At 45.3% G+C, this 70949-nt stretch overlaps 2 protein-coding genes and 3 pseudogenes across 2 annotated transcripts; 4 read left to right on the plus strand and 1 right to left on the minus strand.

Annotated features, from left to right (window-relative positions):
- The first annotated feature begins 4102 nt into the window (after window positions 1-4102).
- LOC143641188 (palmitoyltransferase ZDHHC19-like) lies at window positions 4103-6924 on the plus strand. Its single transcript, XM_077108530.1, has 5 exons — window positions 4103-4233; window positions 4582-4703; window positions 5250-5389; window positions 6148-6320; window positions 6771-6924. Exons 1-5 carry the CDS (start codon window positions 4103-4105, stop codon window positions 6922-6924), a joined length of 720 nt encoding a protein of 239 aa, XP_076964645.1.
- A 14966-nt stretch (window positions 6925-21890) lies between these two features.
- LOC143641187 (guanine nucleotide-binding protein G(I)/G(S)/G(O) subunit gamma-5 pseudogene) lies at window positions 21891-22097 on the plus strand (annotated as a pseudogene).
- Window positions 22098-26115: 4018 nt separating this feature from the next.
- LOC143641189 (palmitoyltransferase ZDHHC19-like) lies at window positions 26116-32378 on the plus strand (annotated as a pseudogene).
- A 14892-nt stretch (window positions 32379-47270) lies between these two features.
- On the plus strand, window positions 47271-47482 carry LOC143641190 (guanine nucleotide-binding protein G(I)/G(S)/G(O) subunit gamma-5 pseudogene; annotated as a pseudogene).
- Window positions 47483-64182: 16700 nt separating this feature from the next.
- LOC143641191 (palmitoyltransferase ZDHHC19-like) lies at window positions 64183-67003 on the minus strand. Its single transcript, XM_077108531.1, has 5 exons — window positions 66873-67003; window positions 66403-66524; window positions 65717-65856; window positions 64787-64959; window positions 64183-64336 (listed from the first exon to the last, which is right to left on the minus strand). Exons 1-5 carry the CDS (start codon window positions 67001-67003, stop codon window positions 64183-64185), a joined length of 720 nt encoding a protein of 239 aa, XP_076964646.1.
- Window positions 67004-70949: the final 3946 nt, after the last annotated feature.

The raw sequence follows: 70949 nt of genomic DNA on the forward strand, positions 1-70949 counted from the left end.
ATCTAAAAAGAAGAGCAGAAAAAACACAAGATGACATTAATTTGACATTCAGTCTACATAGCTGTCAAAACTGTAATTAATTGCCCTGTTTTCCTTTTGATAAGTTTTTTTTTTTCTTTCAGGAACAGACTCTCACCAGTACCATAAACTAAGTACAGAACTTTGACTGAAAAGCGAATTTTTGTGGTGTCACTATAGGGAACTGTGCTTTATGGCACCATAAGGACAGAAGGATTCATTTCTCAGACAATTGCTGAAAGTGGTCTTTTCAAAATATTTTCATCAGTAGAAGAGAGTTTTTCTGGCTATGACCATTCAAGGCTTCCAACACTCAAGACTGTTTGAGACTCATGTAAATCACACTCTATGTCTCAAGTATGAGAGTGCAAGACAACTCCAAAATTTCACTTGGAGTAAGCAAAAGCCTCCTTTGAGATAAGACTGCAAACCCAGATTCTGTGCACCCAAACAAGCTCCCTTCCCTTTATTTCCATTGTGCTGATCTGAAGCACCCTACCTTAGAGACTTCCAAGATGCCTAGTCATGGTCTTAATCTCCCTCCTTGGGAGCCCTAATTAGAACTCAAATGCATTCTTCATCTGATTCCATACTTTCTGTTTTCCAGAAGTTCTTTGAAGTCTTTTGTCACTGGAGATCACCTCCTCTTTTCATTGTGAATGTTTATCTCATTTTATGCTTCTATTTTACTGTTACTTTAATTCATTGTGGGTAAAATAGAATTGTATATTTGAAGATCCAGGTCTCTAAGTAAAATAGTTAGCTTAGTTTATGGGTTTATAATACACAGTCAAAAATGTTCAATACATTTTAATATGAATTTAGATCCATGATTAAAATTGGAGGAAATAAAATAGGCTTTATAAGGATGTAATTCTGCACTACAAAATTATCATTTTGTTTCACAAAGGATAAGAATTTTGGAAGATAACATGACACCAAAAAAAAAAAGAATCACTATTTTTTATATATAGTTGTGCTTGAACGAGAATAAAAACGTCACCATAAATTGATAATATAATATAAAAAAAGCTTTATAACCATGTTCTGTTTTTTTTTGACAAAACATATTTGAAGCAAAAATACCAAATCCATTAATCTCCTGCAAATACAATACAGTGAATAGCATTTCTACAGGAAACATATAATTTTAATGATATTGTGTAACTTTTCTAGACATAGATGTAGAAGCTAAAAACACTAATATTCTTTCTCAAGGAACATTTAATTTGAAGCATAGTTCCATAAATCTGCAAATATAATTAAATTTTATTTATTATACACAGATCAGTACATCAAAAGTAACCAAATACCTGGAAATAATTCCTTTGATATTTCTATTTCCTAGACAATAAAGCCAGCTTTAATATAGTATATCTTCTACATTTTCAGTGACACATAATTTTTAAATTTTAAGTAAACTTCTCCTTTAGGCTCAAAAATCACCATATAACTATGGTACTAATACTATTAGTGATGGATATTAGAAGAAAAATTTTTAGTACTTTTAAGAGAGTTGTTTGAAATGAAACACAAGATCAACACATGATCCTTCAAACAAATTATGATAATGCATGCACAGCAATAAATTTGAAATAAAGAAGGTATAGAAATTTATTAGCTACAGGACTTTGAAACCTCATGCTTTGGACCCAAAAGACAATTATTTTGCTTTGTCATTACAGCACTTTTTATAACTGTGTGGGGAGTTTTAGGCCCATGTTTTTGTTTTGTGATCTCACATGCTTCATTTATTCAGATGTATTAATGTAATATATGCTTATATGAGTAGTTTGAAATTATATGCCTCTTTCTAATTATAGAATAGTCTAGAAATTCTTATTCTTCACAGTATCTAAATTAGAGAGCAATTACCATGAAAGCTAGAAAATGCACAGTGGCTTAAAGAACTCTTCATCCAAGAGTTTAGCCTTAAACTTTTCACATAGTTGATGGTCAATAAATTTATATGGTTCATAAAGTTAAAATCTGTTTAATCTTAAAGTAAAGAAATAAAAAGCCACAGAGTGCTTCTTCACAGATGCCAAGCTTTCATTACTGGAAAACCCATGGATTCCTAAAGGGCAGTCTGTCTCTCTGATTGATTTAGTTATGTAAAATTCAAATCCTGCTTTTCTTCCCCACAACTTTGGCTTTTCTGTGTAATCTTGTTCTTTGTGTTTCTCGCACCTATTAGAATGGCTACTATCAAAAAGACAAAAGAACCAGTGGCACATGCCTTAATCTCAGTAACTCAGGAGGCTGAGGCAGGAGGATTATAAATTCAAGGTAAACCTCAGCAACTCAGTGAGACCTGATCTCAAAATAAAAAGTAAAAAGGTCTCCAGATGGCTATCAGGGGTAAAGTCCCCCTGGGTTCAACCCCCATCATAAATAAAAGAAAAGAAAGACAAAAGATTTTAAGTACTGGTCAGGATGTGGAGAAACTAGAATTCTTGTACTATGTTTGGGGGAATGCAAATTAGTACAGTCATTATGGAAATTAGTATGGGAAGTTTCTTTAAAAATTAAAAATAGAGCTCAGTTGGGAGAGTGCTTGCCTTGCATGGACAAGGCCCTGGGTTCAATCCCCAGCACCAAAAAAAAAACAAAAAACAAAAAACTACCCTATGGTCCAGCCAATCGGTGGATGAATGGATACAGAAAATGTGGTTTAGAAATATAAGGGGATACTCTTTAGTCTTTAAAAAAAATAAGGAAATTCTGTCATTTATGACAAATGAATGAGGCCAAAGGACGTTTTATTGGGAGAAATAGCCACGCACAGGGCAATAATCACATGATCTCACCTACATGTGGAATCGATCAAAGTTGAACTCATAGAAACAGAGAGCAGAATGGTGACTGCCAGGGGCCCAGGAGTGGCTGGGCTGTGGAGGGGGAAGATGCTGGTCTCAGGAGAACAAATTACACTTAGATGAGAGGGATGAGTTTAAGGGATCTATTGTGCAATATAATGACTATAGTTAATAATAACATACAACAGAATGAGTACAGTTGATAATGTTATCTACACTAAAAATGACTCAAAGAGTAGATTTTAAGGGTCCTCACCACAAATAAGAATATGAAGTAATGTATATGTTAAAAAGCTTGACTCAGACATTCTTCAATGTAACATTTTTCAAATTATGTTATATGCCATAAATATGTACAAATTATCATTACTATTGTTATTATCATCATCATCAGGGATTGAACCTAGGATTGTTTAACCATTGAGTCACATCCCCAGCTCATTTTATTTTTGAGAGAGAATTACATCATAAATCCCACCATGGAAGTGAGTAAACTGGGAAGATATTTAATTGGTAGATTTCTACCTCCTTCCCCAAACTGGAGCTCTGTTACAACAAAAAGGAAGAAGTGGAACTAGGATGAGCAATGAGCACTGTTGACTCCAATTAGCACTGAGCCTGAAAGGGGGATAACCATCACCAAACTTCTCCCCATGCCATCTTCACATATTTTATGGCGTCTGTATTAGCATGCTTTCTGTTGCTCTAACAAAATACCTGAGAACACATAATTTATAAGGAGGTAAGTTTTGTTTAACTCAGTATCCAAGATTTGGCAGCTCCTGCAAGTGATCTCTGGTGAGGATGTTCACCAGATTGTGTGGTCAGAAAACGGGGAGGGACCAATCTGGCTCTTTTTAAAACAACTCCCTATTACAGCAGCAAATGGGGGCCCATGAGAAGTCCATTACTCCCTTGAGAGGGAATCTTGCAGAGTGACTGAGTTACCTCCCACTAGGCCCACCTCTTTCAGGTTCTACCACCTCATCACTGAGGACCAACCCTCCAGCCTTTGAACCTTTGGGACAAATCACATCACATCATCACAAGCTCCAACAAAGCTACCATCATAAGAGCAGGATGTCCCAGTCTACAACATGTGCGTATGTGGGGATGGGGGAAGGTTGATCTCAGAAGTCACTGGAAGCAGCCAGAGCCCCCATTCCAGAACCTCTGTGATGTCACTTCTGTTGTCATGGCAGTCTGGGTGCCAACCCAGAAGAGTTCGTTGGTGGCTTCAGTCTGTGAGACTTGGTGGTCTAGCCATGGCCTCTTCACAGAGTATCACGCCCCCAAATGAACCTCTGATCGAATCCTCATGGCTGAAACCAAGCCTGTTTCCAGCTTTTAATGCAATGCTTCTTATTACAATAAGTGGCATCTTCTTCGTCTTTCCGTGAGTCTCCCATGGAAGGTGTCAGTGTCTTAGACACAGAAGAGAAAATAGACAAGGACAGTACAGAGGCAGGGAGGGAAGTGGAGAGAGAGGGTCAGCAGGGGAAGGACGATATAGAGTTAGAGGGAACCCAATGTGAAAGCACAGAGGTCTGGAGTGCCTGACGCATTTAGGGAACTATGAGAGACTGATAATGCTGGTGACATTTTGTGGAGTCTCCATGGTCTGTCTGTAACCTGGATATTTAGATCTGTCCTTAAGACGAGTGAGTCCTACCTCAGGTGAACTAGGCCTTGTGGGGAGCTCTGGGTTTCCCCAGACTAGGACTGAGTCTGGCTCTGGTTTCAGGTGCCGGTGGTTGGCTCAGAATGGGCAGTGGGAATTTGCCGTGGTTTCGGGCCTATTCTTTATAGTGTCCTTCTGCAGCCTCATTTTCCTCAACGGGTCAGACCCAGGCATTTTACACAAAGGTAAGGCCTCAGACCCCTGGAGAAGGAGGTGGTATCCCAAGGGCTGATGGCTATAGGGGTGATTTCAAACATGCTAACCCCCCTCAATCCCACCCCCCACCCCAGTGGCCTCAGGAGCTCTTCCCTCCATGTCATCATTACTTGGGCCCTGGCACTTCATTTCCCAAGCCACTAAAGTGCGAAAAAACAGAATCCTGGAGGTTTTCCAGCTGCTTTCAAAGGAAGGACTGGGCAGGCTGGCAAGAGAGGTCAGCAGGCTCTTCCAAACGATGCAGTTCACTCCTCCTCCTTCCCATTTTACACACGACTTCAAGCACTGATCACTATTCCAAAAGGGGAGAGCTCTGTATAGAGCTCCTGTGGCTGGACAGCCCTTTCACTCTGACTGCCGCCCATCTGAGTGGTCAGCTTGCTCAACAGGGACCGGGATTCCCCTGCCCTCCTCCTCCTCACCCTTCTTGTTGCCCAATGATGCTATGGGGCGGCCCCAAGCAGTAGAGTGGTGGAAGGGCCTCCTGCCACTGCCCAAATCTCTTCCCCTGCCAGGCTCCTTAGAAGAGGACCCCAACATTCAATACATAGCACGAGTGAACAACACGGCCTTTCGCCTGCAGTGGTGCTCGAAGTGTTCTTTCCATCGTCCACCCCGGACCCACCACTGTCCCTTCTGTAATATCTGTGTGGAGGTAAGTACTCCTCCTTCCTGTCCACTCACCAACCCATCCCAGGGCACCTGGCCAGGACCAGGAACCTCACATCATATGTGGTCCAGGGGTGGGTATGAGATCATCTTCCCACACTGCTACAAGTGGCTCGCAGCCACTCTTGGTCACTTATATATGTTATTGCCTCCAGTTCTGCACTTGTCCTGAGACGCTGGCCTTGCTTGCACAGGTGCTGACATGCAAAGGGCACCATCTGTGCTGAGCCTGGTGGAGTCAAGGGGAGGAAAGGCATTGACTGTCCCACTAGCTTGCTGATACTAGATACCCATAACTTTAGGCCGGCTGCTGCCCTGTTCTGGGTATCATTGCCTGTCCACCTCTGGGTGTCCAATTGAGGGTTTCCTGGGTTCCGAGTGCTCTTCTCTCATGTGCACACCTTGCACGGGTTTCCAAGTACAGAAGGCTGGCTGGGCAAGAAATTCTTCTCATCATTACCCAGTATCTGAAAAAATACAGCTTCGCAGCTTTTCTATATCCTGCTCAAAGTGACACCAGGCAGGTCTTTTCTCTAGAGACCTCACTCATGACAAATGACCTGAGGAGTCATGGCATCCTAACTGTGCTCTATCCATGGACGTGCTGGTTTCACCCTGGAGATGGGAGCTCACGTGCAGGGCCAAGAGCAGGAGGTCTAGGGGCTGGGTTGAGGGGGGGCCTCAAGATTTGGGGGTATTGGGCTAAGCCAAATAGACCCTCAAGGTCTGCCTTCTCTGCCCTAGAACTTTGACCACCACTGCCTGTGGGTAAACAATTGTGTAGGTCAAAGAAATTTCCACGTATTCGTGCTGCTGCTGGTGTCCCTGTGCCTTTATCTGGTTGTTCTTCTGGCTACCAGTGTGCTTTTTCTCATTCGTACAAGACATATGCCCTTGTCGCTGGACTCAGCCATGGCGTATCCACCCAGTCCCAAGGGCCCACACTGGGAAGAGAATGGGTTGTGGGGATGGACGGACAGCCAAGGGGCAGGACAGCCAAGAGGTGGGGTTAACCGAGGGAGGGCTGATGTTGTGGGCAGGGCTAAAGGGAGAAGCTACTTGGGAGGACCTATGAAGGACAGATTGAAGGCGAGTGGGGTCAGGGAGATGGGCGTGGTAGGATGGACTATGGAGTTAAGAATCTAGGGAGGCCAAGAAGTGGGGTAATGAAGGTTGAAAAGGGTCAAGTGGGAGGCCAGCATGGTGGGGTGAGGTTTCTCTTGGGTGTGCTGGATTAATTGTCCAGTCCAGGGAGGCAAAAGTGGGTGGGCGGGGCCAGCCAGGGCGGGGCTAATGAGGGCTGTCGGTCGTTGGGCGGGGCCAGGAGAGAACAGTTTGTCTGTTCTTCTTAGCTTGTGTATGCACAGCATCGCAGTAGCTGTACCCATCTTGGTACTCCTGCTGCCTGTCATTCTGCTCCTGATGATACAGGCTGTGTCGGTGAGCAAGGTAAGCGAGTACTGCAATACCAAACGGTGTGGAGGCATCTTGCATCTTTGGGAATCCGGCACTTTCGGCTGATCTTCACTGCCCTTGGTCCTGATGGTGCCTCATGAGTAATTCCAGACCCACCCCTTAAGATGCAGCTCAGATCATTCCTCCCCTTGGAGCTCAGTGGTCATTCTTCCTCGTGGGTGCATTGCATGGAGAGCCTGTTATTTGAGGGATGGGTGCATCCTGCGCTTGTGTTGATAAGAACCCTACGATCAGAATAACACCAGCAGACACCTAGGGAAACGCTTGAGATGGGGGTCGGTCCTGAGTGGTGTAGCAGCCTGCAAGAAACTGAGTTTGGCGAGTCCAGCATTGTAGAGGAGGACGTGCCACTCTTCCTGTCCTAGGTGTGATTTTGCAAAGGTGGAAGACAGGAGGGTGTTGTCTGTGAGAGGCACACCTTTGCAAAAAGGCAGAGAAACCCGAATGTAGGATGTTAAGGAAATGAGGAAGGAACGATTCTAAATCAAACCCAAGGTGCCAGATAATTTATAAGGAGGAGTCAAGTTTAAAAAGCCCCTAAAAGTTGAGCGTGAAATTTAGTTTTGATGAAGTGGAAACCTGGGAGCTATGGTGGGATTTGAAAAAAAAAAAAAAAAAAAAACACAAAAGCTCATTTATTGAGGAATAAATTAAAACTGCAAAATTCTCCCTTTTAGTCTAGGATAAGGGATTTTGACAAATGGATACTGTCCTGCATTCTCCTGCATGATCAAGTTTAGGCAGTTTCTTTACCCCAGAATATCCTTTCATTCACCTGTTGTTGTCAGTCTCTCTCCCTATGTCCTTCTGGTTTTTCTTTTTTTCCAGGATCACATGTAAATGGAGTCATTGCCTTCTTTTCTCTGGCTTTATTTATTTAGGACAATGTATTTGAGATTCATCCATGTTGTCGCTCATATCAGTATTTTATTTCCTTTTATTGCTGTGTAGAAGCGTATGGATGCCCAATAGATTGTTTATACATTCATCAAAGGAAGGATTTTTTACATTATATCTAGTTTTTGCCAGTATTTTTGTTTGTTTTGTTTAGTTTTTTTCATTCTGGAAATTGAACCCGGGGTGTTTAATCACTGAGCCACATTCCTAGTACCCCTCCCATTATGTTTAAAACAATTTTTCTTTTTAATTTTGAGACAGGGTCTCACTAAGTTGCTTAGCGCATCACTAAGTTGCTGAGGCTGACTTTGAACTTGCCATCCTCTTGCTTCAGGCTCCCAAGCCTCTGGGATTATAGGTGTGGTCCACTATGCCTCGCTAGTTTATGGTAGTTATAAATAAAGCTGCCCCAAACATTGATGCACAGGCATGTGAACATAAGTTTTCATTTTTGTTGAATAAATTCTTAAGGGTGGCATTGCTGAGTCATAAGGTAAACACGTGTGGAACTTTAGGAAATTGCCAAATTTGTCTTCCAAAACAACTGTAAGGTTTCCAAATTATACCAGCAATATTTGGGAATTCCAGTTGCTTCACATCCTCACCAAGATTTCACACTTTTTTTTTCAAATATCTTTTAGGTATCAGTTGACCTTTTATTTATTTATATGCAGTGCTAAGAATCGAATTCAGTGCCTCACACACACTAGGCAAGCATTCTACCACTGAGCCACAACCCCAGCCCCTCACACTGACCTTTGTTATTTTGCTTTGTCTTTTAATCAAACCTGTCTTATTAAATGAGTCGTAGTATTTCATTAAGGTTCCAGGTTTTGTTTTCCTAATGAGTAATGATGTTGAGCCTATTTTCAAATCTGTTTGGCCTTCAGTGGGTCTTTGGTAAAATGTTTACTCCTGGCAGGGCACAGTGGCGCACACCTGTAATCCCAGCAGCTTGGGAGGCTTAGACAGGAGGATTCCGAGTTCAAAGCCAGCCTCAGCAAAGCGAGGTACTAAGCAACTCTGTGAGACCCTGTCTCTAATAAAATACAAAAGAAAAAAATGGACTGGGGATGTGGCTCAGTGGTTGAGTGTCCCTATATTCAATCCGTGGTACCAACTCCCCCCAAAAGCGTTTACTCCAATCTTTTGCCCATTTGAAAAAACGGTTGTTTTCTTTTTGAGTTTTAAGAGTTTTCTACATCAGATTCATATCTAGGTTTTGCAAATATCTTCTTGCAATCTGTGACTTGTCATTCCATTTTCTTCATAGCATCTTCCCAAGAGCAGGAGTCCTTAGTGATGTTTTTCTAGGACTAGGGGTTGAATCAGGGGTGCTCAACCACTGAGTTCTCCCTCAGCATTTTGTGGCTGTTGTACATTCTACATAGAAAATTGTCATCTGTGAAGAACAGTTTCATTACCTTCTTTCCAATCTGTGTATCTTTATTGCTTTTTCTTTTTAGTGTTGAATAGGAATGATAGGGGTGGGCATCTCTGCCCTGGGATTCCTTTAGAATGCCAATCTCTTGACTTAAGGCTCTTTCAGTAAGACTGGTGGGCAGCATGAGTGGGGGAGGGGATGCTGCAGACCCCGAGAAAGTGAACAGACAGAGGACCCTACCTGCTCATCACCTAACATCATTTTAGTCCCCAGCCCACCACTGCCATATCTGGTCTCCTCCCACCTGAGACTCTGTGCTTGGCCCTTATTAATCAGCCCTGTGGTCTGCCTTTACTTTGAGCTTGACCTTTACTGCTTTGTGTACTGAAGGCCTTCAGCCCAGATTTTCCTGGGCCATGTGATTTTTGACTAGGAAACTATGATTCGGCCTCCCCTCTGCCCCTGTCCTCCCAGATAGTGAAATTCAATTAAGGCATAATTTTAGAAATAAAAATGAGAGGTGGGGAAATGAAGTTGGAGTGGGGTGGTGACATTGTCTTTGGAGCAATTGAGCAGCACAAGGAAGAGTTTAAAAGGTATCTGAAAGGGGCTGGGGTTGTGGCTCAGTGGCAGAGAACTTGCCTAGGATGTGTGAGGCATGAGTTTGATCCTCAGCACCCCATACAAATTAAAAAAAATAATAAGGTCTATCAACAACTAAAAAATATTTTTTAAAAAAGGGGGGTGTGTGGAAGGATGAGGTAAGAGGACAGGTGTGGCCAATGGAGACAGAACAAGGATCTTGCACAGGGAAGCACAGGATGATGAGGAGCCCTGAGAAGGCAGGAGAAAGGAGTGCAGTGTTAGCACTGTCTGGGGAGAGCTGCTCACAAGTGGGTCGAGGGAGGTCACTCTTCCTAGGAGCATAGGAAGGCAGGAGGCCCGGGGTCACTCTTGGGCTCCCCTGCCCTTACAATCTTGCTCCAGGCCTGGGCTGAGCCCTAGCTTAGCTGACTGACTTAGGAGGAGTCACTGGGAGATGGCCTTGCCCAGTCCTGCTGATTCTGAGCTCCTCTTCCCATCCCCATCTCCCTTCAGGGCAAATCACTCCGGAACAACAACCCCTTCGACCAGGGCTGTGCCAACAACTGGTATTTGACCATTTGTATGCCAGTGGGACCCAAGTGAGTTGGTAGTCTGAAGGCTGAAGTGGTGGACCTCAGGGGCTGGTGGGAGTGCGGTGAGATAAAGCTGGGTTTTCTTCTTTGGTCCCTGACCCCAGCTCCCAGGCCCTGTCACCCAATGTCCTTTCCTTTGGAGTTTTCTCCAGGGCACTCTGGGAGCCTCTGGGAACGTCCCTATTCATTGCCCTTCTAGGTTCTTGCCCTAAGAAATGGGGTAGAGGGGAAATGTAGCCAGGATGAGACTCCTGGCTGGGAACCCTGGGCTCTGTGCTTTCCAAGCTGAGGGTGAGGGTGGTGAGGGGGACCAGGCCAAGGTGGGTAGTGACTCCCTGCATTTGGTCTATCACGCCCCAGGTACATGTCTGCAGCTAATTGGATGCAGCAGGAGGAAGGCACGGAGTGGGACCATGAGCAAAGGGACCCAGTGCACACACGGTTCTCGCCACAATATTCCCGTCAACACCGTCCCACAGAGCTCCCTGGGCCCACATCTCCAACACATGGGCAGGGCCCCCCAGGGAGTGGCGAGGCTGCAGCTTTACAGTAGGTGGGGAATAGTGGGTGTGCATTGGGAGAGGGATGTCTGTGGGTCACACATGTGTTGGGGGAGGCTCCTCAGGTTGGGCTGGCCCTGAAGCTGAAGCACATGGAGCTAAAGGAACGGAAATATGAACCTGAGTGTGCGGGTTCCAGGTTTCAGAGCACTCCCAGGTGTTGCTGAATAGACAAAGAGAAAAGACTGCACCACTAATTTGCTAGTTGGCCTTGGCCAGTCCCTTACATTTCTAGGCCTCAGTTTCCTCAGTTATTAATGAGGACTGGGACTAGTAATTTTTGTTTGCAAGGAGATTCTTTTTTGGGGGGAAGGGGGACAGGGAATTGAACTCAGGACACTCGACCCCTGAGCCACATCCCCAGCCCTATTTTGTATTTTATTTAGAGACAGGTTCTCACTAAGTTACTTAGTGCCTCACTTTTGCTGAGGTTGGCTTTGAACTTGTGATCCTCCTGCCTCAGCCTCCCAGGCCACTAGAATTATAGTCATGTGCCACTGTGCCTGGCTCTTTTTTTTATGGAAATTTGTACTTGAAATTCCATGTGAAATATATGAAGTGGAGCATTAGGAGTGCAGTAGGGTAGATAACCCATGGTGCCCCCCAAGGGCCCTGCATTACTTGGGGTACCAGCCCTCTCCTTTGTCCTGCCTCCTGGGGCCCAGAGCCATGACTGTGAACTGCAGGGTAGAAGCTAGAAAGAACACCCATGTATTGACTTATGGGTTTAGATTTCCATCAGCCCGATGCCAGAGCAAGAAGCCCACAGAGAAGTCTTGGCCTACCATCCACGAACCTCTCACTCACCCATTCACACTGCTGGATACCAGGACATCTGAACTTCATCTTCTGAGCCTCCACGTGGAGGCCTCTCGTAGCTGAGCCCTCAATCACTCCCCTATTGGGAGTGCTAAGACTTCCATTCCTGTTGTACATTTGTAAATAGTTTTTACTTCTTCCTATGGCTGCTCTGTTTGTTCTAGGTTTAGAGAAGCGGTGTTTCCTGGAGATGTAGGGAGGCTCTGAGGGGTTGGAACAAAAACTCTTGGAAGGGAAAGATCCTTGCTCTCTGGAGACCCAAGCTAGGGAACCAACATTGTCTAGCTCATTGACCTTGAGCAAGACACTTGTCATTTCTCTCATCCTTAAAATGTGGCAACAGTAATAATCACAGTGACTGACCTGGCTGGCTTCCTGGCAAGGGCTGGAGATGAGAGGAGAGAAAACCCCCAGCTAGCACTAGGGATGGAACAAGCCCTGCCCTGCAGCATCCCTGTCTGAATACAGGGGGTGCCAGCTGCCCAGGAATTTGAAAACCAAGTCTGGCCCAGCCCTCTAGTTTGAGGTGAGCCAGCCTCAGTCAGTCCGGAGCCCCCTCCTGGGCGCCTCCTCCCCAGATGTGGGAGGGTGGGGGCATTCATCCTGCATCTCTCCTGCAACTGTGTCCCACCCTGGTCCCTTCCTCCTGGGGTGCATCAGGTGCTGGTTCTGGTCCTGTCCCTGGGGTAGACTCAGGTCATTTGAGTCTGCAGGCCCCAGAGTGTTGGGCAGGGGGCACAACAAACCGTGTGTCTGTTAGTCTCCAGAGTGTGATCTTGGGACTGGGAATAATATCACCTTCGTAGTAGGTTGTTGGAGGAGGAGGTGAGGTGTTTCATCTAGTGCACTGCAGGCAAGCAATGAATGCAGCTGGAATGATTTATGGTTATTTTCTCCACTAGTTGAGCGACCCGACCATGTCAGAATTTCCAGAGTACTATTAGTGCTTGTGGTGCTCTCTGAATTTGTATCAAGGACCCCATATCATCTTGACACATGAAGCATCAGGACAGACAAACTATACTGCTTCTTTCCATACTTGTATCTGGGTGAAACCATCTTTTATGATAAAGGTGGAGGCAAAAGGATGTCACCCAAGGGGTCAGATGCATGTCCCTAGGTTGTGTGTGTGTGTGTGTGTGTTTGTGTGTGTGTGTGTGTGTGTGTGAGAGAGAGAGAGAGAGAGAGAGAGAGAGAGAGAGAGAGAGAGAGAGAGAGTATGCACATGTTTGGTATGAGCTCATCCTCGGGGGTTTGTTCGCCCAGCCCCTTATCCTTTCTGACCAACTTTAGGAGGTGGGTGACCTATGATGCAGGATGTGTCTCCAAGTCTCCAGACTACAAAGTCCCACGACAAGACTGGTCTTCCCTCTTTCTTTCCTCCTCAACCTCTCCTGGGAAGCCCAGGCCCAGCCCCACCCGCCTGCCCTGGCTTGAACTCCAACACTTCTCATCCCCTTTCCCTGTCCCAATATCTATCTCCCTGGGCTCAAGTCCTTTTGGGGCTTAAGGCTTTTCTCAAATCTTATTCCTGCTCACTTCCTCTGTCTGGGAAGCCCAAGTTCATGGGCACATGGCAGAGAAGGAGGGGAGGAGTCCCTGTGCCCAGGTTTTAGTGCCTGTGAACCTCTGTGTGCAGTAGGGATTTCTCAACCCTGCTGACCAACAGGGGGAAAGGCCGAGTGGGGAAGCCAGAGGCTCCCAAGCTCATTTCCAAAGGACAGCCCTCCCAATAAACTGGATCTGAGTGAGGGAGGAGAGAGGTGGTCCAGGAGCCTGGGCCAAGGCCTGGATGTGCAACATGGAACTGCCTGGGTGGGGGAGTGCTGGAGGGAGTCCAGCTCCAAGCGGGGCCCAGAAGGCCAGGCCCCAGTCTCTGAGGAGTTCATGCTGCCTCCTCCAGCCCCGCTGGCTGTCCCCCTGCCATCCTGCCTATCCCCCTGCCATCCTGCCTGGTTCAGGTCTGCACTCATTGGCTCCCTGCCTTCAGGTATACAGGGCCTCACTCAGTCTCAGGCAAGGGCCTTTTAAGTCCTAAGCTAGATGTGAGACATCTCCTTGACAATCTGGTCCTCTTTTTCCCCACTAGGGAAGGATGTAATTTCCCTCAGATTCTCAAAAGAGGACATGGCCTTTCCAAAGGCAAAGAATTCCTGCTCTGGGATGAAGATTTTAGGTGTGTCCGCCCCCTGCTCCCAGCCTAGGATTCCTAGGATTTCCTTAAGAAAGACCCTTGGATCAGGCTCATTGCTTCTTGAGCATTAAGTGGGACATAGAACATTCCTTCCTTTGAAGTCCTCCACCATACACTCTACCCTAAGCCTTGGGCCAGTCTTGTGACTCCTTGCCAAGTTGAGAGGACCCAACTGGGCTGCACCCCCTTCCCTTTTTGCCCCCTTCTCATTTCTGCTGAATGTGCCCTTGATTCTCAGACATGCCCCACCCAATCCTTGGCCCATGGATAAGGCAAGGGGTGTTATAGGGGACCAGTTATGGGGCCCACTGTCCACCCCCCCCAGGAAACTCTGCCATCGCTGGGCCAGAGCCGAGAAATGGCCCCTATACCTGCAGGGTTACCTGGTGCCCACAAGCTCCTAGAACCATAATGCCAGATTCGTGGGACCACAATAGACCTCCAGGAGCCGAATCTGATGCAATTCCACAAGAGTCTTTTTTGCAGGCTCGCGCCTGGACTCTCAACCGTTTACAATACAGCAGTCCTGAGTAGTGAGTCCCAACCCTTAGTTAGTGAGGATTTATAGGCTTTGGGGGGATACACTATGCATCACAACATTACACAGGAAATCATTTTATACCACGGGATTATCAAACAACAATTCTTAACATTGATGAGCACATTCACTGGCCGGAACAAGTTGGGTAAGGGTAGTGGGTGAATTCAAATGGTGGATATATTTGAACTGATTGGTTTAGGCCCGGAAGGGTTGCAAGAGTCTATATGCCAAACCGCAGGGTTGCCTAATCATGTTATACATCACGGAAACTACTGGGAAGTCACCTGACATTTCAGATATTTTTTCTGTCTCATGCTGATTGGTGGTTGCTAGGGGGTTGCTATGGGTCCTCACCTAGCTTAACTGAGTCAGGGTCACCTAGCACCACAGATCCCTTTTGTTACACAACTCAGCAGGGTGGGTATGTGCCTAAGAACCTTCTGTGGGTTTTTCCAAGGACAAGAGTCATGCCCCCTCCCTCTGGACAGGCCTTGAGGTAGAAGCTGATTTCTTAAAAATGGAGTCACATCAGTTTCTCAGAACCTGGGATGGAGAGCCTAGCATCTCCAGACCTTTCCTCATGGGCCTCTTGGGAAGTCAGGGCATATAGGATGAGACTCAACCTAGTCACCCAGCTCTGCCGCCAACTAATGTGCCACAGGAGAATCTGTCTTCCCTTTGCTAAAACTTGGAGTCCTCAAGGTAATCATAGATATCACACTGAGGGTCACAGACTCTTAAGTCTTTAGGGAGGGTAGGGACTCAGGGCTACCTCATTCAGCTGTCTGCCACCCCCAGTTTTGTAGATGGGGCTCTTAGGTCCTGCAGAGGGAAGAGTTTGCCCAAGATAACCTGGTGGCATCAGCCTGATGGCTTTCTCTGGTTCACAGGGGACCACTCTCATTCGTGCTTCCAAGGCCATTCCAGCAGGGGAAGGGCTTGGGCAGTGACCACAGGGCCCAACTCTCTAGGCAAACTTAGAGCTGGCAGTGAAGTCAGCACAGGGCTGTCTACTGAAAAGGTGGCCAGTTTGAACCCCTCTCCAACCCTGCACTGTGCCCATAGTGCTCCTGCTGCCTCTGGCTCAGCCCTATCCTGCTCTGCCCTGAGGGCCCCACCCAAGAAGGCCTGCAAGTGGCTGAGGGTGAGGCAAGGCTAGGACCCCTGGGGCAGAGGAGCTGGTTGTCTGAGGAAGTGGGGGTGTCCTGCCCATTTTACACACTTTAGAATTTCTTTGTTCTCTTGCCTTCAGTTCCTCACAACCTGCTTACTTGACCTAAAAGATGGAGTGATCCAAGGGCCAGAAGGAAGTCGATCAGGGGTCCTGGTAAAAAGGGAGCAGCCTAGGAGGCATTCATTAACAACCCCTACAACTCTCTGCAGGGAGGAATAATCCTTGGAGGCTGGTAACCTTGGCAACAGGTGGAAAAGGGGAAGTGCTCTAGAGGTATTAACATTTTATTACTTTTCCTTTCAAACCAGCCTCCATCTTTCTGATCTGACCCATTATTTATTACTTGCACTGTCCTTTTGTCCCCACCAACAACACTTTCTGAATATGTGTCCTATGAAGACAATGAAATTTGATTCCACGTGTACGGACCACTGATTACTTCAATTTTCCTTACTTCCAATCACCTCTCCCCCTAACTTCGACCTCCCTGCTTCGTTATCACAGATATCTCTAAACCTTATGGGGGAGAGATCTGAGACTTGATTTGTCTTCTGGCTTGGCTTCCTCCTAAATAAACCTTTTCTCGTTTGCAAAACTGGTCATTTTCAGATAGTAATTTGGGAAGACAGAGAGACATACTAAGTGTCAAAAGAAGCGCCATCAACCACTGAATGTGAAAGGCTCCCTCCAACACTTGCAACTTTGAGGGCAATGTGCAAAGGAGGGTGTAAAATTGTGTAGCTCTACCCTGCCTCCACCTCTAGACCAGCCCCTAGCTATCCTCCCTCTTTCAAATACTAAAACCCCATACCAACAGGTTGCTGTCTGTCTCTCTGGAGATAGCCTGCTTTACCCCAAAGGAGTCTCTCTCTTAAGATAAGCCCCCATTCTTCCTTGAATATGTATCTACTTCACAAATAAACCTCTGTCTCTGCCTTTGACTGGTGCATGGTAAAATTCTTTTCTGCCATGTCTGCAAGAACCCTGCTGGCCCTGAGTCAAGTTCTTCCTTTCTCTGGAAACTTCTCAGACCATTCTTCAGAGAAATATCTTCTCCTGTGACCAGTTCAGTGACTGGCATGCCATCTATGGGAGGCGGGTGGCCAGGACCATGTCTAATTCAGTAACTGACTGTCATTTAGAAGAGATCTCTCCCAAGACGGGTCCAAAGAGTTCCCGGAGGGAACTCAGAGCAGCAAAGAATTTCAGCATGAGTCTGGCAAAGGCAGAGACAAAGGTTTATTTAGAAAGTAGATACACATTTAAGGGAGAATGCCATCTGTCTCAAGAGTGAGAAGCCCCTCCTGGAGTTGGAGGTCCAACATTTGTAGAAGGACCATAGTCAGGGACAGGACTGATGTGGAGACAGGGTGGAGCTGCACAATTGTAAGCTCAGTTTTCCCTGAGTTTATGTATTTCCCTCAATTTACAAGGACATGAGCCAAAGCCTGTCAAGATTTTAACACAGTGACTCCCACTGCTTGCCTGTCCTGAAGCCTGTCTCTTTTGTCTAAAGAAAACACAGAGACCAAGCTCGAATTTCATAGGACCAAGCCCATGGGGAAAGGGCTGAGAAAGGAGTGCAGGTTTGGGGTTTGGGGATGGAATACTGAGGAGATAGCTCTGGCTGTCTCCCTATTCATTCGTACCTACTCCCTTTCTTGCAGTTTTGGAGAGAATACAGGTATGGGGGGAAGGCTGCAAAAGGGGTGGGGAGAGACTTTCTTTTCGCCCCAGTGGTATCTGAAGAGCCAAAGTGGGCAGCAGGACAGAAGCTGACTCTCTTGCCTAGCTGACTCACAGTTTTTATTATTTGATTGCTTGTTTTCTTTTGTCTGACTATACCTACCCTCAATTTTGCCTAAACACACACACTGGCTCATTAATTTTGCAGGCATATGCTGAATACCCACCAGTAACAAGAGGAAGATGTGACCCCGTGCTCATTGTTCACAGACATAGAAAGGGAGATGGACACTTAAAGAGTTAGTAAAAAAGATGAAAAGTGCCAAAACAAGTAGGACTGTCTGTGAATGTATTAATCATACCTTTATATTCTGCTTTTTGTTGTTATTGTTGTAGTTTTTAAATAAGGGACTGCTTCTTTGTGGTTAGCCATTTCCTAAAGACAGTAGAAAACTGCTTAAGGCACACCTCTTATATGCATACCAACCACTGGGGGGGGGGGCTATACTTCTAACCTCTTCTTTTACAGAGCTCTTAGTGTTCCCTTTACCTAATTGCCCCAGGGCCAGGTACCAGATTGCAAGAGACATTCCTAAATGCTGCAGCCTGTTGGAGTTAGCCAAACCAAACAATTCAAAACTTATGCTCCTTTACCCAGTCCTTCCCTTAAAAACCACAATAAAGGCTCTGACCTTGTTTTCTGACTGACCTGGTATTTCCCTGTGTGCTCCCCATTCACAGCCTGCAGTGCCTTCTCTTTGTAGGGATCAGTAGTATAAGTACCTTCTTCCTTCCTGACAGTACTTTCTTTGTCTATGTGACTTAACACACATTTCAAACAATCCTGGGATTGGGTATGATGGTGCATACCAGTAATCCCAGCAGTTCAGTAGGCTGAGACAGGAAGATAACAAGATCAAAGCCACCTCAGCAATTTAGCAAGGCCCTGTCTTAAAATGAAAAATTTAAAAAAAAGGCTGGGCATGTATGATGTACTCAATGATTCAGTGCCCTTGGGCTCAATCCTTGGTGTCCAAACAAACAAGGAAAAAAAAAACAACCACCACCATTTCTGGTTACACTTAAAACAGTGAATACCTATATCTCCCCTACTATTTTGTTTAGTATAAACAAACATAACTAGATAAGATTTTGTTCCCCACATGGGTTCTGTTTCATCATTCTCAGAGCAAAGAGTCTACTTATTTCTCTATGAACTATCTTAGTATTCTTGGGATTCTAAAATAATAAATAACAAATTTATTCCTCACAGTTCTGGGGACTGGAAAATGTAAAGTCATGGTACCAGCTTTCCTGATTCATTAATAACTTCCTGCTGTGTCCTCACTTGCTGAACGGGTCAGATAAGCCCCCTTGGCTCATTTTGAAGAACACTATCCCATTTTTAAAGATAGTAATCTCTGGCAATAGGCATGCACTGTATACAGGATTATAGGGCTCTGCCCTCATGACTTCATCATCTCCCATAGGTCCAACTTCCTGATGCCATCCCCTTGGAGGCTTAGAAATTCAACATATGAATTTGGGGGTTGGGAGTAGGAATACAAACATTCAGACCATAGCAAGAATTTTTGTTTAAGAAACTGGGTGGGGGCCTGGGGCTGAAGCTCAGTGGTAGAGCGCTTGCCTCACCCGTGTGAGGCACTGGATTTGATCCTCAGCACCACATTAAAAAATAAATTCATAAACAAAAATATTGTGTCCATCAACAACTAAAAAAAAAAAAGAAAGAAAGAGGGGCTGGGGATGTGGCTCAAGTGGTAGCGTACTCACCTGGCATGCTCGGTGCCCTGGGTTCGATCCTCAGCACCACATACATATTAAAGATGTTGTGTCCACTCAAAAAAAACTATAAAATAAATATCAAAAAATTCTCTCTCTCTCTCTCTCTCTCTCTCTCTCTCTCTCTCTCTCTCTCTCTTTAAAAAAAGAAAGAAAGAAACTGTGTGGGATTTGGAGGCGGTTGCTGGGGAATTTTGAGGAATTAGGAATATCCTATATGTAATGAATTCTTAGTAAGTTTCAAACAAAAACCAGGTAGTCTGACAACTTCTGAATATCAAAGAAAACTATCCATTTCTAGAACTTCAATTGCCAGCCTCCTCTGTGTTTGCAAAGAATCTTTATAGCTAATCTGTCCTTACTCACATTACTGATAATAGTTGAGAGATGCTATAAGACTCACTTGGCTTGAAATACCTTGGCCAATAACCTGGGTTTCCTCCTACTCTATTTGGTATAAATTGCCTAGTTATAGCCTCTATCAAAGGGTAATTTAAGTTATCTGGCAGGGGAGAAATGTCTCTCTTTGATGATTTTCAGCTGTTGAAGATTTCTAGTAACTAGCTTGACATAGAAATGTGGGGATGTTTCTCAAGAAATATCAGCTTAGAGGGCTGGGGTTGTGTCTCAGTGGTAAAGTGCTCGCCTAGCATGCAGAAGGCACTGGGTTCCATCTTCAGCACCACATAAGTGTAAAATGAAGATATTTAGTCCACCTAAAACTAAGAAATAAACATTTTTTTTAAAAAAAGAAATATCAGCTTAGGGTTTAATTCTGCTAATTCTGGGTATTCTTAGATGACCCCTAAAGCTCAAGTGTTGAAGAGTTGGTCCCCAATGCAGCAGTGTTCAAAGATGGGGGTCTTTGAGAACAGATTAAATCACAAGGACTCTGACTTCAACAATGCATTCATTCATTTATGGTTCAGAGTTTACTGGGTTTTGAGTGAGAGGCTTTGTTATAAAAGCAAATTCTCCTTTGCTTCCTAGGCACCACGAGGTCAATAGCTTTGGTCTACCACATGCTCCCTCAGTGATGTTCTGCCTCACTATAGGCCTAAAAGCAACAGAATCAGCTAATCATAGAATGAAACCTCTGAAATTATAACCCAAATATAAATATTTTCTCTTATCTAGTTGTATATCTTCAGTATTTTGTCAGTGACACAAAGCTGATCAACAAACTGAATTCCAATCTTTTCCTTGGACATATTACCACAAATCAGTTTGGATAATCAATTTGGTAGACACTGAGACTGACTGGGGCAGGATAGGTGTTCAATAAAATTTATTGCATATTCAGTTGAATGAATGGAAGCTTTACTGCATCAGTTCCAGCTGTGATTTGCATAGAACTGGGTCCAACTCTAGTTATACAAAGCAAATAGAGAAATTCCTGGAAGGGTATCAGGAGTTCATAGAATTAAGGCAGTTATCTGGCTTGTGGCAAATTACAGAATCAAGGCAGTTCCAGGGAGCTGGCACAAATCCACAGGTTCATGAATAATCTGTCCCTAGAATTGCCATTAGCCCCACCTCCAGGATCCCTTCTCATCCAAGATTCAAATTCCTGGGACTTTAATGATCTAAATTACCTGTTTGAAATAATTAACCAAAAGGAGATAAAAGAAGGGTCTTCAACTCCCAAGATGGGAGGCTGCAATGGAAGACACATACTAAGAATTTTTCCAATAAAGGTTCACACAATAAGAAAAAATTCAAAAAGGAAAATGGTGGTAATAGAAGAGGGGAATTAGATATTGCACTGTGAAGAAAGACAAATGTCATTCACATTGATACTAAAAGAGAGATGGGCTGGGTGGGGGGGGGTGGCGGTTACTGCTAAAGGAGGAAATATAAGGGTGTAGTTTCAGAAGAAGGAGAAAGTGACCATCACAGTCCTCATGTAGCTGGCCAGACAGCTACAAGAACCTGGACAATGGGGTACAGAAAATAACTATTTCATGGAGATCCCAGGCTAACATAGGTGCTGAACAAATATCTGTTCATTGAATTCACAAGAAAATGGAAACCTAAAACATGCTATTTAGATACAAGGAACTGAGTTTCCTTCTGTTTGCTCAGTGGGGAATGTGTCCCCATAGACAGTGACACATCCTTAGAACCAGTTGAGACTTCCCATTTACTCTTAGGCCCTTATGAAAGATACTGGGTTATCTTTTGCCTTCTGTGTCAGAAGTACGGGGTCTCCATGAAGTTAGTCTTGGGCTTTCCCAGACTTCAGCTACATTGGAATGACTGCTTTCATGCTCCCAAGAGACATGCTTCTCTTTCTGGGTTTTCAGATAAAGAATCAGCCCTTAACCAGGTGAATGAGAAGTAATACTCCATTTATACATGTTGTGTCAAAATGCATTCTACTGTCATGTAGAATAGAACAATTAAAAAAAAAAGAATCATCCCTTAATTCCTGGCAATTATTTATCTCTTTTTCTATAAGAATCTCTTTTCTAGCCAATCGCAGTGGTGCACAGCCAGTAATCCCAGTGGCTAGGGAGTCTGAGACAGGAAGATCGTGAGTTGAAAGCCAGCCTCAGCAATGGCGAGGTGCTAAGCAACTCGTGAGACCCTGTGTCTAATGAAAATACAAAAAAGGGCTGGGAATGTGACTCTGCGGTCAAGTGCCCTGAGTTCAATCCACAGACGCCCTCAAAAAAAGAATCTTCTCTGCTGCACGCTGCCCAGTCATCTGGCCCAGCTGACGGTGACCTGTGGACCCTCTGACAGAAGAGTCACCTGTCCCTCGAATGCACCATGTCTGGTTCCTCCAGCGTTGACACTATGAAGAAGGTGGTTCAGCAGCTCTGGCTGGAGGCCGGACTCAACCACATGAAGGTTTCCCAGGCAGTTGCAGACTTGAAAAAATTTTGTCTGCAGAATGCTCACCATGATCCCCTACTGACTGGAGTATCTTCATGTACAAGTTCCTTCAGACCGCAGAAAGTCTATTCCTTTTTGTAGTCATCTTTCTGAGGTTTCCCAAACCCACTGCTCAAGAACCAGTGAATATTCAAGAGAGCTTAATTTGAAGCCTGTACAAAAAATTTCCCTGTAACACATGTACCAAAATACAATCTTCTACTTTTGTCAATCCTTAACATCTACCTCTCTGAATTTTCATGAATTTCTATTTCACAAGGGTAATTATTTTATATAAACTGGCAGCAACATTCAATAAAATATTTATTTATTTTTTTAGTACTGGGGATTGAACCCAAGGGCATTCAACCACTGAGCCACATCCCCAGCCTTATTTTGTGTTTTTATTTAGAGACAGGATCTCACTGAGTTGTTTAGTGCCTTGCTTTTGCTGAGGCTGGCTTTGAACTCTCGATTTTCCTGTCTCAGTCTCCCCGGCTCCTAGGATTACAGGCACGTGCCACTGCAACTGGCTCAAAATACTTGGTATTAAAAAAGAAAAAAAAAGTTCTTCTTCCTCTTGCAGAGAAGCCACATAACCCAGATATTGAATCCTGGTGTACTATAAATCTGAATTTCAATCTTAGGTCTTTCCCATATTTGCTGGTTGTCTCATCTTGTTGAATATGACCAGAGCCAGTTCATTACTCTTCAAAACTCCTGTCCTACAGGAATTTTGAGTGAAAATATACTTAAAGTTCCAGACACATAAAATACTGGATTTCTCATGATACCCAGCCATTAGGTCGTGTCCAAAAGATAGACCTATTAAAAATAATGCTCAAGGGCTGGGCATGTACCTCAGTGATAAATTGGTTGCTTGCATGAGGCCCTGGGTTCAATTCCCAGCATTTAAAACAAAAGAAAATTTGAAGATACCACCTCCTCTCACCAAAAAAGAATATGTTAGACAGGTGTGGTTGCACCTGTGATCCCAGTGGCTTTGGAGGATGAGGCAGGAGAACTGTGGGTTCAAAGTCAGCCTTAGCAACTTAGTGAGGCCTTAAGAAACTCAGTGAGACTCTATCTCTAAATAAAATACAAAAATATGCTGGGGATGTTGCTCAGTGGCTAAGCACCCCTGAGTTTAATTCCCAGTACCAAAAAAAAAAAAAAAAAAAGAATATGTTAGCTGGAACATGAGACTGATCAAATTATGTGCATGCAAGGATATGGTATAATGAATCCCAGTATTACGTAAAATTTTACTAATAAAAATAAATAAATAGATTGCAATTTTTTACTTGGGGGAAAAAAAGCAATGTATTTTCTTATCAACAATCCCAGAGTAAATCTGTAAATCAGATGGCTGGCATCATAAGTGTATCTGGTGGGTACAAATAATCATTTTCTAGAAACCCATTATTTTGTCAAAAAGCAACATTTCATTAGGTACTATCAGAGCTTGAATAAAATTTCCCAGTAAAATCTCTCCATTCTGGTCCAACGGTGTCATTCAGTGATGGAGCAATTGCCTAGCTCATGTGAAGCTCTGGGTTTGATCCACAGCACAGGGATCTCCCAAATCCTTTAAAGAAACAAGTGGTTCGGTACACAAAGATGTTTGTTAGATAGAAGGAAGGTAACCACAGTGTAAAGGTAAAGTGTAAAGCTTGAAATTACTACAGAGAATTAAATAAATTATAATATAAATTATAATAATTTGTTATAGATTTTTATGTAGCCGTCATTAAGAGATTCTGCAGAAATATATTTACTCACAAGTGGCTTTCTGAGGTAGTAGCATGCAGTGAGAGTGGTCTGTCAGAGATTCCACCATGGGTATGGTCGGGCCAAAAGCACAGAAGGCAATGGTGCAGCCCATCACCCTCTTCTTCAGATGCTTGCAAAATAGGTGCCAATTTCAGGGGTGGTTCTATGAGCAAATGAATATAATGATAAGAGCTGTATCATTGGTTTTGATGAGTACATGAGCATTGTATCAGATGATGAGAACAGATTTATTTTAAAACAGTCAAGAAAACAACTGGGTTGGATCATACTAATAGAAAATAATATTGGGCTGGGTACAGTGGCGCCTGCCTGTAATCCCTGCAGCTTGGGAGGCTAAGACAGGAGGATCTCAGATTCAAGGCCAGCCTCAGTAAAATCAAGGTGCTAAGCAACTCAATGAGACCGTGTCTCTAAAATAAAATACCAAATAGGTCTGGGGATATGGGCTCGTAGTCAAGTGTCATGAGTTCAATCCCCAGTACTCCCGCACCCAGAAAAAGAGATAATATTATTCTGTCACAAAGTGCCTCCAACTAGAAATGATAACTGAAAGGCTGAAACTGTAGCTCAGTGGTAGAGCACCCGAATCACACATGTGAGGCACTGGGTTTGATCCTCAGTACCACATAAAAATAAATAAAGACAGTGTGTCCAACAACAACTAAATATATATATATTTGGGGGAAACATTTTTTCATATTGTTTTTGTTACCTTTTTGATATTATCAGATGACAATGCTGTGGGGTTGATTTTATTTTAAAAATTTCTGGGCCAGGGTAGTGGCACATGCCTAAATTCAGGAGGCTGAGACAAGACTATCACAAGTTGAAGGCTAGCCTTAGCAACCTAATAAAAAGTAAAAAGAAATGATCATTGCATCCTTTTTGCCTTGATATTAGCCTCTTCATGGACCCCATTTTTTGGTACAGGGGATTGAAATAGGGGCTTTCAAATGCTAGGCAAGTGCTCTACTAACGAGCACCATACCCAGCCAATCCCCCTTGTCTTTAGACAGGGTCCACCTGAGTTGCCCAAGCTGGCATCAAATTTGCCATCTTCCTGCCTCAGCCTTTTGAGTAGTGGGGATGAGGAGACATGTCCTGCAATGACTGGCTGAGACTAGATTTTTCAAAAAACTTTTTCTCAAGGATATCTCTTAAGAAGATACAGGAACAAAACTGTGTCCAGAAAAACAATTTAAAATGTATATTGAAGGCATGTCTCCCACATGAGCTTTTGGAGGACACACAATATCAAACCATGATACACTGGGTAGAGGATTATAGGCTGGTGGGTTTTCCTTTCAACACTTCAAAATTTCACTCAACTCTCTTTCTCTAGCACATTTTAGGAGAAGTCCACTAAGATTCTTATCTTGGCTCCTGTATGAGTAAGATGATTTCTTTAAATACCATCTCTTTGGCTTTGATTTTCAGCAATTTGAAAGATGGTAGGTGTAGATTTTGGGTATTTGCCTTGTTTGATGTTCTCAGAACTCCCTGTATCTATTACATCATAAAAGCTTTCTGTCATTATTACTCGAAGGCTTTCCTCAACTCTGTTCTATTTTGCTTCTCCTCCTCCTATTCCAACTGCACATGTGCTTATCTTTTGCAATTGCCCCGTTGTTCTTAAATTTTCTGTTTCAATTTTTCTTTTCTCTTTGCAATTTTGCCTGAGAAATTTCTTCTGACCTATCTGCAAGTTCACTAATATTCTCCCCAGTCATGTTCAGGGTACTAGTGAGCCCATCAAAGGTTTTAAGCATTCATCTAAGTCATTTTATCTCCAGTCTTTCCTTTTTATTTTCTTGTTTACCATTTCCATCATCAGCTTACATTATCTATCTTTTCTTTAATATTCTTATTCAGCTATAACCCTCTATAACCCTTAGGATCTCAATCATATTTGTTTCAAATCCCTGTCTTATAATTCCCACTGCCTCATCATTTGAGGGTCTCATTCGAATGCTTGCTTTATGTCCTTAGACTTTCTTCCTTCTTGCTTTTTAGTATGTATACCTTATAATTATTTTTGATTGAAAGCTAGACAGTGTACTGAATAATAGGAACTGAGGTAAATAGGCCATTTATTTGGTGAGATTTTGTGCTCATCTGTCTAGAAGTTCGGTCATGTTTAGTGTTTTCTGTTGCCAAAGAGGCCAGAAACTTTCAGATTCCTATAATGTGCTTATTTTCATTTCTTGCCCAGAAAGAATTTGTGTCTTCAACTTTTCATCTCTAATTCTCTAAAGTTGTGCAGAGGCTTTTTGTTATAATGGCACAGTAGTGAGGAAGGAAGGATTCTGTCGTCTATGATTAGATCATGGTGTTGAGTGAGCCTGTATTGCTGGGGTGTGACTTTCACTGGTGTTTCCTACTTTTCCACCACCACTAGCACCTTGCAGGAGATAAGAGTCTGGAGTAGGAGAAACGCCTTCCCCCTTGAGGGACAAGGCTCTGGTGAAATCCTTGTACTTGGAGAGTAGGTTTCTGTTCTGGAGAATGGTTGCTCTTTTCACAATGGTTACCTCCATGTCCAGGATCACTATTCTCAAGGGACCTAAATGTGGTCTGCCCTCTGGGATTCACCAATCAGGGCTCCTTTCCATTATTGGCAGCACCCATCTCAGGCACTGATCCCATGCTCCAACTTCACGCCCTTTCTACTCAGCCCCCTGACTGCAACTCCTCCTGGAGTCACTTGCTTGGTGGTTGGTGGCAAGGACTCTGGAGCCAGATCTCATAAGTCCAAATCGCAGCTCTACAACTGTCCAGCAGGGAGACCTTGGGTAGCACTTAGCACCTGGACACTCAATTTCCCTATCTGTAAAACAAGGAATTGGGGGTTAATTCATTAAAAGCACATAAAACATTGGTTGTACCACAAAGTGCCCTGTGTGCTGAAGACAGACCACGATACATGCTGATGTAGAAGGGGAAAAGGTACACTCATACACTGCTGGTGGGACTGCAAATTGGTGCAACCCAATCTGGAAAGCAGTATGGAAATTCCTTAGAAAACTTGGAATAGTACCACCATTTGACCCAGCTATCCCTCTCTTAGGTCTATACCTAAATGACTTAAAATCAGCATATTACAGGGACACAGTCACATCAATGTTTATAGCAGCTCAATTCACAATTGCTAAACTGTGGAAACAGCCTGGATGCCCGTCAATAGATGAATGGATAGAGAAACTGTGGTATATATACTTAATGGATTATTACTCAGCATTAAAAGAGAATAAAATTACGACATGTAATGAATGGAGTTAGAGAATATCATGCTAAATCAAGTAAGCCAATCCCAAAAATCCAAAGGCTGAATGTTCTCTCTGATAAGGAAAAATGGAGGGACTTTGATGGGGCAAAGGGGAGGCAGAGGTGAGGAGGGGGCATGGGGGTAGGAAAGATGGTGGAATGAGATGGACATCATTACCCTAGGTACATGTATGAATGCACATATGGTGTGAATGCTACATCAGGTACAACCATAGAAATGTAAATTTGTGCTGCAGTTGTGTACAATGAATTAAAATGCATGGTGCTGTCATATATATCTAATGAAAAATACAAAACAAAAAGAGAAACTCTAAGGCTAGCATGGTCTGCTCCAAAGCTCAATAGACCTAGTAGTTATGATTCTAGTACCACTCCTAACCTTTTTCCATGACCCAATGCATGTCATCCCTTCTTCTTGTGCTACAACAGAAATTGACATAAAACTTGGTGGTAGACTGTGACCCAAACATCACTTCATTTTCAGTAGGAACACAACTGACCAAGAGAAATCTGAAAAAAAATATACAACATTACTAATCACTAGAGAAATGCAATTAAAATCATAATGGGATACCCTCTCGCACCTATTAGAATGGTTATTGTCAAAAAGACAAAAGAACCAGTGGCACATGCCTTAATCTCAGTAACTCAGGAGGCTGAGGCAGGAGGATTATAAATTCAAGGTAAACCTCAGCAACTCAGTGAGAGCTGGTCTCAAAATAAAAAGTAAAAAGGTCTCCAGATGGCTATCAGGGTTAAAGTCCCCCTGGGTTCAACCCCCATCATAAATAAAAGAAAAAGAAAGACAAAAGATTTTAAGTACTGGTCAGGATGTGGAGAAACTAGAATTCTTGTACTATGTTTGGGGGAATGTAAATTAGTACAGTCATTATGGAAATTAGTATGGGAAGTTTCTTTAAAAATTAAAAATAGAGCTCAGTTGGAAGAATGCTTGCCTTGCATGGACAAGGTCCTGGGTTCAATCCCCAGCACCAAAAAAATAAACAGAAACAAAAAACAAAAAACTAACCATTGGTCCAGCCAATCGGTGCATGAATGGATACAGAAAATGTGGTTTAGAAATATAAGGGGATACTCTTTAGTCTTTTAAAAAATAAGGAAATTCTGTCATTTATGACAAATGAATGAGGCCAAAGGACGTTTTATTGGGGGAAATAGCCACGCACAGGGCAACACTCACATGATCTCACCTACATGTGGTATCTATAAAAGTTGAACTCATAGAAACAGAGAGCAAAAGGGTGACTGTCAGGGGCCCAGGAGTGGCTGGGCTGTGGAGGGGGAAGATGCTGGTCCCAGGAGAACAAATTACACTTAGATGAGAGGGATGAGTTTAAGGGATCTATTGTGCAATATAATGACTACATTTAATAATAACATACAACAGAATGAGTACAGTTGATAATGTTATCTACACTAAAAATGACTCAAAGAGTAGATTTTAAGGGTCCTCACCACAAATAAGAATATGAAGTAATGTATATGTTAAAAAGCTTGACTCAGACGTTCTTCAATGTAACATTTTTCAAATTAAGTTATATGCCATAAATATGTACAAATTATTATTATTATTGTTATTATCATAATCATCAGGGATTGAACCTAGGATTGTTTAACCATTGAGTCACATCCCCAGCTCATTTTATTTTTAAGAGAGAATTACATCATAAATCCCACCATGGAAGTGAGTAAACTGGGAAGATATTTAATTGGTAGATTTCTACCTCCTGCCCCAAACTGGAGCTCTGTTACAACAAAAAGGAAGAAGTGGAGCTAGGATGAGGAATGAGCACTGTTGACTCCAATTACCACTGGGCCTGAAAGGGGGATAACCATCACCAAACTTCTCCCCATGCCATCTTCACATATTTTATGGCCTCTGTATTAGCCTGCTTTCTGTTGCTCTAACAAAATACCCGAGAACAGATAATTTATAAGGAGGTAAGGTTTATTTAACTCAGTATCCAAGATTTGGCAGCTCCTGCAAGTGATCTCTGGTGAGGGTGTTCACCAGATTGTGTGGTCAGAAAACAGGGAGGGACCAATCTGGCTCTTTTTATAACAACTCCCTCTTACAGCAGCAAATGGGGGCCCATGAGAAGTCCATTACTCCCTTGAGAGGGCATCTTGCAGTGTGACTGAGTTACCTCCCACTAGGCCCACCTCTTTCAGTTTCTACCACCTCATCACTGAGGACCAACCCTCTAGCCTTTGAACCTTTGGGACAAACCACATCACATCATCACAAGCTCCAACAAAGCTACCATCATAAGAGCAGGATGTCCCAGTCTACAACATGTGCATATGTGGGGGTTGGGGAAGGTTGATCTCACAAGTCACTGGAAGCAGCCAGAGCCCCCATTCCAGAACCTCTGTGATGTCACTTCTGTTGTCATGGCAGTCTGGGTGCCAACCCAGAAGAGTTCGTTGGTGGCTTCAGTCTGTGAGACTTGGTGGTCTAGCCATGGCCTCTTCACAGAGTATCACGCCCCCAAATGAACCTCCGATCGAATCCTCATGGCTGAAACCAAGCCTGTTTCCAGCTTTTAATGCAATGCTACTTATTACAATAAGTGGCATCTTCTTCGCCTTTCCATGAGTCTCCCATGGAAGGTGTCAGTGTCTTAGACACAGAAGAGAAAATAGACAAGGACAGTACAGAGGCAGGGAGGGAAGTGGAGAGAGAGGGTCAGCAGGGGAAGGACGATATAGAGTTAGAGGGAACCCAATGTGAAAGCACAGAGGTCTGGAGTGCCTGACGCATTTAGGGAACAATGAGAGACTGGTAATGCTGGTGACATTTTGTGGAGTCTCCATGGTCTGTCTGTAACCTGGATATTTAGATCTGTCCTTAAGGCGAGTGAGTCCTACCTCAGGTGAACTAGGCCTTGTGGGGAGCTCTGGGTTTCCCCAGACTAGGACTGAGTCTGGCTCTGGTTTCAGGTGCCGGTGGTTGGCTCAGAATGGGCAGTGGGAATTTGCTGTGGTTTCGGGCCTATTCTTTATACTGTCCTTCTGCAGCCTCATTTTCCTCAACGGGTCAGACCCAGGCATTTTACACAAAGGTAAGGCCTCAGACCCCTGGAGAAGGAGGTGGTATCCCAAGGGCTGATGCCTATAGGGGTGATTTCAAACATGCTAACCCCCCTCAATCCCACCCCCCACCCCAGTGGCCTCAGGAGCCCTTCCCTCCATGTCATCATTACTTGGGCCCTGGCACTTCTTTTCCCAAGCCACTAAAGTGCGAAAAAACAGAATCCTGGATGTTCCAGCTGCTTTCGAAGGAAGGACTGGGCAGGCTGGCAAGAGAGGTCAGCAGGCTCTTCCAAACCACGCAGTTCACTCCTCCTCCTTCCGATTTTACACACGACTTCAAGCACTGATCACTATTCCAAAAGGGGAGAGCTCTGTATAGAGCTCCTGTGGCTGGACAGCCCTTTCTCTCTGACTGCCGCCCATCTGAGTGGTCAGCTTGCTCAACAGGGACCGGGATTCCCCTGCCCTCCTCCTCCCCACCCTTCTTGTTGCCCAATGATGTTATGGGGCGGCCCCAAGCAGTAGAGTGGTGGATGGGCCTCCTGCCACTGCCCAAATCTCTTCCCCTGCCAGGCTCCTTAGAAGAGGACCCCAACATTCAATACATAGCACGAGTGAACAACACGGCCTTTCGCCTGCAGTGGTGCTCGAAGTGTTCTATCCATCGTTCACCCCGGACCCACCACTGTCCCTTCTGTAATATCTGTGTGGAGGTAAGTACTCCTCCTTCCTGTCCACTCACCAACCCATCCCAGGGCACCTGGCCAGGACCAGGAACCTCACATCATTTGTGTTCCAGGGGTGGGTATGAGATCATCTTCCCACACTGCTACAAGTGGCTCTCAGCCACACTTGGTCACTTATATATGTTATTACCTACAGTTCTGCACTTGTCCTGAGATGCTGGCCTTGCTTGCACAGGTGCTGACATGCAAAGGGCACCATCTGTGCTGAGCCTGGTGGAGTCAAGGGGAGGAAAGGCAGTGACTGTCCCACTAGCTTGCTGATACTAGATACCCATAACTTTAGGCCGGCTGCTGCCCTGTTCTGGGTATCGTTGCCTGTCCACCTCTGGGTGTCCAATTGAGGGTTTCCTGGGTTCCGAGTGCTCTTCTCTCATGTGCACACCTTGCACGGGTTTCCAAGTACAGAAGGCTGGCTGGGCAAAAAATTCTTCTCATCCTTACCCAGTATCTGAGAAAATACAGCTTCAGAGCTTTTCTGCATCCTGCTAAAAAGGACACCAGGCAATTCTTGTCTCTAAAGACCTCACTCATGACAAATGACCTGATGAGCCATGGCGTCCTAACTATGCTCTATCCATGGACGTGCTGGTTTCACCCTGGAGATGGGAGCTCACGTGCAGGGCCAAGAGCAGGAGGTCTAGGGGCTGGGTTGAGGGGGGGCCTCAAATTTGGGGGTATTGGGCTAAGCCAAATAGACCCTCAAGGTCTGCCTTCTCTCCCCTAGGACTTTGACCACCATTGCCTGTGGGTAAACAATTGTGTAGGTCAAAGAAATTTCCACGTATTCGTGCTGCTGCTGGTGTCCCTGTGCCTTTATCTGGTTGTTCTTCTGGCTACCAGTGTGATTTTCTCATTCGTACAAGACACATGCCCTTGTCGCTGGACTCAGCCATGGCGTATCCACCCAGTCCCAAGGGCCCACACTGGGAAGAGAATGGGTTGTGGGGAGGGACGGACAGCCAAGGGGCAGGACAGCCAAGAGGTGGGGTTAACCGAGGGAGGGCTGATGTTGTGGGCAGGCCTAAAGGGAGAAGCTACTTGGGAGGACCTATGAAGGACAGGTTGGAGGCGAGTCGGGTCAGGGAGATGGGCGTGGTAGGATGGACTATGGAGTTAAGAATCTAGGGAGGCCAAGATGTGGGGTAATGAAGGTTGAAAAGGGTCAAGTGGGAGGACAGCATGCTGCGGTGAGGTTTCTCTTGGGTGTGCTGGATTAATTGTCCAGTCCAGGGAGGAAAAAGTGGGTGGGCGGGGCCAGCCAGGGCGGGGCTAATGAGGGCGTGTTGGTCGTTGGGCGGGGCCAGGAGAGAACAGTTTGTCTGTTCTTCTTAGCTTGTGTATGCACAGCATCACAGTAGCTGTACCCGTCTTGGTACTCCTGCTGCCTGTCATTCTGATCTTGATAATACAGGCTGTGTCGATGAGCAAGGTAAGCAAGTACTGCAATATCAGACGGTGCGGAGGCATCATGCATCTTAGGGAATCCGGCACTTTCGCCTGATCTTCACTGCCCTTGATCCTGATGGTGCCTCATGAGTCCTTCCAGACCCACCCCTTAAGATGCAGCTCAGATCTTTCCTCCCCCTGGAGCTCAGTGGTCATTCTTCCTCGTGGGTGCATTGCATGGAGAGCCTGTTATTTGAGGGATGGGTGCATCCTGCGCTTGTGTTGATAAGAACCCTGCGATCAGAATAACACCAGCAGACACCTAGGAAAACGCTTGAGACGGGGGTCGGTCCTGAGTGGTGTAGCAGCCTGCAAGAAACTGAGTTTGGCGAGGCCAGCATTGTAGAGGAGGACGTGCCACTCTTCCTGTCCTAGCTGTGATTTTGCAAAGGTGGAAGACAGGAGGGTGTTGCTTGTGAGAGGCACACCTTTTCAAAAAGGCACAGAAACCCGAAAGTAGGATGTTAAGGAAATGAGGAAGGAACGATTCTAAATTAAACCCAAAGTGGCATGGGCAATGAAGTTGACCCCGTGGGAGTCAAGATTAAAAAGCCCCTAAAAGTTGAGCGTGTAATTTAGTTTTTATGAAGTGGAAAACTGGGAGCCATTGTGGGATTTAAAAAAACAACAACAACAACAAAAATTCATTTATTGAGGAATAAATTAAAACTGCAAAATTCACCTTTTTAGTCTAGGATAAGGGATTTTGACAAATGGATACTGTCCTGCATTCTCCAGCATGATCAAGTTTAGGCAGTTTCTTTACTCCAGAATATCCTTTCATTCACCTGTTGTTGTCAGTCTCTCTCCCTATGTCCTTCTGGTTTTTCTTTTTTTCCAGGTTCACATGTAAATGGAGTCATTGCCTTCTTTTCTCTGGCTTTATTTATTTAGGACAATGTATTTGAGATTCATCCATGTTGTCGCTCATATCAGTATTTTATTTCCTTTTATTGCTGTGTAGAATCATATGGATGCCCTATAGATTGTTTATACATTCATCAAACAAAGGATTTTTTACATTATATCTAGTTTTTGCCAGTATTTTTGTTTGTTTTGTTTTGTTTTTTTTCATCGTAGTAATTGAACCCGGGGGTGTTTAATCACTGAGGCACATTCCTAGCACCACTCCCATTATGTTTAAAAAATTTTTTTTTTTTTAATTTTGAGACAGGGTCTCACTAAGTTGCTTAGCTCATCACTAAGTTGCTGAAGCTGACTTTGAACTTGCCATCCTCTTGCTTGAGGCTCCCAAGCCTCTGGGATTATAGGTGTGGGCCACTATGCCTCGCTAGTTTGGGGTAGTTATAAATAAAGCTGCCCCAAACATTGATGCAAAGGCATGTGAACATAAGTTTTCATTTTTGTTGAATTAATTCTTAAGGGTGGCATTGGTGAGTCATAAGGTAAACACGTGTGGATCTTTGTAGGAAATTGCCAAATTTGTCTTCCAACACAACTGTAAGGTTTCTAAATTCTACCAGCAATGTTGGGAATTCCAGTTGCTTCACATCCTCACCAACATTTCACACTTTTTTTTTTCAAATACCTTTTAGGTATCAGTTGACCTTTTATTTATTTATATGCAGTGCTAAGAATCTAATTCAGTGCCTTACACACACTAGGCAAGCATTCTACCACTAAGCCACAACCCCAGCCCCTCACACTGTCCTTTGTTATTTTGTTTTGTCTTTTAATCAAACCTGTCTTATTAAATGAGTCGTAGTATTTCATTAAGGTTCCAGGTTGTGTTTTCCTAATGAGTAATGATGTTGAGCCTATTTTCATGTCTGTTTGGCCTTCAGTGGGTCTTTGGTAAAATGTTTACTCCTGGCAGGGCACAGTGGCGCACACCTGTAATCCCAGCAGCTTGGGAGGCTGAGACAGGAGGATTCCGAGTTCAAAGCCAGCCTCAGCAAAGCAAGGCACTAAGCAACTCTGTGAGACCCTGTGTCTAATAAAATACAAAAAAAATGGACTGGGGATGTGGTACCCACTCCCCCCAAAAGCGTTTACTCCAATCTTTTGCCCATTTGAAAAAACGGTTGTTTTCTTATTGAGTTTTAAGAGTTTTCTACATCAGATTCAGATCTAGGTTTTGCACATCTCTTCTTGCAATCTGTGACTTGTCATTCCATTTTCTTCATAGCATCTTCCCAAGAGCAGGAGTCCTTAGTGTTGTTTTTCTAGGACTAGGGGTTGAATCAGGGGTGCTCAACCACTGAGTTCTCCCTCAGCATTTTGTGGCTGTTGTACATTCTACATAGAAAATTGTCATCTGTGAAGAACAGTTTCATTACCTTCTTTCCAATCTGTGTATCTTTATTGCTTTTTCTTTTTAGTGTTGAATAGGAATGATAGGGGTGGGCATCTCTGCCCTGGGATTCCTTTAGTATGGCAATCTCTTGACTAAAGGCTCTTTCAGTAAGACTGGTGGGCAGCATCAGTGGGGGATGGGATGCTGCAGACCCCGAGACAGTGAACAGACAGAGGAGCCTACCTGCTCATCACCTCCCATCCTTTTAGTCCCCAGCCCACCACTGCCATATCTGGTCCTCCTCCCACCGGAGACTCTGTGATTGGCCCTTATTCATCAGCCCTGTGGTCTGCCTTTACTTTGAGCTTGACCTTTACTGCTTTGTGTACTGAAGGCCTTCAGCCCAGATTTTCCTGGGCCATGTGATTTTATCTAGGAAACTAAGATGGGGCCTCCCCACTGGCCCTGTCCACCTAGATAGTGAAATTCAATTAAGGCATAATTTTAGAAAAAAAAAAATGAGAGGTGGGGAAATGAAGTGGGAGTGGGGTGGTGACATTGTCTTTGGAGCAATTGAGCAGCACAAGGAAGAATTTAAAAGGTATCTGAAAGGGGCAGGGGTTGTAGCTCAGTGGCAGAGAACTTGCCTAGCATGTGTGAGGCACTGAGTTTGATCCTCAGCACCTCATACAAATTAAAAAAAAATAATAAGGTCTATCAACAACTAAAAAATATTTTTTAAAAAAGCGGGGTGTCTGGAAGGATGAGGTAAGAGGACAGGTGTGGCCAATGGAGACAGAAAAAGGATCTTGCACAGGGAGGCACAGGATGATGAGGAGCCCTGAGAAGGCAGGAGAAAGGAGTGCAGTGTCAGCACTGTCTGCGGAGAGCTGCACACAAGTGGGTCGAGGGAGGTCACTCTTCCTAGGAGCATAGGAAGGCAGGAGGCCCTGGGTCACTCTTGGGCTCCATTGCCCTTAGAATCTTGCTCCAGGCCTGGGCTGAGCCCTGGCTAAGCTGACTGACTTAGGAGGAGTCACTGGGAGATGGCCTTGCCCAGTCCTGCTGATTCTGAGCTCCTCTTCCCATCCCCATCTCCCTCCAGGGCAAATCACTCCGGAACAACAACCCCTTCGACCAGGGCTGTGCCAACAACTGGTATTTGACCATTTGTATGCCAGTGGGACGCAAGTGAGTTGGTAAACTGAAGGCTGAAGTGGTGGACCTCTGGGGCTGGTGGGAGCGGGGTGAGATAAAGCTGGGTTTTCATCTTTGGTCCCTGACCCCAGCTCCCTGGCCCTGTCACCCATTGTCCTTTCCTTTGGGGTTTTCTCCAGGGCACTCTGGGAGCCTCTGAGAACGTCCCTATTCATTGCCCTTCTAGGTTCTTGCCATAAGAAATGGGGCAGAGGGGAAATGTAGCCGGGATGAGACTCCTGGCTGGGAACCCTGGGCTCTGTGCTTTCCAAGCTGAGGGTGAGGGTGGTCAGGGGGACCAGGCCAAGGTGGGTAGTGACTCCCTGCATTTGGTGTATCACGCCCCAGGTACATGTCTGCAACTACTTGGATGCTGCAGGAGGAAGGCACTGAGTGGGACCCTGAGCAAGGGGACGCAGTGCACACACGGTTCTCGCCACAATATTCTTGTCAACACGGTCCCACAGAGCTCCCTGGGCCCACATCTCCAACACATGGGCAGGGCCCCCCAGGGAGTGGCGAGGCTGCAGCTTTACAGGAGGTGAGGAATAGTGGGTGTGCATTGGGAGAAGGATGTCTGTGGGTCACACATGTGTTGGGGGAGGCTCCTGAGGTTAGGCTGGCCCTGAAGCTGAAGCACATGGATCTTAAGGAATGGAATTATGAACCTGAGTGTGCGGGTTCCAGGTTTCAGAGCACTCCCAGGTGTTGCTGAATAGACAAGGAGAAAAGACTGTGCCACTAATTTGCTAGTTGGCCTTGGCCAGTCCCTTACCTTTCTAAGCCTCAGTTTCCTCAGTTATTAATGAGGACTGAGACTAGTAATTTATGTTTTAAAGGAGATTCTTTTTTGGGGGGGAGGGGGACAGGGAATTGAACTCAGGGCACTCGACCCCTGAGCCACATCCCCAGCCCTATTTTGTATTTTATTTAGAGACAGGTTCTCACTAAGTTACTTAGTGCCTCACTTTTGCTGAGGCTGGCTTTGAACTTGTGATCCTCCTGCCTCAGCCTCCCAGGCCACTAGAATTATTGGCATGTGCCACTGTGCCTGGCTCTTTTTTTGTGTGGAAATTTGTACTTGAAATCCCATGTGAAATATATGAATTGGAGCATTAGGAGTGCAGTAGGGTAGATAACCCATGGTGCCCCCAAAGGGCCCTTGCATTTCTTGGGTACCAGCCCTCTCCTTTGTCCTGCCTCCTGGGGCCCAGAGCCATGACTGTGAACTGCAGGGTAGAAGCTAGAAAGAACACCCATGTATTGACTTATGTGTTTAGATTTCCATCAGCCCGATGCCGCAGCAAAAAGCCCACAGAGAAGGCTTGGCCTCCCATCCACGAACCTCTCACTCACACATTCACACTGCTGGATACCAGGACATCTGAACTTCATCTTCTGAGCCTCCACATGGAGGCCTCGCGTAGCTGAGCCCTCAATCACTCCCCTATTGGGAGTGCTAAGACTTCCATTCCTGTTGTATATTTGTAAATAGTTTTTACTTCTTCCTATGGCTGCTCTGTCTGTTTGTTGTAGGTTTAGAGAAGCGATGTTTCCTGGGGATGTTGGGAGGCTCTGAGGGGTTGGAAAAAAGCCCTTTTGGAAGGGAAAGATCCTTGCTCTCTGGAGACCCAAGCTAGGGAACCAACATTCTCTAGCTCATTGACCTTGAGCAAGACACTTGTCATTTCTCTCATCCTTAATATGTGGCAACAGTAATAATCACAGTGACTGACCTGGCTGCCTTCCTGGCAAGGGCTGGAGATGAGAGGAGAGAAAACCCCCAGCTAGCACTAGGGATGGAACAAGCCCTGCCCTGCAGCATCCCTGTCTGAATACAGGGGGTGCCAGCTGCCCAGGAATTTGAAAACCAAGTCTGGCCCAGCCCTCTAGTTTGAGGTGAGCCAGCCTCAGTCAGTCTGGAGCCCCCTCCTGGGCGCCTCCTCCCCAGATGTGGGAGGGTGGGGGCATTCATCCTGCATCTCTCCTGCAACTATGTCCCACCCTGGTCCCTTCCTCCTGGGGTGCATCAGGTGCTGGTTCTGGTCCTGTTCCTGGGGTAGACTCAGGTCTTTTGAGTATGCAGGCCCCAGAGTGTTGGGCAAGGGGCACATCAAACCGTGTGTCTGTTAGTCTCCAGAATGTGATCTTGGGACTGGGAATAATATTACCTTCGTAGTAGGTTGTTGGAGGAGGAGGTGAGGTGTTTCATCTAGTGCTCAGCAGGCAAGCAATGAATGCAGCTGGAATGATTTATGGTTATTTTCCCCACTAGTTGGGCGACCCGACCATGTCAGAATTTCCAGAGTACTATTAGTGGTTGTGGGGCTCTCTCTATTTGTATCAAGGACCCCATATCATCTTGCCACATGAAGCATCAGGACAGACAATCTATACTGCTTCTTTCCATACTTGTATCTGGGTGAAACCATCTTGTGTGATAAAGCTGGAGGCAAAAGGATGTCACCCAAGGGGTCAGATGCATGTCCCTAGGGGGTGTGTGTGTGTGTGTGTGAGAGAGAGAGAGAGAGAGAGAGAGAGAGAGAGAGAGAGAGAGAGAGAGAGAGAGAGAAAGAGTATGCACATGTTTGGTATGAGCTCATCCTCGGGGGTGTGTTCGCCCAGCCCTTATCCTTTCTGACCAACTTTAGGAGGTGGTTGACCTATGATGCAGGATGTGTCTCCAAGTCTCCAGACTACAAAGTCCCAAGACAAGACTGCTCTTCCCTCTTCCTTTCCTCCTCAACCTCTCCTGGGAAGCCCAGGCCCAGCCCCACCCGCCTGCCCTGGCTTGAACTCCAACACTTCTCATCCCCTTTCCCTGTCCCAATATCTATCTCCCTGGGCTCAAGTCCTTTTGGGGCTTAAGGCTTTTCTCAAATCTTATTCCTGCTCACTTCCTCTGTCTGGGAAGCCCAAGTCATGGGCACATGGCAGAGAAGGAGGGGAGGAGTCCCTGTGCCCAGGTTTTAGTGCCTGTGAACCTGTGTGTGCAGTAGGGATGGCTCAACCCTGCTGACCAACAGGGGGAAAGGCCGAGTGGGGAAGCCAGAGGCTCCCAAGCTCATTCCCAAAGGACAGCCCTCCCAATAAACTGGATCTGAGTGAGGGAGGAAAGAGGTGGTCCAGGAGCCTGGGCCAAGGCCTGGATGTGCAACATGGAACTGCCTGGGTGGGGGAGTGCTGGAGGGAGTCCAGCTCCAAGCGGGGCCCATAAGGCCAGGCCCCAGTCTCTGAGGAGTTCATGTTGCCTCCTCCAGCCCCGCTGGCTGTCCCCCTGCCATCCTGCCTATCACCCTGCCATCCTGCCTGGTTCAGGTCTGCACTCATTGGCTCCCTGCCTTCAGGTATACAGGGCCTCACTCAGTCTCAGGAAAGGGCCTTTAAGTCCTAAGCTAGATGTGAGACATCTCCTTGACAATCTGGTCCTCACTTTCCCCACTAGGGAAGGATGTAATTTCCCTCAGATTCTCAAAAGAGGACATGGCCTTTCCAAAGGCAAAGACTTCCTGCTCTGGGATGAAGATTTTAGGTGTGTCCGCCCCCTGCCCCCAGCCTAGGATTCCTAGGATTTCCTTAAGAAAGACCCTTGGATCAGGCTCATTGCTTCCTGAGCATTAAGTGGGACATAGAACATTCCTTCCTTTGACGTCCTCCACCATACCCTCTACCCTAAGCCTTGGGCCAGTCTTGTGACTCCTTGCCAAGTTGAGAGCACCCAACTGGGCTGCACCCCCTCCCCTTTTTGCCCCCTTCTCATTTCTGCTGAATGTGCCCTTGATTCTCAGACATGCCCCAACCAATCCTTGGCCCATGGATAAGGCAAGGGGTGTTATAGGGGACCAGTTATGGGGCCCACTGTCCACCTACCCAGGAAACTCTGCCATCCCTGGGCCAGAGCCAAGAAATGGCCCCCACGCCTGCAGGGCTACCAGGTGCCCACAAGCTCCTAGAACCGTAATGCCAGATTCGTGGGACCCCAATAGACCTCCAGGAGTCGAATCTGATGCAATTACACAAGAGTCTTTATTGCAGGCTCGCGCCTGGACTCTCAACCGTTTACAATACAGCGGTCCTGAGTAGTGAGTCCCAACCCTTAGTTAGTGAAAATTTATAGGTTTTGGGGGGATACACTATGCATCACAACATCACACAGAAAATCATTTTATACCGCGGGAAAATCAAACAACAATTCTTAACATTGATGAGCACATTCACTGGCGGGAACAAGTTGGGTAAGGGTAGTGGGTGAATTCAAATGGTGGATATATTTGAACTGATTGGTTTAGGCCCGGAAGGGTTGCAAGAGTCTCTATGCCAAACTGCAGGGTTGCCTAATCTTGTTATACATCACGGAAACTACTGGGAGGTCACCTGACATTTCAGATATTTTTCCTGTCTCCTGCTGATTGGTGGTTGCTAGGGGGTTGCTATGGGTCCTCATCTAGCTTAACTGAGTCAGGGTCACCTAGCACCACAGATCCCTTTTATAAACAACTCAGCAGGGTGGGTATGTGCCTAAGAACTATCTGTGGGTTTTTCCAAGGACAAGAGTCATGCCCCATCCCTCTGGACAGGCCTTGAGGTAGAAGCTGATTTCTCAAAAACGGAGTCACATCAGTTTCTCAGAACCTGGGATGGAGAGTCTAGTATCTCCAGACCTTTCCTCATGGGCCTCTTGGGAAGTCAGGGCATATAGGATGAGACTCAACCTAATCACCCAGCTCTGCCGCCAACTAATGTGCCACAGGAGAATCTGTCTTCCCTTTGCTAAAACTTGGAGTCCTCAAGGTAATCATAGATATCACACTGAGGGTCACAGACTCTTAAGTCTTTAGGGAGGGTAGGGACTCAGGGCTACCTCATTCAGCTGTCTGCCACCCCCAGTTTTGCAGATGGGGCTCTTAGGTCCTGCAGAGGGAAGAGTTTGCCCAAGATAACCTGGTGGCATCAGCCTGATGGCTTTCTCTGGTTCCCAGGGGACCACTCTCATTCCTGCTTCCAGGGCCATTCCAGCAGAAGAAGGGCTTGGGCAGTGACCACAGGGCCCCACTCTCTAGGCAAAATTAGAGCTGGCAGTGAAGTTCAGCACAGCACTGTCTACTGAAAAGGCGGCCAGTTTGAACCCCTCTCCAACCCTGCACTGTGCCCATAGTGCTCCTGCTGCCTCTGGCTCAACCCTGTCCTGCTCTGCCCTGAGGTTCCCACCCAAGAAGGCCTGCTAGTGGCTGAGTGTGAGGCAAGGCTAGAACCCCTGGGGCAGAGGAGCTGGTTGTCTGAGGAAGTGGGGGTGTCCTGCCCATTTTACACACTTTAGAATTCCTTTGTTCTCATGCCTTCACTTCCTCACAACCTGCTTACTTGACCTAAAAGATGGAGTGATCCAAGGGCCAGAGGAAGTGGATCAGGGGTCCTGGCAAGAAGGGAGCAGCCTAGGAGGCATTCATTAACAGCCCCTACAACTTCCTGCAGGGAGGAATAATCCCTGGAGGCTGGTAACCTTGGCAACAGGTGGAAAAGGGGAAGTGCTCTAGAGGTATTAACATTTTATTACTTTTCCTTTCAAACCAGCCTCCATCTTTCTGATCTGACCCATTATTTATTACTTGCAATGTCCTTTTGTCCCCACCAACAACACTTTCTGAATATGTGTCCTATGAAGACAATGAAATTTGATTCCACGTGTACAGACCACTGATTACTTCAATTTTCCTTACTTCCAATCACCTCTCCCCGTACTTTGACCTCCCTGCTTTGTTATCATAAATATCCCTAAACCTTATGGGGGAGAGATCTGAGACTTGATCTGTCTTCTGGCTTGGCTGCCTCCTAAATAAACCTTTTCTCCTTTGCAAAACTGGTCATTTTGAGATATTAATTTGGGAAGACAGAGAGACATTCTAAGTGTCAAAAGCAGTGCCATAAACCGCTAAATGTGAAAGGCTCCCTCCAACACTTGCAACTTTGAGGGCAATGTGCAAAGGAGAGTGTAAAATTGTGTACCTCTACCCTGCCTCCACCTCTAGACCAGCCCCTAGCTATCCTCCCTCTGCAAATACTAACACCCCATACCAACAGGTTGCTGTCTGTCTCTCTGGAGATAGCCTGCTTTTCCGCAAAGGGGTCTCTCTCTTAAGATAAGCCCCCATTCTTCCTTGAATATGTATCTACTCCACAAATAAACCTCTGTCTCTGCCTTTGACTGGTGCATGGTAAAATTCTTTTCTGTCATGTCTGCAAGAACCCTGCTGGCCCTGAGTCAAGTTCTCCCTTTCTCTGGAAACTTCTCAGACCATTCTTCAGAGAAATATCTTCTCCTGTGACAGGTTCAGTGATTGGCATGCCATCTATGGGAGGCGGGTGGCCAGGACCATGCCTAATTCAGTAACTGACTGTCATGGAGCAGAGATCTCTCCCAGGAAGGGCAGCAAAGAATTTCAGCATGAGTCTGGCAAAGGCAGAGACAAAGGTTTATTTAGAAAGTAGATACACATTTAAGGGAGAATGCCATCTGTCTCAAGAGTGAGAAGCCCCTCCTGGAGTTGGAGGTCCAACATTTGTAGAAGGGCCATAGTCAGGGACAGGACTGAGGTGGAGACAGGGTGGAGCTGCACAATTTTAGCTCAGTTTTGCCTGAGTTTATGTATTTCCCTCATTTTACAAGGACATGAGCCAAGAGCCTGTCAAGATTTTAACACAGTGACTCCCACTGCTTGCCTGTCCTCAAGCTTGTCTCTTTTGTCTAAAGAAAACACAGAGACCAAGCTAAAATTTCATAGGACCAAGCCCATGGGGAAAGAGCTGAGAAAGGAGTGCAGGATTGGGGTTTGGGGAGGGAATACTGAGGAGATAGCTCTGGCTGTCTCCCTATTCATTCGTACCTACTCCCTTTCTTGCAGTTTTGGAGAGAATACAGGTATGGGGGGAAGGCTGCAAAAGGGGTGGGGGGAGGCTTTCTTTTTGCCCCAGTGGTATCTGAAGAGCCAAAGTGGGCAGCAGGACAGAAGCTGACTCTCTTGCCTAGCTGACTCACAGTTTTTATTATTTGATTGCTTGTTTTCTTTTGGCTGACTATACCTATCCTCAATTTTGCCTAAACACACACACTGGCTCATTAATTTAGAGGCATATGCTGAATACCCACCAGTGACAAGAGTAAGATGTGACCCCGTGCTCATTGTTCACAGACCTAGAAAGGGAGAGGGACTCTTAAAGAGTTAGTAAAAAAGATGAAAAGTGCCAAAACAAGTAGGACTGTCTGGGAATGTATTAATCATACCTTTATATTCTGCTTTTTGTTGTTATTGTTGTAGTTTTTAAATAAGGGACTGCTTCTTTGGGGTTATCCATTTCCTAAAGACAGTAAAAAACTGCCTAAGGCACACCACTTATATGCATACCAACACGGGGGGTGGGGGCTATACTTCTAACCTCTTCTTTTAGCAAGCTCTTAGTGTTCCCTTTACCTAATTGCCCCAGGGCCAGGTACCAGATTGCAAGAGACATTCCTAAATGCTGCAGCCTGTTGGAGTTAGCCAAACCAAACAATTCAAAACTTATGCTCCTTTACCCAGTCCTTCCCTTAAAAACCACAATAAAGGCTCTGACCTTGTTTTCTGACTGACCTGGTATTTCCCTGTGTGCTCCCCATTCACAGCCTGCAGTGCCTTCTCTTTGTAGGGATCAGTAGTATAAGTCCCTTCTTCCTTCATGACAGTACTTTCTTTGTCTATGTGACTTAACACACATTTCAAACAATCCTGGGATTGGGTATGATGGTGCATACCAGTAATCCCAGCAGTTCAGTAGGCTGAGACAGGAAGATAACAAGATCAAAGCCACCTCAGCAATTTAGCAAGGCCCTGTCTCAAAATGAAAAATAAAAAAAAAGGCTGGGGATGTATGATATACTCAATGATTAAGTGCCCTTGGGCTCAATCCATGGTGTCCAAACAACCAAGGAAAAAAAAAAACAACCACCACCATTTCTGGTTACACTTAAAACAGTGAATACCTATACCTCCCCTACTATTTTGTTTAGTATAAACGAACATAACTAGATAAGAGTTTGTTCCCCACATGGGTTCTGTTTCATCATTCCCAGAGCAAAGAGTCTACTTATTTGTTTATGAACTATCTTAGTATTCCTAGGATGCTAAAATAATAAATAACAAATTTATTCCTCACAGTTCTGGGGACTGGAAAATGTAAGGTCATGGTACCAGCTTTCCTGATTCATTAATAACTTCCTGCTGTGTCCTCACTTACTGAAAGGGGCAGATAAGCCCCCTTGGCTCATTTTGAAGAACACTATCCCATTTTTAAAGATAGTAATCTCTGGCAATAGGCATGCACTGTATACAGGAATATAGGGCTCTGCCCTCATGACTTCATCATCTCCCATAGGTCCAACTTCCTGATGCCATCCCCTTGGAGGCTTAGAAATTCAACATATGAATTTGGGGGTTGGGAGTAGGAATACAAACATTCAGACCATAGCAAGAATTTTTGTTTAAGAAACTGGGTGGGGACCTGGGGCTGAAGCTCAGTGGTAGAGCGCTTGCCTCACCCGTGTGAGGCACTGGATTTGATCCTCAGCACCACATTAAAAAATAAATTCATAAACAAAAATATTGTGTCCATCAACAACTAAAAAAAAAAAAGAAAGAAAGAGGGGCTGGGGATGTGGCTCACTTGGTAGCGTGCTCACCTGGCATGCGCACTGACCTGGGTTCGATCCTCAGCACCACATAAAAATTAAAGATGTTGTGTCCGCTCAAAAAAAACCATAAAATAAATATCGAAATATTCTCTCTCTCTCTCTCTCTCTCTCTCTCTCTCTCTCTCTCTCTCTCTCTCTCTCTCTCTTTAAAAAAAGAAAGAAAGAAACTGGGTGGGATTTGGAGGCGGTTGCTGGGGAATTTTGAGGAATTAGGAATATCCTATATGTAATGAATTCTTAGTAAGTTTCAAACAAAAACCAGGTAGTCTGACAACTTCTGAATATCAAAGAAAACTATCCATTTCTAGAACTTCAATTGCCAGCCTCCTCTGTGTTTGCAAAGTATCTTTATAGCTAATCTGTCCTTACTCACATTACTGATAATAGTTGAGAGATGCTATAAAACTCACTTGGCTTGAAATACCTTGGCCAATAACCTGGGTTCCCTCCTACTCTATTTGATATAAATTGCCTAGTTATAGCCTCTATCAAAGGGTAATTTAAGTTATCTGGCAGGGGAGAAATGTCTCTCTTTGATGATTTGCAGCTGTTGAAGATTTCTAGTAACTAGCTTGACATAGAAATGTGGGGATGTTTCTCAAGAAATATCAGCTTAGAGGGCTGGGGTTGTGGCTCAGTGGTAAAGTGCTCGCCTAGCATGCAGAAGGCACTGGGTTCATCTTCAGCACCACATAAGTGTAAAATGAAGATATTGTGTCCACCTAAAACTAAGAAATAAACATTTTAAAAAAAAAAGAAATATCAGCTTAGGGTTTAATTCTGCTAATTCTGGGTATTCTTAGATGACCCCTAAAGCTCAAGTGTTGAAGAGTTGGTCCCCAATGCAGCAGTGTTCAAAGATGAGGGTCTTTGAGAACTGATTAAATCACAAGGACTCTGACTTCAACAATGCATTCATTCATTTATGGTTCAGAGTTTACTGGGTTTTGAGTGAGAGGCTTTGTTATACAAGCAATTTCTCCTTTGCTTCCTAGGCACCACGAGGTCAATAGCTTTGGTCTACCACATGCTCCCTCAGTGATGTTCTGCCTCTCTATAGGCCTTAAAGCAACAGAATCAGCTAATCATGGAATGAAACCTCTGAAAGTATAACCCAAATATAAATCTTTTCTCCTTTCTAGTTGTATATCTTAAGTATTTTGTCAGTGACACAAAGCTGATCAACAAACTGAATTCCAATCTTTTCCTTAGACATATTACCACAAATCAGTTTGAATAATCACTTTGGCAGACACTGAGACTGACTGGGGCAGGATAGGTGTTCAATAAAATTTATTGCATATTCAGTTGAATGAATAGAAGCTTTACTGCATCAGTTCCAGCTGTGATTTGCATAGAACAGGGACCAACTCTAGTTATACAAAGCAAATAGAGAAATTCCTGGAAGGGTATCAGGAGTTCATAGAATTAAGGCAGTTATCTGGCTTGTGGCAGATTGCAGAATCAAGGCAGTTCCAGGGAGCTGGCACAAATCCACAGGTTCATGAATAATCTGTCCCTAGAATTGCCATTAGCCCCACCTCCAGCATCCCTTCTGATCCAGGATTCAAATTCCTGGGACTTTAATGGTCTAAATTACCTGTTTGAAATAATTAACCCAAAGGAGATAAAAGAAGGTTCTTCAACTCCCAAGATGGGAGGCTGCAATGGAAGACACATACTAAGAATTGTTCCAATAAAGCGTTCACACAATAAGAAAAATTTCAAAAAAGAATATGGTGGTAATAGAAGAGGGGAATTAGATATTGCGCTGTGATGAAAGACAAATGTCATTCACATTGATACTAAAAGAGAGATGGGCTGGGTGGGAGGGGCGGCGGTTACTGGTAAAGGAGAAAATATATCGGTGTAGTTTCAGAAGAAGGAGAAAGTGACCATCTCAGTCCTCATGTAGCTGGCCAGACAGCTACAAGAACCTAGACAATGGGGTACAGAAAATAAGTATTTCATGGAATTCCCAGGCTAACATAGGAGCTGAAAAAATATTTGTTCATTGAATTCACAAGAAAATGGAAACCTAAAACATGCTATTTAGATACAAGAAACTGAGTTTCCTTCTGTTAGCTCAGTGGGGAATGTGTCCCCATAGACAGTGACTCATCCTTAGAACCAGTTGAGACTTCCCATTTACTCTTAGGCCCTTATCAAAGATACTGGGTTATCTTTTGCCTTCTGTGTCAGAAGTATGGGGTCTCCATGAAGTTAGTCTTGGGCTTTCCCAGACTTCAGCTACACTGGAATGACTGCTTGCATGCTCCCAAGAGACATGCTTCTCTTTCTGGGTTTTCAGATAAAGAATCAGCCCTTAACCAGGTGAATGAGAAGTAATACTCTATTTATACATGTTGTGTCAAAATGCATTCTACTGTCATGTAGAATAGAGCAATTAAAAAAAAAAGAATCAGCCCTTAATTCCTGGCAATTATGTATATCTTTTTGTATAAGAATCTCTTTTCTAGCCAATCGCAGTGGTGCACAGCCAGTAATCCCAGTGGCTCGGGAGTCTGAGACAGGAGGATCCTGAGTTCAAAGCCAGCCTCAGCAATGGCGAGGTGCTAAGCAACTCGTGAGACCCTGTCTCTAAAAAAAACAAAATAGGGTTGGGAATGTGACTCTGTGGTCAAGTGCCCTGAGTTCAATCCACAGACCCCCTCAAAAAAAGAATCTTCTCTGCTGCACGCTGCCCAGTCATCTGGCCCAGCTGACGGTGACCTGTGGACCCTCTGACAGAAGAGTCACCTGGCCCTCGAATGCGCCATTATTGTTCCTCCAGCGTTGACACTATGAAGAAGGTGGTTCAGCAGCTCTGGCTAGAGGCCAGACTCAACCACATGAGGTTTCCCAGGCAGTTGCAGACTTGAAAAAATTCTGTCTGCAGAATGCTCACCATGATCCCCTACTGACTGGAGTATCTTCATGTACAAGTTCCTTCAGACCCCAGAAAGTCTATTCCTTTTTGTAGTCATCTTTCTGAGGTTTCCCAAACCCACTGTTCAAGAACCAGTGAATATTCAAGAGAGCTTAATTTGAAGCCTGTACAAAAAAATTTCCTGTAACACATGTATCAAAATACAATCTTCTACTTTTGTCAATCCTTAACATCTACCTCTCTGAATTTTCATGAATTTCTATTTCACAAGGGTAATTATTTTATATACACTGGCAGCAACATACAATAAAATATTTATTTACTTTTTAGTACCTGGGATTGAACCCAGGGCATTCAACCACTAGGCCACATCCCCAGCCCTATTTTATGTTTTTATTTAGAGACAGGATCTCACTGAGTTGTTTAGTGCCTACTTTTGCTGAGGCTGGCTTTGAACTCTCGATTCTCATGTCTCAGTCTGCCCGGCTGCTAGGATTACATGCAGTGCCACTGCACCTGGCTCAAAATACTTGGTATTAAAAAAAAAAAAAAAAACTTTCTTCTTCCTCTTGCAGAGAAGCCACATTATCCAGATATTGAATCCTGGTGTACTATAAATCTGAATTCAATCTTAGCCACTGAGCAACATCCCCAGCATATTTTTGTATTTTATTTAGAGATAGAGTCTCACTGAGTTTCTTAAGGCCTCAGTAAGTTGCTAAGGCTGGCTTTGAACCCACAGTTCTCCTGCCTCATCCTCCAAAGCCACTGGGATCACAGGTGCCACCACACCTGTCTAACATATTCTTTTTGGGTGAGGGGAGGTGGTATCTTGAAATTTTCTTTTGTTTTAAATGCTGGGAATTGAACCCAGGGCCTCATGCAAGCAACCAATTTATCACTGAGGTACATCCAAAGACCTTGAGCATTATTTTTAATAGGTCTATCTTTTGGACACGACCTAATGGCTGGGTATCATGAGAAATCCAGTATTTTATGTGTCTGGAACTTTAAGTATATTTTCACTCAAAATTCCTGTAGCACAGGAGTTTCGCAGAGCAATGAACTGGCTCTGGACATATTCAACAAGATGAGACAACCAGCAAATATGGGAAAGTCCTAAGATTGAAATTCAGATTTATAGTACACCAGGATTCAATATCTGGGTTATGTGGCTTCTCTGCAAGAGGAAGAAGAAAGTTTTTTTTTGTTTTGTTTTGTTTTTCTTTTTAATACCAAGTATTTTGAGCCAGGTGTAGTGGCACGTGCCTGTAATCCTAGGAGCCGGGGAGACTGAGACAGGAGAATCGAGAGTTCAAAGCCAGCCTCAGCAAAAGCAAGGCACTAAACAACTCAGTGTGATCCTATCTCTAAATAAAAACACAAAATAGGGCTGGGGATGTGGCTCAGTGGTTGAATGCCCTTGGGTTCAATCCCTGGTACTAAAAAATAAATAAATATTTTATTGTATGTTGCTGCCAGTGTATATAAAATAATTACCCTTGTGAAATAGAAATTCATGAAAATTCAGAGAGGTAGATGTTAAGGATTGACAAAAGTAGAAGATTGTATTTTGGTACATGTGTTACAGAGAAATTTTTTGTACAGGCTTCAAATTAAGCTCTCTTGAATATTCACTGGTTCTTGAGCAGTGGGTTTGGGAAACCTCAGAAAGATGACTACAAAAAGGAATAGACTTTCTGGGGTCTGAAGGAACTTGTACATGAAGATACTCCAGTCAGGAGGGGATCATGGAGAGCATTCTGCAGACAAAATTTTTTCGTCTGCACCTGCCTGGGAAACCTCATGTGGTTGAGTCCAGCCTCCAGCCAGAGCTGCTGAACCACCTTCTTCATAGTGTCAACGCTGGAGGAACAAGACATGGTGCATTCGAGGGCCAGGTGACTCTTCTGTCAGAGGGTCCACAGGTCACCGTCAGCTGGGCCAGATGACTGGGCAGCGTGCAGCAGAGAAGATTCTTTTTTTGAGGGCGTCTGTGGATTGAACTCAGGGCACTTGACCACAGAGTCACATTCCCAGCCCTTTTTTGTATTTTCTTTAGAGAACGGGTTTCACGAGTTGCTTAGCACCTCGCCATTGCTGAGGCTGGCTTTGAACTCACGATCCTCTTGTCTTAGAGTCCCGAGCCACTGGGATTACTGGCTGTGCACCACTGAGATTGACTAGAAAAGAGATTCTTCTAGAAAAAGAGATAAATAATTGCCAGGAATTAAGAGCTGATTCTTTTTTTTTTAAATTGTTCTATTCTACATGACAGTAGAATGCATTTGACACAACATGTATAAATGGAGTATTACTTCTCATTCACCTGGTTAAGGGCTGATTCTTTATCTGATAACCCAAGAAGAGAAGCATGTCTCTTGGGAGCATGAACACAGTCATTCCAGTGTAGCTGAAGTCTGGGAAAGCCCAAGACTAACTTCATGGAGACCCCATAGTTCTGACACAGAAGGCAAAAGATAACCCAGTATATTTGATAAGGGCCTGAGAGTAAATGGGAAGTCTCAACTGGTTCTAAGGATGAGTCACTGTCTATGGGGACACATTCCCCACTGAGCTAACAGAAGGAAACTCAGTTCCTTGTATCTAAATAGCATGTTTTAGGTTTCCATTTTCTTGTGAATTCAATGAACAAATATTTGTTCAGCTCCTATGTTAGCCTGGGAACTCCATGAAATACTTATTTTCTGTATCCCATTGTCCAGGTTCTTGTAGTTGTCTGGCCAGCTACATGAGGACTGTGATGGTCACTTTCTCCTTCTTCTGAAACTACACCGATATATTTTCTCCTTTACCAGTAACCGACGCCCCCCCACCCAGCCCATCTCTCTTTTAGTATCAATGTGAATGACATTTGTCTTTCTTCACAGTGCAATATCTAATTCCCCTCTTCTATTACCACCATATTCTTTTTTGAAATTTTTCTTATTGTGTGAATGCTTTATTGGAACAATTCTTAGTATGTGTCTTCCATTGCAGCCTCCCATCTTGAGAGTTGAAGACCCTTCTTTTATCTCCTTTGGGTTAATTATTTCAAACAGGTAATTTAGACCATTAAAGTCCCAGGAATTTGAATCCTGGATCAGAAGGGATGCTGGAGGTGGGGCTAATGGCAATTCTAGGGACAGATTATTCATGAACCTGTGGATTTGTGCCAGCTCCCTGGAACTGCCTTGACTCTGCAATCTGCCACAAGCCAGATAACTGCCTTAATTCTATGAACTCCTGATACCCTTCCAGGAATTTCTCTATTTGCTTTGTATAACTAGAGTTGGTCCCTTTTCTAGGCAAATCACAGCTGGAACTGATGCAGTAAAGCTTCTATTCATTCAACTGAATATGCAATAAATTTTACTGAACACCTATCCTGCCCCAGTCAGTCTCAGTGTCTGCCAAAGTGATTATCCAAACTGATTTGTGGTAATATGTCTAAGGAAAAATTGGAATTCAGTTTGTTGATCAGCTTTGTGTCACTGACAAAATACTTAAGATATACAACTAGAAAGGAGAAAAGATTTATATTTGGGTTATACTTTCAGAGGTTTCATTCCATGATTAGCTGATTCTGTTGCTTTTAGGCCTATAGTGAGGCAGAACTTCACTGAGGGACATGTGGTAGACCAAAGCTATTGACCTCGTGGTGCCTAGGAAGCAAAGGAGAAATTGCTTGAATAACAAAGCCTCTCACTCAAAACCCAGTAAACTCTGAACCATAAATGAATGAATGCATTGTTGAAGTCAGAGTCCTTGTGATTTAATCTGTTCTCAAAGACCCCCATCTTTGAACACTGCTGCATTGGGGACCAACTCTTCAACATTTGAGATTTAGGGTTCGTCTAAGAATACCCAGAATTAGCAGAATTAAATCCTAAGCTGATATTTCTTTTTTTTTTTAATAAAATGTTTATTTCTTAGTTTTAGGTGGACACAATATCTTCATTTTACACTTATGTGGTGCTGAAGATGGAACCCAGTGCCTTCTGCATGCTAGGCGAGCACTTTACCACTGAGCCACAACCCAAGCCCTCTAAGCTGATATTTCTTGAGAAACATCCCCACATTTCTATGTCAAGCTAGTTACTAGAAATCTTCAACAGCTGCAAATCATCAAAGAGAGACATTTCTCCCCTGCCAGATAACTTAAATTACCCTTTGATAGAGGCTATAACTAGGCAATTTATACCAAATAGAGTAGGAGGAAACCCAGGTTATTGGCCAAGGTATTTCAAGCCAAGTGAGTCTTATAGCATCTCTCAACTATTATCAGTAATGTGAGTAATGACAGATTAGCTATAAAGATACTTTGCAAACACAGAGGAGCCTGGCAATTGAAGTTCTAGAAATGGATAGTTTTCTTTGATATTCAGAAGTTGTCAGACTACCTGGTTTTTGTTTGAAACTTACTAAGAATTCATTACATATAGGATATACCTAATTCCTCAAAATTCCCCAGCAACCGCCTCCAAATCCCACCCAGTTTCTTTCTTTCTTTTTTTAAAGAGAGATAGAGAGAGAGAGAGAATTTTTTGATATTTATTTTATAGTTTCTTTTTGAGCAGACACAACATCTTTAATTTGTATGTGGTGCTGAGGATCGAACCCAGGGCACCGAGCATGCCACGTGAGCACGCTACCACTTGAGCCACATCCCCAGCCCCTCTTTCTTTATTTCTTTTTTTTTAGTTGTTGATGGAGACAATATATTTGTTTATGAATTTATTTTTTAATGTGGTGCTGAGGATCAAATCCAGTGCCTCACAAGGGTGAGGCAAGCGCTCTACCACTGAGCTTCAGCCCCAGGCCCCCACCCAGTTTCTTAAACAAAAATTCTAGCTATGGTCTGAATGTTTGTATTCCTACTTCCAACCCCCAAATTCATATGTTGAATTTCTAAGCCTCCAAGGGGATGGCATCAGGAAGTTGGACCTATGGGAGATGATGAAGTCATGAGGGCAGAGCCCTATATTCCTGTATACAGTGCATGCCTATTGCCAGAGATTACTATCTTTAAAAATGGGATAGTGTTCTTCAAAATAAGCCAAGGGGGCTTATCTGCCTCTTTCAGTAAGTGAGGACACAGCAGGAAGTTATTTATGAATCAGGAAAGCTGGTACCATGACCTTACATTTTCCAGTCCCCAGAACTGTGAGGAATAAATTTGTTATTTTTTATTTTAGCATCCCAGGAATACTAAGGTAGTTCATAAACAAATAAGTAGACTCTTTGCTCTGAGAATGATGAAACAGAACCCATGTGGGGAACAAACTCTTATCTAGATATGTTTGTTTATACTAAACAAAATAGTAGGGGAGATATAGGTATTCACTGTTTTAAGTGTAACCAGAAATGGTGGTGGTTGTTTATTTTTTTTCCTTGGTTGTTTGGACACCATGGATTGAGCCCAAGGGCACTTAATCATTGAGTATATCATACATCACCAGCCTTTTTTTTTATTTTTCATTTTGAGACAGGGCCTTGCTAAATTGCTGAGGTGGCTTTGAACTTGTTATCTTCCTGTCTCAGACTACTGAACTGCTGGTATTACTGGTATGCACCATCATACCCAATCCCAGCATTGTTTGAAATGTGTGTTAAGTCACATAGACAAAGAAAGTACTGTCATGAAGGAAGAAGGGACTTATACTACTGATCCCTACAAAGAGAAGGCACTGCAGGCTGTGAATGGGGAGCACACAGGGAAATACCAGGTCAGTCAGAAAACAAGGTCAGAGCCTTTATTGTGGTTTTTAAGGGAAGGACTGGGTAAAGGAGCATAAGTTTTGAATTGTTTGGTTTGGCTAACTCCAATAGGCTGCAGCATTTAGGAATGTCTCTTGCAATCTGGTACCTGGCCCTGGGGCAATTAGGTAAAGGGAACATTAAGAGCTTGCTAAAAGAAGAGGTTAGAAGTATACCCCCACCCCCAGTGGTTGGTATGCATATAAGAGGTGTGCCTTAGGCAGTTTTTTACTGTCTTTAGGAAATGGATAACCCCAAAGAAGCAGTCCCTTATTTAAAAACTACAACAATAACAACAAAAAGCAGAATATAAAGGTATGATTAATACATTCACAGACAGTCCTACTTGTTTTGGCACTTTTCATCTTTTTTACTAACTCTTTAAGTGTCCATCTCCCTTTCTAGGTCTGTGAACAATGAGCACGGGGTCACATCTTACTCTTGTCACTGGTGGGTATTCAGCATATGCCTCTAAATTAATGAGCCAGTGTGTGTGTTTAGGCAAAATTGAGGGTAGGTATAGTCAGCCAAAAGAAAACAAGCAATCACATAATAAAAACTGTGAGTCAGCTAGGCAAGAAAGTCAGCTTCTGTCCTGCTGCCCACTTTGGCTCTTCAGATACCACTGGGGCAAAAAGAAAGCCTCCCCCCACCCCTTTTGCAGCCTTCCCCCCATACCTGTATTCTCTCCAAAACTGCAAGAAAGGGAGTAGGTACGAATGAATAGGGAGACAGCCAGAGCTCTCTTCTCAGTATTCCCTCCCCAAACCCCAAACCTGCACTCCTTTCTCGGCCCTTTCCCCATTTGCTTGGTCCTATGAAATTCTAGCTTGGTCTCTGTGTTTTCTTTAGACAAAAGAGACAAGCTTGAGGACAGGCAAGCAGTGGGAGTCACTGTGTTAAAATCTTGACAGGCTCTTGGCTCATGTCCTTGTAAAATGAGGGAAATACATAAACTCAGGGAAAACTGAGCTTACAATTGTGCAGCTCCACCCTGTCTCCACCTCAGTCCTGTCCCTGACTATGGCCCTTTTACAAATGTTGGACCTCCAACTCAAGGAGGGGCTTCTCACTCTTGAGACAGATGGCATTCTCCCTTAAATGTGTATCTACTTTCTAAATAAACCTTTGTCTCTGCCTTTGCCAGACTCATGCTGAAATTCTTTGCTGCCCTTCTTGGAAGAGATCTCTTCTCCATGACAGTCAGTTACTGAATTAGGCATGGTCCTGGCCACCCGCCTCCCATAGATGGCATGCCAATCTCTGAACCTGTCACAGCAGAAGATATTTCTCTGAAGAATGGTCTGAGAAGTTTCCAGAGAAAGGGAGAACTTGACTCAGGGCCAGCAGGGTTCTTGCAGACATGACAGAAAAGAATTTTACCATGCACCAGTCAAAGGCAGAGACAGAGGTTTATTTGTGAAGTAGATACATATTCAAGGAAGAATGGGGGCTTATCTTAAGAGAGAGACCCCTTTGCGGATAAGCAGGCTATCTCCAGAGAGACAGACAGCAACCTGTTGGTATGGGGTGTTAGTATTTGCAGAGGGAGGATAGCTAGGGGCTGGTCTAGAGGTGGAGGCAGGGTAGAGCTACACAATTTTACACCCTGCTTTGCACATTGCCCTCAAAGTTGCAAGTGTTGGAGGGAGCCTTTCACATTTAGCGGTTTATGGCGCTGCTTTTGACACTTAGTATGTCTCTCTGTCTTCCCAAATTACTATCTCAAAATGACCAGTTTTGCAAACGAGAAAAGGTTTCTTTAGGAGGCAGCCAAGCCAGAAGACAGATCAAGTCTCAGATCTCTCCCCCATAAGGTTTAGGGATATTTATGATAACGAAGCAGGGAGGTCGAAGGTACGGGGAGAGGTGATTGGAAGTAAGGAAAATTGAAGTAATCAGTGGTCTGTACACTGGAATCAAATTTCATTGTCTTCATAGAACACATATTCAGAAAGTGTTGTTGGTGGGGACAAAAGGACAGTGCAAGTAATAAATAATGGGTCAGATCAGAAATATGGAGGCTGGTTTGAAAGGAAAAGTAATAAAATGTTAATACCTCTAGAGCACTTCCCCTTTTCCACCTGTTGCCAAGGTTACCAGCCTCCAGGGATTATTCCTCCCTGCAGGGAGTTGTAGGGGCTGTTAATGAATGCCTCCTAGACTGCTCCCTTCTTGCCAGGACCCCTGATCCACTTCCTTCTGGCCCTTGGATCACTCCATCTTTTAGGTCAAGTAAGCAGGTTGTGAGGAAGTGAAGGCATGAGAACAAAGGAATTCTAAAGTGTGTAAAAGGGGCAGGACACCCCCACTTCCTCAGACAACCAGCTCCTCTGCCCCAGGGGTCCTAGCCTTGCCTCACCCTCAGCCACTTGCAGGCCTTCTTGGGTGGGGCCCTCAGGCCAGAGCAGGACAGGGCTGAGCCAGAGGCAGCAGGAGCACTATGGGCACAGTGCAGGGTTGGAGAGGGGTTCAAACTGGCCGCCTTTTCAGTAGACAGCCCTGTGCTGAACTTCACTGCCAGCTCTAAGTTTGCCTAGAGAGTGGGGCCCTGTGGTCACTGTCCAAGCCCTTCCCCTGCTGGAATGGCCCTGGAAGCAGGAATGAGAGTGGTCCCCTGGGAACCAGAGAAAGCCATCAGGCTGATGCCACCAGGTTATCTTGGGCAAACTCTTCCCTCTGCAGGACCTAAGAGCCCCATCTGCAAAACTGGAAGTGGCAGACAGCTGGATGAGGTATCCCTGAGTCCCTACCCTCCCTAAAGACTTAAGAGTCTGTGACCCTCAGTGTGATATCTATGATTACCTTGAGGACTCCAAGTTTTAGCAAAGGGAAGACAGATTCTCCTGTGGCACATTAGTTGGCGGCAGAGCTGGGTGACTAGGTTGAGTCTCATCCTATATGCCCTGACTTCCCAAGAGGCCCATGAGGAAAGGTCTGGAGATGCTAGGCTCTCCATCCCAGGTTCTGAGAAACTGATGTGACTCCATTTTTGAGAAATCAGCTTCTACCTCAAGGCCTGTCCAGAGGGAGGGGGCATGACTCTTGTCCTTCGAAAAACCCACAGAAGGTTCTTAGGCACATACCCACCCTGCTGAGTTGTTTAACAAAAGGGATCTGTGGTGCTAGGTGACCCTGACTCAGTTAAGCTAGGTGAGGACCCATAGCAACCCCCAGCAACCACCAATCAGCAGGAGACAGGAAAAATATCTGAAATGTCAGGTGACCTCCCAGTAGTTTCCGTGATGTATAACATGATTAGGCATCCCTGCAGTTTGGCATAGAGACTCTTGCAACCCTTCCGGGCCTAAACCAATCAGTTCAAATATATCCACCATTTGAATTCACCCACTACCCTTACCCAACTTGTTCTGGCCAGTGAATGTGCTCATCAATGTTAAGAATTGTTGTTTGATTTTCCCACGGTATAAAATGATTTTCTGTGTGATGTTGTGATGCATAGTGTATCCCCCCAAAACCTATAAATTCTCACTAACTAAGGGTTGGGACTCACTACTCAGGACCGCTGTATTGCAAACGGTTGAGAGTCCAGGTGCGAGCCTGCAATAAAGACTCTTGTGTAATTGCATCAGATTCGGCTCCTGGTGGTCTATTGGGGTCCCACAAATCTGGCATTACGGTTCTAGGAGCTTGTGGGCACCTGGTAGCCCTGCAGGCGTGGGGGCCATTTCTTGGCTCTGGCCCAGGGATGGCAGAGTTTCCTGGGTAGGTGGACAGTGGGCCCCATAACTGGTCCCCTATAACACCCCTTGCCTTATCCATGGGCCAAGGATTGGTTGGGGCATGTCTGAGAAACAAGGGCACATTCAGCAGAAATGAGAAGGGGGCAAAAAGGGAAGGGGGTGCAGCCCAGTTGGGTCCTCTCAACTTGGCAAGGAGTCACAAGACTGGCCCAAGGCTTAGGGTAGAGTGTATGGTGGAGGACGTCAAAGGAAGGAATGTTCTATGTCCCACTTAATGCTCAAGAAGCAATGAGCCTGATCCAAGGGTCTTTCTTAAGGAAATCCTAGGAATCCTAGGCTGGGGGCAGGGGGCGGACACACCTAAAATCTTCATCCCAGAGCAGGAAGTCTTTGCCTTTGGAAAGGCCATGTCCTCTTTTGAGAATCTGAGGGAAATTACATCCTTTTCTAGTGGGGAAACTGAGGACCAGATTGTCAAGGAGATGTGTCACATCTAGCTTAGGACTTAAAAGGCCCTTGCCTGAGAATGAGTGAGGCCCTGTATACCTGAAGGCAGGGAGCCAATGAGTGCAGACCTGAACCAGGCAGGATGGCAGGGGGATAGGCAGGATGGCAGGGGGACAGCCAGCGGGGCTGGAGGAGGCAGCATGAACTCCTCAGAGACTGGGGCCTGGCCTTCTGGGCCCCGCTTGGAGCTGGACTCCCTCCAGCACTCCCCCACCCAGGCAGTTCCATGATGCACATCCAGGCCTTGGCCCAGGCTCCTGGACCACCTCTCTCCTCCCTCACTCAGATCCAGTTTATTGGGAGGGCTGTCCTTTGGGAATGAGCTTGGGAGCCTCTGGCTTCCCCACTCGGCCTTTCCCCCTGTTGGTCAGCAGGGTTGAGCCATCCCTACTGCACACACAGGTTCACAGGCACTAAAACCTGGGCACAGGGACTCCTCCCCTCTTTCTCTGCCATGTGCCCATGAACTTGGGCTTCCCAGACAGAGGAAGTGAGCAGGAATAAGATTTGAGAAAAGCCTTAAGCCCCAAAAGGACTTGAGCCCAGGGAGATAGATATTGGGACAGGGAAAGGGGATGAGAAGTGTTGGAGTTCAAGCCAGGGCAGGCGGGTGGGGCTGGGCCTGGGCTTCCCAGGAGAGGTTGAGGAGGAAAGGAAGAGGGAAGAGCAGTCTTGTCGTGGGACTTTGTGGTCTGGAGACTTGGAGACACATCCTGCATCATAGGTCACCGACCTCCTAAAGTTGGTCAGAAAGGATAAGGGGCTGGGCGAACACACCCCCGAGGATGAACTCATACCAAACATGTGCATACTCTCTCTCTCTCTCTCTCTCTCTCTCTCTCTCTCTCTCTCTCTCTCTCTCTCTCTCACACACACACACACACACACACACACACACCCTAGGGACATGCATCTGACCCCTTGGGTGACATCCTTTTGCCTCCACCTTTATCACACAAGATGGTTTCACCCAGATACAAGTATGGAAAGAAGCAGTATAGTTTGTCTGTCCTGATGCTTCATGTGGCAAGATGATATAGGGTCCTTGATACAAATTCAGAGAGCCCCACAACCACTAATAGTACTCTGGAAATTCTGACATGGTTGGGTCGCCCAACTAGTGGAGAAAATAACCATAAATCATTCCAGCTGCATCCATTGCTTGCCTGCTGTGCACTAGATGAAACACCTCACCTCCTCCTCCAACAACCTACTACGAAGGTGATATTATTCCCAGTCCCAAGATCACACTCTGGAGACTAACAGACACACGGTTTGATGTGCCCCCTGCCCAACACTCTGGGGCCTGCAGACTCAAAATTCCTGAGTCTACCCCAGGGACAGGACCAGAACCAGCACCTGATGCACCCCAGGGGGAAGGGACCAGGGTGGGACACAGTTGCAGGAGAGATGCAGGATGAATGCCCCCACCCTCCCACATCTGGGGAGGAGGCGCCCAGGAGGGGGCTCCAGACTGACTCAGGCTGGCTCACCTCCCACTAGAGGGCTGGGCCAGACTTGGTTTTCAAATTCCTGGGCAGCTGGCACCCCCTGTAGTCAGACAGGGATGCTGCAGGACAGGGCTTGCTCCATCCCTAGTGCTAGCTGGGGGTTTTCTCTCCTCCCATCTCCAGCCCTTGCCAGGAAGCCAGCCAGGTCAGTCACTGTGATTATTACTGTTGCCACATTTTAAGGATGAGAGAAATGACAAGTGTCTTGCTCAAGGTCAATGAGCTAGACAATGTTGGTTCCCTAGCTTGGGTTCTCAGAGAGCAAGGATCTTTCCCTTCCAAGAGGGCTTTGCTCCAACCCCTCAGAGCCTCCCTACATCCCCAGGAAACACCGCTTCTCTAAACCTAGAACAAACAGACAGAGCAGCCATAGGAAGAAGTAAAAACTATTTACAAATGTACAACAGGAATGGAAGTCTTAGCACTCCCAATAGGGGAGTGATTGAGGGCTCAGCTACGAGAGGCCTCCACATGGAGGCTCAAAAGATGAAGTTCAGATGTCCTGGTATCCAGCAGTGTGAATGGGTGAGTGAGAGGCTCGTGGATGGGAGGCCAAGTCTTCTCTGTGGGCTTTTTGCTGCGGCATCGGGCTGATGGAAATCTAAACACATAAGTCAATACATGGGTGTTCTTTCTAGCTTCTACCCTGCAGTTCACAGTCATGGCTCTGGGCCCCAGGAGACGGGACAAAGGAGAGGGCTGGTACCCCAAGTAATGCAAGGGCCCTTGGTGGGCACCATGGGTTATCTACCCTACTGCACTCCTAATGCTCCACTTCATACATTTCACATGGGATTTCAAGTACAAATTTCCATAAAAAAAAAAAAAAATAAAGAGCCAGGCACAGTGGCACATGACTATAATTTTAGTGGCCTGGGAGGCTGAGGCAGGAGGATCACAAGTTCAAAGCCAGCCTCAGCAAAAGTGAGGCACTAAGTAACTTAGTGAGAACCTGTCTCTAAATAAAATACAAAATAGGGCTGGGGATGTGGCTCAGGGGTCGAGTGCCCTGAGTTCAATTCCCTGTCCCCCTCCCCCCCAAAAAAGAATCTCCTTTAAAACATAAATTACTAGTCTCAGTCCTCATTAATAACTGAGGAAACTGAGGCCTAGAAAGGTAAGGGACTGGCCAAGGCCAACTAGCAAATTAGTGGTGCAGTCTTTTCTCTTTGTCTATTCAGCAACACCTGGGAGTACTCTGAAACCTGGAACCCGCACACTCAGGTTCATATTTCCGTTCCTTAAGCTCCATGTGCTTCAGCTTCAGGGCCAGCCCAACCTCAGGAGCCTCCCCCAACACATGTGTGACCCACAGACATCCTTCTCCCAATGCACACCCACTATTCCTCACCTCCTGTAAAGCTGCAGCCTCGCCACTCCCTGGGGGGCCCTGCCCATGTGTTGGAGATGTGGGCCCAGGGAGCTCTGTGGGACGGTGTTGACGGGAATATTGTGGCGAGAACCGTGTGTGCACTGGGTCCCCTTGCTCAGGGTCCCACTCCGTGCCTTCTGCCTGCTGCATCCAAGTAGCTGCAGACATGTACCTGGGGCGTGATAGACCAAATGCAGGGAGTCACTACCCACCTTGGCCTGGTCCCCCTGACCACCCTCACCCTCAGCTTGGAAAGCACAGAGCCCAGGGTTCCCAGCCAGGAGTCTCATCCAGGCTGCATTTCCCCTCTACTCCATTTCTTAGGGCAAGAACCTAGAAGGGCAATGAATAGGGACGTTCCCAGAGGCTCCCAGAGTGCCCTGGAGAAAACCCCAAAGGAAAGGACAATGGGTGACAGGGCCTGGGAGCTGGGGTCAGGGACCAAAGAAGAAAACCCAGCTTTATCTCACCCCACTCCCACCAGCCCCAGAGATCCACCACTTGAGCCTTCAGTTTACCAACTCACTTGGGTCCCACTGGCATACAAATGGTCAAATACCAGTTGTTGGCACAGCCCTGGTCGAAGGGGTTGTTGTTCCGGAGTGATTTGCCCTGGAGGGAGATGGGGATGGGAAGAGGAGCTCAGAATCAGCAGGACTGGGCAAGGCCATCTCCCAGTGACTCCTCCTAAGTCAGTCAGCTTAGCCAGGGCTCAGCCCAGGCCTGGAGCAAGATTCTAAGGGCAGGGGAGCCGGAGAGTGACCCAGGGCCTCCTGCCTTCCTATGCTCCTAGGAAGAGTGACCTCCCTTGACCCACTTGTGAGCAGCTCTCCGCAGACAGTGCTGACACTGCACTCCTTTCTCCTGCCTTCTCAGGGCTCCTCATCATCCTGTGCCTCCCTGTGCAAGATCCTTGTTCTGTCTCCATTGGCCACACCTGTCCCTTACCTCATCCTTCCACACACCCCCCTTTTTTAAAAAAATATTTTTTAGTTGTTGATAGACCTTATTATTTTTTTTTAATTTGTATGGGGTGCTGAGGATCAAACTCAGTGCCTCACACATGCTAGGCAAGTTCTCTGCCACTGAGCGACAACCACAGCCCCTTTCAGATACCTTTTAAACTCTTCCTTGTGCTGCTCAATTGCTCCAAAGACAATGTCACCACCCCACTCCCACTTCATTTCCCCACCTCTCATTTTTTTTTTCTAAAATTATGCCTTAACTGAATTTCACTATCTGGGAGGACAGGGGCAGTGGGGAGGCCCCATCATAGTTTCCTAGTCAAAAATCACATGGCCCAGGAAAATCTGGGCTGAAGGCCTTCAGTACACAAAGCAGTAAAGGTCAAGCTCAAAGTAAAGGCAGACCACAGGGCTGATGAATAAGGGCCAAGCACAGAGTCTCAGGTGGGAGGAGGACCAGATATGGCAGTGGTGGGCTGGGGACTAAAAGGATGGGAGGTGATGAGCAGGTAGGCTCCTCTGTCTGTTCACTGTCTCGGGGTCTGCAGCATCCCCTCCCCCACTGATGCTGCCCACCAGTCTTACTGAAAGAGCCTTTAGTCAAGAGATTGCCATACTAAAGGAATCCCAGGGCAGAGATGCCCACCCCTATCATTCCTATTCAACACTAAAAAGAAAAAGCAATAAAGATACACAGATTGGAAAGAAGGTAATGAAACTGTTCTTCACAGATGACAATTTTCTATGTAGAATGTACAACAGCCACAAAATGCTGAGGGAGAACTCAGTGGTTGAGCACCCCTGATTCAACCCCTTTTCCTAGAAAAACAACACTAAGGACTCCTGCTCTTGGGAAGATGCTATGAAGAAAATGTAATGACAAGACACAGATTGCAAGAAGAGATGTGCAAAACCTAGATCTGAATCTGATGTAGAAAACTATTAAAACTCAATAAGAAAACAACCGTTTTTTCAAATGGGCAAAAGATTGGAGTAAACGCTTTTGGGGGGAGTGGGTACACGGATTGAATATAGGGACACTCAACCACTGAGCCACATCCCCAGTCCATTTTTATTTTTTGTATTTTATAAGAGACAGGTTCTCACAGAGTTGCTTAGTGCCTCGCTTTGCTGAGGCTGGCTTTGAACTCAGAATCCACCTGTCTCAGCCTCCCAAGCTGCTGGGATTACAGGTGTGCGCCACTGTGCCCTGCCAGGAGTAAACATTTTACCAAAGACCTAATGAAGGCCAAACAGACATGAAAATAGGCTCAACATCATTACTCATTAGGAAAACACAACCTGGAACCTTAATGAAATACTACGACTCATTTAATAAGACAGGTTTGATTAAAAGACAAAACAAAATAACAAAGGACAGTGTGAGGGGCTGGGGTTGTGGCTCAGTGGTACAATGCTTGCCTAGTGTGTGTGAGGCACTGAATTCGATTCTTAGCACTGCATATAAATAAATAAAAGGTCAACTGATACCTAAAATATATTTGAAAAAAAAAAGTGTGAAATGTTGGTGAGGATGTGAAGCAACTGGAATTCCCAACATTGCTGGTAGAATTTAGAAACCTTACAGTTGTTTTGGAAGACAAATTTGGCAATTTCCTACAAAGTTACACACGTGTTTACCTTATGACTCAGCAATGCCACCCTTAAGAATTTATTCAACAAAAATGAAAACTTATGTTCACATGCCTGTGCATCAATGTTTGGGGCAGCTTTATTTATAACTACCCCAAACTAGCTAGGCATAGTGGCCCACACCTATAATCCCAGAGGCTTGGGAGCCTGAAGCAAGAGGATGGCAAGTTCAAAGTCAGCCTCAGCAACTTAGTGATGCGCTAAGCAACTTAGTGAGACCCTGTCTCAAAATTAAAAAAAAAATTTAAACATAATTTGAGGGGTGCTAGGAATGTGCCTCAGTGATTAAACACCCCCCCGGTTCAATTTCTAGTATGAAACAAACAAAACAAAACAAACAAAAATACTGGCAAAAACTAGACGTAATGTAAAAAATCCTTCGTTTGATGAATGTATAAACAATCTATAGGGCATCCATACGCTTCTACACAGCAATAAAAGAAATAAAATACTGATATGAGCGACAACGTGGATGAATCTCAAATACATTGTCCTAAATAAATAAAGCCAGAGAAAAGAAGGCAATGACTCCATTTACATGTGATCCTGGAAAAAAAGAAAAACCAGAAGGACATAGGGAGAGAGACTGACAACAACAGGTGAATGAAAGGATATTCTGGAGTAAAGAAACTGCCTAATCTTGATCATGCTGGAGAATGCAGGACAGTATCCAGTTGTCAAAATCCCGTATCCTAGACTAAAAGGGTGAATTTGGCAGTTTTAATTTATTCCTCAATAAATGAGTTTTTGTTGTTTTTTTTTTTTTAAATCCCACCATGGCTCCCAGGTTTCCACTTCATCAAAACTAAATTTCACGCTCAACTTTTAGGGGCTTTTTAATCTTGACTCCTCCTTATAAATTATCTGGCACCTTGGGTTTGATTTAGAATCGTTCCTTCCTCATTTCCTTAACATCCTACATTCGGGTTTCTCTGCCTTTTTGCAAAGGTGTGCCTCTCACAGACAACACCCTCCTGTCTTCCACCTTTGCAAAATCACACCTAGGACAGGAAGAGTGGCACGTCCTCCTCTACAATGCTGGCCTCGCCAAACTCAGTTTCTTGCAGGCTGCTACACCACTCAGGACCGACCCCCGTCTCAAGCGTTTCCCTAGGTGTCTGCTGGTGTTATTCTGATCGCAGGGTTCTTATCAACACAAGCGCAGGATGCACCCATCCCTCAAATAACAGGCTCTCCATGCAATGCACCCACGAGGAAGAATGACCACTGAGCTCCAGGGGGAGGAAAGATCTGAGCTGCATCTTAAAGGGTGGGTCTGGAAGGACTCATGAGGCACCATCAGGACCAAGGGCAGTGAAGATCAGCCGAAAGTGCCGGATTCCCAAAGATGCAAGATGCCTCCGCACCGTCTGGTATTGCAGTACTCGCTTACCTTGCTCACCGACACAGCCTGTATCATCAGGAGCAGAATGACAGGCAGCAGGAGTACCAAGACGGGTACAGCTACTGCGATGCTGTGCATACACAAGCTAAGAAGAACAGACAAACTGTTCTCTCCTGGCCCCGCCCAACGACCGACAGCCCTCATTAGCCCCGCCCTGGCTGGCCCCGCCCACCCACTTTTGCCTCCCTGGACTGGACAATTAATCCAGCACACCCAAGAGAAACCTCACCCCACCATGCTGGCCTCCCACTTGACCCTTTTCAACCTTCATTACCCCACTTCTTGGCCTCTTTATATTCTTAACTCCATAGTCCATCCTACCACGCCCATCTCCCTGACCCCACTCGCCTTCAATCTGTCCTTCATAGGTCCTCCCAAGTAGCTTCTCCCTTTAGCCCTGCCCACAACATCAGCCCTCCCTCGGTTAACCCCACCTCTTGGCTGTCCTGCCCCTTGGCTGTCCGTCCCTCCCCACAACCCATTCTCTTCCCAGTGTGGGCCCTTGGGACAGGGTAGATACGCCATGGCTGAGTCCAGCGACAAGGGCATGTGTCTTGTACGAATGAGAAAAAGCACACTGGTAGCCAGAAGAACAACCAGATAAAGGCACAGGGACACCAGCAGCAGCACGAATACGCGGAAATTTCTTTGACCTACACAATTGTTTACCCACAGGCAGTGGTGGTCAAAGTCCTAGGGGAGAGAAGGCAGACTTGAGGGTCTATTTGGCTTAGCCCAATACCCCCAAATCTTGAGGCCCCCCCTCAACCCAGCCCCTAGAACTCCTGCTCTTGGCCCTGCACGTAAGCTCCCATCTCCAGGGTGAAACCAGCACGTCCATGGATAGAGCACAGTTAGGACGCCATGGCTCATCAGGTCGTTTGTCATGAGTGAGGTCTTTACAGACAAGACCTGCCTGGTGTCACTTTGAGCAGGATACAGAAAAGCTGTGAAGCTGTATTTTTTCAGATACTGGGTAAGGATGAGAAGAATTTCTAGCCCAGCCAGCCTTCTGTACTTGGAAACCCGTGCAAGGTGTGCACATGAGAGAAGAGCACTCGGAACCCAGGAAACCCTCAATTGGACACCCAGAGGTGGACAGGCAACAATACCCAGAACAGGGCAGCAGCCGGCCTAAAGTTATGGGTATCTAGTATCAGCAAGCTAGTGGGACAGTCACTGCCTTTCCTCCCCTTGACTCCACGAGGCTCAGCACAGATGGTGCCCTTTGCATGTCAGCACCTGTGCAAGCAAGGCCAGCGTCTCAGGACAAGTGCAGAACTGGAGGCAATAACATATATAAGTGACCAAGAGTGGCTGAGAGCCACTTGTAGCAGTGTGGGAAGATGATCTCATACCCACCCCTGGACCACATATGATGTGAGGTTCCTGGTCCTGGCCAGGTGCCCTGGGATGGGTTGGTGAGTGGACAGGAAGGAGGAGTACTTACCTCCACACAGATATTACAGAAGGGACAGTGGTGGGTCCGGGGTGGACGATGGAAAGAACACTTCGAGCACCACTGCAGGCGAAAGGCCGTGTTGTTCACTCGTGCTATGTATTGAATGTTGGGGTCCTCTTCTAAGGAGCCTGGCAGGGGAAGAGATTTGGGCAGTGGCAGGAGGCCCTTCCACCACTCTACTGCTTGGGGCCGCCCCATAGCATCATTGGGCAACAAGAAGGGTGGGGAGGAGGAGGGCAGGGGAATCCCGGTCCCTGTTGAGCAAGCTGACCACTCAGATGGGCGGCAGTCAGAGAGAAAGGGCTGTCCAGCCACAGGAGCTCTATACAGAGCTCTCCCCTTTTGGAATAGTGATCAGTGCTTGAAGTCGTGTGTAAAATGGGAAGGAGGAGGAGTGAACTGCGTGGTTTGGAAGGGCCTGCTGGCCTCTCTTGCCAGCCTGCCCAGTCCTTGCTTCGAAAGCAGCTGGAACACCTCCAGGATTCTGTTTTTTCGCACTTCAGTGGCTTGGGAAATGAAGTGCCAGGGCCCAAGTAATGATGACATGGAGGGAAGGGCTCCTGAGGCCACGGGGGCGGGGGGTGGGGTTGAGGGGGGTTAGCATGTTTGAAATCACCCCTATAGGCATCAGCCCTTGGGATACCACCTCCTTCTCCAGGGGTCTGAGGCCTTACCTTTGTGCAAAATGCCTGGGTCTGACCCGTTGAGGAAAATGAGGCTGCAGAAGGACAGTATAAAGAATAGGCCCGAAACCACGGCAAATTCCCACTGCCCATTCTGAGCCAACCACCAGCACCTGAAACCAGAGCCAGACTCAGTCCTAGTCTGGGGAAACCCAGAGCTCCCCACAAGGCCTAGTTCACCTGAGGTAGGACTCACTCGCCTTAAGGACTGATCTAAATATCCAGGTTAGAGACAGACCATGGAGACTCCACAAAATGTCACCAGCATTAGCAGTCTCTCATAGTTCCCTAAATGCGTCAGGCACTCCAGACCTCTGTGCTTTCACATTGGGTTCCCTCTAACTCTATATCCTCCTTCCCCTGCTGACCCTCTCTCTCCACTTCCCTCCCTGCCTCTGTACTGTCCTTGTCTATTTTCTCTTCTGTGTCTAAGACACTGACACCTTCCATGGGAGACTCACGGAAAGGCGAAGAAGATGCCACTTATTGTAATAAGAAGCATTGCATTAAAAGCTGGAAACAGGCTTGGTTTCAGCCATGAGGATTCGATCGGAGGTTCATTTGGGGGCATGATACTCTGTGAAGAGGCCATGGCTAGACCACCAAATCTCACAGACTGAAGCCACCAACGAACTCTTCTGGGTTGGCACCCAGACTGCCATGACAACAGAAGTGACATCACAGAGGTTCTGGAATGGGGGCTCTGACTGCTTCCAGTGACTTGTGAGATCAACCTTCCCCATCCCCCACATACGCACATGTTGTAGACTGGGACATCCTGCTCTTATGATGGTAGCTTTGTTGGAGCTTGTGATGATATGATGTGGTTTGTCCCAAAGGTTCAAAGGCTGGAGGGTTGGTCCTCAGTGATGAGGTGGTAGAACCTGAAAGAGGTGGGCCTAGTGGGAGGTAATTCAGTCACTCTGCAAGATGCCCTCTCAAGGGAGTAATGGACTTCTCATGGGCCCCCATTTGCTCCTGTAAGAGGGAGTTGTTATCAAAAGAGCCAGATTGGTCCCTCCCTGTTTTCTGACACACAATCTGGTGAACACCCTCACCAGAGATCACTTGCAGGAGCTGCCAAATCTTGGATACTGAGTTAAATAAAACTTACCTCCTTATAAATTATCTGTTCTCGGGTATTTTGTTAGAGCAACAGAAAGCAGGCTAATACAGAGGCCATAAATTATGTGAAGATGGCATGGGGAGAAGTTTGGTGATGGTCATCCCCCTTTCAGGCCCAGTGCTAATTGGAGTCAACAGTGCTCATTGCTCATCCTAGCTCCACTTCTTCCTTTTTGTTGTAACAGAGCTCCAGTTTGGGGAAGGAGGTAGAAATCTACCAATTAAATATCTTCCCAGTTTACTCACTTCCATGGTGGGATTTATGATGTAATTCTCTCTCAAAAATAAAATGAGCTGGGGATGTGACTCAATGGTTAAACAATCCTAGGTTCAATCCCTGATGATGATGATAATAACAATACTAATAATAATTTGTACATATTTATGGCATATAACATAATTTGAAAAATGTTACATTGAAGAACGTCTGAGTCAAGCTTTTTAACATATACATTACTTCATATTCTTATTTGTGGTGAGGACCCTTAAAATCTACTCTTTGAGTCATTTTTAATGTAGATAACATTATCAACTGTACTCATTCTGTTGTATGTTATTATTAACTGTAGTCATTATATTGCACAATAGATCCCTTAAACTCATCCCTCTCATCTAAGTGTAATTTGTTCTCCTGGGACCAGCATCTTCCCCCTCCACAGCCCAGCCACTCCTGGGCCCCTGGCAGTCACCATTCTGCTCTCTGTTTCTATGAGTTCAACTTTTATAGATTCCACATGTAGGTGAGATCATGTGATTGTTGCCCTGTGCGTGGCTATTTCCCCCAATAAAACGTCCTTTGGCCTCATTCATTTGTCATAAATGACAGAATTTCCTTATATTTTTTTTAAAGACTAAAGAGTATCCCCTTATATTTCTAAACCACATTTTCTGTATCCATTCATGCACCGATTGGCTGGACCATAGGGTAGTTTTTTGTTTTTTGTTTTTTGGTTTTTTTGGTGCTGGGGATTGAACCCAGGGCCTTGTCCATGCAAGGCAAGCACTCTCCCAACTGAGCTCTATTTTTAAGTTTTAAAGAAACTTCCCATACTAATTTCCATAATGACTGTACTAATTTACATTCCCCCAAACATAGTACAAGAATTCTAGTTTCTCCACATCCTGACCAGTACTTAAAATCTTTTGTCTTTCTTTTTCTTTTATTTATGATGGGGGTTGAACCCAGGGGGACTTTAACCCTGATAGCCATCTGGAGACCTTTTTACTTTTTATTTTGAGATCAGCTCTCACTGAGTTGCTGAGGTTTACCTTGAATTTATAATCCTCCTGCCTCAGCCTCCTGAGTTCCTGAGATTAAGGCATGTGCCACTGGTTCTTTTGTCTTTTTGATAATAACCATTCTAATAGGTGCGAGAGGGTATCCCATTATGATTTTAATTGCATTTCTCTAGTGATTAGTAATGTTGAATATTTTTTTTCAGATTTCTCTTGGTCAGTTGGGTTTCTACTGAGAATGAAGTGATGTTTGGGTCACAGTCTACCACCAAGTTTTATGTCAATTTCTGTTGTAGCACAAGAAGAAGGGATGACATGCATTGGGTCATGGAAAAAGGTTAGCAGTGGTACTAGAATCATAACTACCAGGTCTATTGAGCTTTGGAGCAGACCATGCTAGCCTTAGGGTTTCTGTTTTCGTTTTGTATTTTTCATTAGATATATATGACAGCACCATGCATTTTAATTCATTGTACACAACTGCAGCACAAATTTACATTTCTATGGTTGTACCTGATGTAGCGTTCACACCATATGTGCATTCATACATGTACCTAGGGTAATGATGTCCATCTCATTCCACCATCTTTCCTACCCCCATGCCCCCTCCTCACCTCTGCCTCCCCTTTGCCCCATCAAAGTTCCTCCATTTTTTCTTATCAGAGAGAACATTCAGCCTTTGGATTTTTGGGATTGGCTTACTTGATTTAGCATGATATTCTCGAACTCCATTCATTACATGTCGTAATTTTATTCTCTTTTAATGCTGAGTAATATTCCATTAGATATATATACCACAGTTTCTCTATCCATTCATCTATTGACGGGCATCCAGGCTGTTTCCACAGTTTAGCAATTGTGAATTGAGCTGCTATAAACATTGATGTGACTGTGTCCCTGTAATATGCTGATTTTAAGTCATTTAGGTATAGACCTAAGAGAGGGATAGCTGGGTCAAATGGTGGTTCTATTCCAAGTTTTCTAAGGAATCTCCATACTGCTTTCCAGATTGGGTTGCACCAATTTGCAGTCCCACCAGCAGTGTATGAGTGTACCTTTTCCCCTTCTACATCAGCATATATCGTGGTCTGTCTTCAGCACACAGGGCACTTTGTGGCACAACCACTGTTCTATGTGGTTTACATGAATTAACCCACAATTCCTTGTTTTACAGATAGGGAAATTGAGTGACCAGGTGCTAAGTGCTACCCAAGGTCTCCCTGCTGGACAGTTGTAGAGCTGTGATTTGGACTTATGAGGTCTGGCTCCAGAGTCCTTGCCACCAACCACCAAGCAAGTGACTCCAGGAGGAGTTGCAGTCAGGGGGCTGAGTAGAAAGGGAATGAAGTTGGAGCATGGGATCAGTGCCTGAGATGGGTGCTGCCAATAATGGAAAGGAGCCCTGATTGGTGAATCCCAGAGGGCAGACCACATTTAGGTCCCTTGAGAATAGTGATCCTGGACATGGAGGTAACCATTGTGAAAAGAGCAACCATTCTCCAGAACAGAAACCTACTCTCCAAGTACAAGGATTTCACCAGAGCCTTGTCCCTCAAGGGGGGAAGGCGTTTCTCCTACTCCAGGCTCTTATCTCCTGCAAGGTGCTAGTGGTGGTGGAAAAGTAGGAAACACCAGTGAAAGTCACACCCCAGCAATACAGGCTCACTCAACACCATGATCTAATCATAGACGACAGAATCCTTCCTTCCTCTCTACTGTGCCACTATACCAAAAAGCCTCCGCACAACTTTAGAGAATTAGAGATGAAAGAGTTGAAGACACAAATTCTTTCTGGGCAAGAAATGAAAATAAGCACATTATAGGAATCTGAAAGTTTCTGGCCTCTTTGGCAACAGAAAACACTAAACATGACTGAACTTCTAGACAGATGAGCACAAAATCTCACCAAATAAATGGCCTATTTACCTCAGTTCCTATTATTCAGTACACTGTCTAGCTTTCAATCAAAAATCATTATAAGGTATACATACTAAAAAGCAAGAAGAAAGGACATAAAGCAAGCATTCGAATGAGACCCTCAAATGATGAGGCTGTGGGAATTATCAGACAGGGATTTGAAACAACTATGATTGAGATCCTAAGGGTTATAGAGGGTTAGAGCTGAACAAGAATATTCAAGAAAAGATAGATAATGTAAGCTGATGATGGAAATGGTA

Source organism: Callospermophilus lateralis, unplaced genomic scaffold (genome assembly GCF_048772815.1).
Source record: "Callospermophilus lateralis isolate mCalLat2 unplaced genomic scaffold, mCalLat2.hap1 Scaffold_884, whole genome shotgun sequence".
Taxonomy (NCBI): Eukaryota; Metazoa; Chordata; class Mammalia; order Rodentia; family Sciuridae; genus Callospermophilus; species Callospermophilus lateralis.

What these genes read in the sequence shown, in the direction of transcription:
- LOC143641191 (XM_077108531.1), bottom strand. Translation starts at nt 67,003, where the DNA reads ATGGCCTCTTCACAGAGTATCATGCCCCCAAATGAACCTCCGATCGAA. An exon ending in GGCATCTTCTTCGCCTTTCC is followed by an intron (nt 66,525 to 66,872) that starts GTGAGTCTCCCA and finishes CTCTGGTTTCAG; the next exon opens with GTGCTGGTGGTTGGCTCAGA. An exon ending in TCGCTGGACTCAGCCATGGC is followed by an intron (nt 64,337 to 64,786) that starts GTATCTACCCTG and finishes GTGTATGCACAG; the next exon opens with CATCGCAGTAGCTGTACCCG.
- LOC143641188 (XM_077108530.1), top strand. Translation starts at nt 4,103, where the DNA reads ATGGCCTCTTCACAGAGTATCACGCCCCCAAATGAACCTCTGATCGAA. An exon ending in GGCATCTTCTTCGTCTTTCC is followed by an intron (nt 4,234 to 4,581) that starts GTGAGTCTCCCA and finishes CTCTGGTTTCAG; the next exon opens with GTGCCGGTGGTTGGCTCAGA. An exon ending in TCGCTGGACTCAGCCATGGC is followed by an intron (nt 6,321 to 6,770) that starts GTATCCACCCAG and finishes GTGTATGCACAG; the next exon opens with CATCGCAGTAGCTGTACCCA.